Below are 72,089 nucleotides of genomic sequence, written 5' to 3'. Positions count from 1 at the left end.
AGAAAAACCTTGAAGATGTAGACAAACTAATAGATGAAGCCAAAGAGGTGCATCAAAGAATTCTTCAGATGAACAACCTAGAGAAGAAGACGGAGGAAAAATCTATCGTGCAGAATTAGAAAGGTCTTGTATCGAGGGACTTAGGCCCAATAGAAGTCATTTGGTAAGACTTGTACTGAACTGTTGTATCTTAGCAATGACTAATGTGATGAAATTTTCTACATGGACATGTGTCTACTCTACAAAGTACTCATAAACAATTTTGAAGCAAACGTCTTTAAAATTCAGTTTTAACCAAAAATAAGTTATGAGAATAAAAATTCTCAACAATCTATTTTATTATGGCAAAGCACAATACTCACAAAATACAAAAATGAGTAGGGCTCAATAAAAATATAGAATGTTTATACAAAAATGAGCCGAGCTCAATAAAAATACAAAATCTTTACAACGTTGTCTCTAGACATATACAAAATGCCTCTAAGCGGTTTCAGGTCTGTAGCCTCAGCCTTGGCCTCCTCCTTTGACTTAGCCTTGGCCTCCTCCTTTGACTCAGCCTTCGGCACCTTGGCCTCCTCCTTTGTCTCCTTTGTTGGTATCTTGCCTGCCTTGTCCTTGCCCTTGCCTGCAAATGGAAGCTTCCTCTTTACCTTGCCCTTGCTTCCCTTCTCAGGGACTCCTTGTTTAAAGCTAAAATGCTTAATAGGGGAATAAAACTGCATCTTTTTTCTCTTCTTTGATGCACTAGTGCCAGCACAACTGGTGGAAGTGGCGGGTCAGGGTCATCAGGCGTAATTGCATTGTTGAGGATAATGTTTATTGCCTTTGCCCGCCGTAGACTCCATATCCAGAACTCGTTTGAGCAAACAGACTACAAAACAACATAAAAGTCAATTAGAATATTACGGGATCTCTCATGAAATGAACATAGAGAAATTATATTACAGTGACACAAGAAACTTACATAGCTGTCAAAATGCCCGCCTGCCTGCAGACTCCACATCCAGAACTCGTCTGAGCAAACAAACTACAAAACAACATAAAAGTCAATTAGAATAATAATGCGGGATCTCTCATGAAATGAACATAGAGAAATTATATTACAGTGACACAAGAAACTTACATAGCTGTCAAAATTAGTGTACTTGGAAAGGAGGAACTTCCAAAAATTTACAACTACATGCCAGCCACACAAGAGTGTGAATCCTTTTGCAAAGGAACGGGTTGGTTGAGAAATTTCCACTCTATATCCTTTTTCAATTCATGACATAGAGTTTCAATCAATGCAACCACCCTCTTACATGCCCTACAGTCAACGATATAAAGAATGACTTACAATCAACAATTAGGAAGCAAGAAAGAAACGATATAAAGTATAATGACTTACAATTTAGATTGTCCGTGTGCAGGCTATTCATAAAAAATGTCCGGCATTTCACCACATTCATAGACGAGTGCCCTCTAAAATTGAGAAAGTAAACAAAAAATATAAGAAACCTAACACATGCAACTAACAACTTAAATTCCATCAATAGCTTGAAATCCAAAGAAAATACATACTTCCCTATATATGGCAGTATAACAAAGCAGGTACCCGGACTAACTCCCTGGAAATAAAGAGCAAGGTCCCCTTCAAACCTCGACGGGTCAATCAGGATAGTTGATACCAAAGGATCACAAATATATACTTGCTTTGCCTAGTTTGGCAAAAGCTCTTTCAACAGTACCCTACAGATTGAATTAAAAACATTAGGTTGAATTAAAAACATTAGGAAAGGGAAAAAGAAATCAAAATAAGAAAGCATTCAAAAAAAGGTGAAGAGTACAGACCTTAAACAAGTAAGCACAATACTGTCATTGATTTCTCTATTCTTTTCAACGAGCATATAAACATCCGTTGAAGCGAAATGGAGGTACTCCTGCTGCTCGGCAATCATACGAGACATTGCATATGATCTGACCAGGCATCGCCCTAAGTCTATTGTTATTCTCTCCCTCCAACTTTAGAAGGTTTTCTGCCAATTCATCCCTAACGACATTCTCTTCTAATAATTTCTCCTTTCCCTTAAGAGCTGCCCCTTTACAAGCCTCTTCAGCCCTTGTGGACCTGTTGTTGTCACCTCTTCAATAACCACCTTGTCAGAAGCCCTGTTCCTCTTCAAGGCAGGAGGAATGGAGAGGATTTCTACTATCTTCCTATCCCTGAATGGTAGAGGTCGCATGAACTTATTATACCTATACCTAACTCTGCTTATACTAATATCATGCACTTTTCCATTAGTGTGACCCTCCTGGCATGGGTAGCACAAATGTTACTATCATTTAATACGTCTATAAGGAAGTCCTCGTCGCATGACTCTTGAAGACATGCGAGGGCTCTACTCTGCCATTTAAAGAAGTAACCTTTCCACTTTATTCTATCGCTAAGGGATTTGACAACCCTCAAGAAAGGAGCTTTGGGGATGAGGAGATTGACAGCCACCTATGCCTTCCTTATCTCCGCACAAACATTTTTCTTTGCCTCTGCAAAGTGACCCTAGCCTTTGAAATATTCCTACAGATGCTGGGTGTTTGACATCAGGAAGCATAGGTTCACTTGCGACGCTGTTTTGTGCACATACCATTGTAGTACTAGAAAAGAGAAGGCAGAGTAATTAGCCAAAAGTCACACGACCACCATCCACTGCACGATAAGGTGAATCCAAATCTAGACCAACGTTCATTTCACGCAGTGAACAAAACAAGAACTTATCAATAAAATTCACCCAATCATCCACGGAGCGATATGTCGACTCAAAAACATGGAGAATAGCCATATCGCACCGTGAACAAAATCAGTGAAAGAAAAGGGGAAGAGAGAACCTATCAATAAAATTCAACCAACCATCCCCTACGAAGCGATATGTCGATTCAAAAACATGGAGAATAGCCATATCGCACCATGAACAAAATCTGCAAAAAGAAAAGGGGAAGAGATAACTTATCAATAAAATTCACCCAACCGTCCATGGAGCGATATGTTGATTTGAAAACATGGAGAATTGCCATATCGCACCGTGAACAAAATCAGTGAAAGAAAAGGGGAAGAGAGAGAAAAACTTACAGGCACTTGAAACAAGGGCTGGGATGGATGGATTTAGCGAGCTGCACGAGCAAAGCATGGAGAAATGCAATGGAAAAAAAGCGTGAAAAAAAAGCATGGAAAAGAAAATATTCCTCCTTTTTATAGAGCAAAACATAATCATGACGTCGACTGTGTCAGCCCTACACATGGCAATTCGTGAATCGACGATGACATAAGCCCTACCACACGTGGCGTTTGATCCTCAATCATGTGATGTCAACCCTATTATTTGACCTATATAAAGATGGTGCGAGTTTTTTTTTTGCTTTTCTCTACGCTCAAAATTTTCTCTTTCCATATCGTCCATGGTGCGAGTTAGCTTTTTTCACGGCCCATACCATCCATGATGCAATAGTTGTATTTGCGTTTCGTTGCTTTCCCCTTATCACACGGTGAACGGTTTCCACACCCAGATCAGAGCAGTGATGGAGGTTAAGAGTTCTCACTTGTACATTCTCACTTGTATAATGCTACAGATGATGTGGATGATTTATTGCTGGAGGAGATTAAGGACGATCCCAGTGCCACAGAGCATCTCTTTGATCTGCTGAGGAGGGCTGGGCTAGAGAAATTCCTTTCCCATGTAGAGCCTCTGTTTAACGTTCCTTTCAGTCTGGAGGAGATTATCAAGGACATGGCAAGGACATCCCTGGGGAGAGTGGACAGAGTATTGCAAGTTGGTCAATGGAGGGACCGTCTTGGATGGGTCCATTACGTATGTCCACATGTCAAGCCTCGCAAATAGTCACCTCGTCTCAGAATTCAAGCATGTCGAAGAGGTGGGACACTTACTCAGATGATCAACGTATCAAGATTTGTGTTGACATGTGCCCAGTGCATAGCAAGAAATGCAGGTTGCTAGAATATCATTTTAGGTTTGTTGCCTATCTCTTTCTTCATGCTGATAAGGAGGATTACACAAAAGAGGAGCTCAAAGGAAGGACTGATAAATCAGAACAATCCTTTATTTCAAGTGCTCAGTCTCTGCAGAAGAAGAGGTCCTGGACCTTGTGTCTAAGAAGGAGAAAGAACTCCTCAGCACAAATTTTGATGTGGCAGAGTTTAAGGCCTCCACCATCATTGATGAAGGAACGTCATCCGTCCATGTGGCAAAGTTTAAGGCCTCCACCATCATTGATGAAGGAATGTCATCCGTCCATGGGGAGCGATTGACATCCAATTTTGTCATCCCTGGGCTACTGTCCTTCCTAATTAATGGGAAGTATTACCTCCTCCTCTCCCACATTCAAAAACTCTATAACTTTAGGGAGGATTACTGTCTTAGCAAACGGTTGTGAGGTTGCGTCCGGTGTTCTCGATGTAGAGAATGAGCATAAGGATGAATTTATCCCATTGGACACAGAAGTGAAAGAAAACTTCTTAGAGGCCCCAGAAGCAATGTCCTTGTGCTTTAAAAAAGCCAAGGAGAATGAAGCTTCTCTTTCTTCAGAGGAAGAATTTCAGGCCCTTCAGTAGGATATGGGCATTTCTGAGTTTGGCAAGGAACTTGTTTCCGAACTTGACCAAGAAAATGAAGAGGGCTCCATCAACCTTTGGGATGCAGCGAAGTTGAAGGAGGATGAGAACTAGAAGGTAAATTATTGCTTCTCTATTGCTGCTTGAATTAATTATTTCTTTAGTTTGTCTGGTTTAATTCTTATTGCTTCAGTCTGTTTAAATTACTTCTTACTTTAGTTTGTTCCCTCCTAGTTCTTTGTCAATGCAGATAGAGCTTGACGAAGCCGATGGATTTCTTAGCCAAGGTGGTGCTGGTCATGTAAGAGTTGGGCAAGATGCTGCTCTTGCACACTACGTCTCTTCTATCAACAAAAATATATTTATTATATATCATAGCAAGTACTCCAGGGATGCAGAGATTCCACTCCTTACACTGAAAGCCCTATGTAGGTATACAAGGTATGCATTTATACCTTATAATATACATAAAGTCATGCTTATAGAGAAGTGTGTTGTCATCCGTATCTTTGAATACGGCCCTGGTTTTTGGCCTTCTTGAGCAGGTTATTTCCTATGTTATTCAAGTTATGTCCTAGGTGTAAGAGTGGAGGATGTAAAGTCACTCAAGGACTATAGTCGTAAAGAGGTTTTTGTGTTATAGAGGGAAAATGCCTACCGAAGAGGGGGAGCAAGAAGAGAAGAGACTCAAGAGAAATTAGCTCTTTTCGTTATAAATATTTTCATTGTAAATCTTCAATATAATGGAATGGTGCAATTATTTTTTATTTTCAAGTCAAAAAGCTTTACAACTTTCTTCTAAATGTTTACTTCCTAAGTCAAAAATGTTTACAACTTTATTCCAAATACTTTCAAATTCAAAGTGCTGTTTCTACTTCTGAATTCTACCTAGCGTCTTCGTGAAGATCTCCATGCTACATGACGTGCTGGTCCTGTGCTAGCTTTTCACTTTAGTGATCTTCTTTGTTTGGCATTATTTCGTGCTGCCCTTGCTAGATTACTCATACGTGCCCTTTCCATGGATAATTTTCACCCAAAAGTGTATCTATAAAACCATTTAAACATCTCCTTGAGGTAATTTGTACAAGTCTTCCCTCCTCTATGCCGGGTGTTTTTAAAATATACTCCTCTAACTTGATAATGAGATTTCTCCATTCCTTGTGTGCTCCAAATGTCCGAAGAACCATACTTATTCATGAAGTATGCACCATGAGCATAAAGAATGTGCTGCAAACAAATTAAGAGAGTTAGTAGTTATTCATACTCGTTTCTTAATATCCAGTAGGAAGGAGCAAATGTGTTTACCATATAGTGCGTAATGTTGGTTTCAAGCTCATCTAGAAATTTTTGTCGCTCCTTTGTGGTTGTCTTGCATTTGGTTAAAAGTTTCACCATCTTATTGAAGTCTGACCAAACCTTCTCACATAGAATTACAAGGTTTGAATTGGTGCAGTCAAATGTTGTACATTTGCATAAATCCTTCCACAAGTTCCAAGGCTTGGTTGAGTCCTTGGCATTTTCTGGCTTCTGTAGAAAACGTCTTGCTTTATTTCGACTCATGGACACTTGTTGTGCAACCTCATGATTCATGCCAGAGGTCTTTTTGTTAACTGTTATCTGCACATGCCACCATGGCACCCAATTGAGTTCAGTAGTTGCTCTACTTTATGAAGAGCTTCTTCTTGTCGTTCTTTGCCTTGTATGACAAATGCATAATCTATGTGACACTTGAGCAAATGGTCAAACACACGCATGAATGCATGCAGTACACAGAAGTGGATATTCTTCAGTTCAAATGGAATTAAAGGATTCCATTCTAGGTCTCTCAAATGCATGTTTGACACAGCTAGCATGTTGGCATACAAGACACCTCCAACCCAGTTACTAGCAACATCGTCCATGGGGTCATGCTCAATATCTTGATTCTCAAGCATTCTCTTCTTTCTCAACTTTTGTTTATTTTCCCTCACCATTCTCATGCACCACGGACAAGAGTTTGGGGTGTTGGCACCTTCTGGACACCCAAGTGTCAGGTAAAAATCTGAAAGGTGTTTTGGGTCTGTGTACATATGGTGTGTGTGGTTTGCGAATAAGCTTTGCCCTGAATGCCCTGGCAAATGTATAGGCCGGGTGGTTTTGTAGTGAGTTGGATATGCACGTGTTTTTTTTGGGAGCAGATGTTGGAAATTTGAAAGTTTTATGGCAACAGTGTGGTGTGCGAGTGGTTACCAAATGCAGGGCACCGGTGGCAACTGTCAGGATTGGCAAGTTATGATGTGGCCGGTTTTTGTGTGAGCAGCTCTCGCATTGTTTTGGAAGGTCCGACGCGGCGTGTTAACCTGAAATACAAGGAAAAGGAGGAGCCTTGTTGCTTGTGTGGCCATCATTTTGAGGCTTGAGAAAAATAAAAAAAAATATAAATAGTGTGGCCAGCTTGGAATAGGCCACGTGGAAGCTTGTTTGGGTGCCAACAAGTTGGCCAGCGCATGGGAGAATGCGCCAGAAAGTTGGCGAAAGAAAAGAAAAAAGGTGAAGACGTGAAGGACCGGGTCCAGAAGGAGGTCGCCCTTGCGGAAGAGAAGCTGCAGGCCGCCTGGTGTGAAGGGAGCGCAATATAGAGGCTGGCGAGAGAGAGTGAAGCCCCGGGTTCTGCAGACGGGTGGAGAGCGTGAAGTAGTGTTGCTGACGTGTGGTGCTGGAGGTCGCCACGACAGTGAGAGGCAAAGGGCTGCTAGGAAGGCTCTGGTGATCTGCAGGCACTCTGGTGATAGCAGCGAAGAGAGCTGGCTAGCGTCAAAGGCTCTCAGTGGTAACTATAGACTGGCGCAAGGGGTGACTTTGAAGAGAGAGAGCCTAGAGTGCAGTGCAGAGTTGGAAGCCGTCTCAAGTGTCACGGGCATGTAAAGCAGCTGCAGAGGTGGCTGGTAGTGCGCAGACAGGTGAGAAGGGCCGGTACCATAAGAGTAGCCAGGCTATAGAGGAAGTGAAGTGAGGGTTGCTGGTGGGGCGCCCTCTGGAGAGTGCAGAGACCGGGAGACAGAGGCTTGGTTGTCAGACGCAAGGGTGAATTTCCTTGGCAGTAAATCTTGGCCAGAGTCCTGGTTTTTGGTGTAATTGCTAGGTTTGTTTATGGTGTATGGTGCTGTGTGTTTTGCTGAATGATCAGTTGTCTATGTTGGTTTTGAGCTGTCTTTATGGTGTGGGTGGGTGGTGAATTGTGGAAAGTGTTCCAGCCGGTGGCTGGTGGTGCCCCCGTTCGTGTGTGTGTTTCCAAGTTTGCAAGGTGAAGGGCTATAGAGGCATGGTCTTTTCTTCTTTTTTTCACCTCACATTCTTCTGGTGCCCCCACTGAGGATAGCTCTGGGATTGTCCACAGAGGATAGCTCAGGTATTTCTCTTACGAGGGTGTATGCCCCAGAGTAAGAGATTGAAGGAAGGTGTTTCTGGTTTTTCTTAGGATTTGAAGGTGAAGCTTGCGGATTAAAATGATGTATCCAGAGTTTTTTGGTGGTCCAAATGAAGATGTGGCAGATTTTCTGGAAAGGATGGAGGTTGCATGCATAAGTAATCACATCAATGAGCCAGCACAGGTGTTGCGGTTGCTGAATATATGTTTGAAGGGAGATGCAAGGATTTGGTACAGGACTTATGAGGAGTCGTTAAAGGATGCTGAGCCACGCATTCCAATGACCGAGGATGGATTGAAGACTGCACTTTTGAACAGGTTCAAGAAGATTGAGGATCCAGATAAAGTTTGGCATGAAGTGCAGCAGGGGTTGATACAGGGCGAATTGGAGCCAATTGATGATTATGTGAAGAAATTCTCTTTGCTATGGGAGACTTTGTGCAGGGCTTTGGGAGAGGATCAGATACCTCTGGACATGATGAAGAAGGATTGTTTTATTGCAGGATTGAAGGGAGGCATTCTCGCTGGAAGGTGGAATTAAAGAAGCCCAGTCTTATGAGGATGCAGTGGAGATAGCCAAATCAAAGGATTGGAAATTGCAACGGATGAACCAGCTGGGGATGGTTCCAGTGTGACAGTGAGGCCTAAAATGAGAAGGGTAGAAGCGGTACCGTTGAGAACCGTGCTGGAAAGAGTGCAACCAATAGAAGCTCAGGTGAGTAATGCCATACCACAAGGGACAAAGGTAGCACCCACAGCTGTTATAGCTTCTGATGAAGGGCTTCAACAGGACATGAGGCCAATGGTGGATTGTATGAAGAATCTGAGTTTGAAGATGATGGAGAACACAGGTGGTGGACGTGGCCGAGGAAGAGGCTATAATCAGGAAGGAGTTGAAGGTCAGACAGCAGGTTATGGAAGTGGTCGTGGTTTTGGCAGGGGTAGACGATTTATTCCTACATGTTGGAATTGTGGTGAACTTGGACATCTAAGTACAGATTGTGATAAGCCTCAGCAAATGGGGGGTGATATGTATCCCTTACCCTCTCAGATTCCCAACAGGGCAAATGATTATGGGATTGAAATTAGAGGTGAAGCAGGGACCAGTGGGTTGACAAATGAGGAGAAGGGTAAAACTAAGGTGATAGATGTGGTCACCCTTGAGAAGACAAAGGAGACAGAAGCTGATGTGATGCCTTTGGGGAAACGGATGCCACAAGAAAGGGGAAGCAAGGATGCTACATGGCCCAGCAAGAAGAAAGGTAAAGTGAATGAAGGAGGGGATGTAAAGGTCAAGCAGAAGAGGAAGTCTCGTAGGAAGTTTCAGGTGACTGATTTTCCACTAGGGGTTGGGCAGGATAGCTACAAATTGCAGGAGGACATGGCTGGAAGGAAGGCTAATATTACTTTTGGGCAATTGATAGAGTTAGCTCCCAATTTGAAGCGTCAGTGGAAAAGACTTGTGAACTCGAGAGAGAAGGAGCCGGCCAAAGGGATAGTGACTGTTTTATCTGTTCAGGAGTTGCCTGATATATGTCCTGTGGTGAATGTATGGTACAAAGGGAAGAATCTGGGAGAGGCATACATAGATGGTGGTGCACAAATTTGTGTAATCACATTAGCACCTGTGGAGAGGCTTGGTCTTAATTTTACTGAAGCGTCTGGTTTCTGTATTTGGCTGGCCAATCACCAGAAGGTCAAATGCTTAGGTATGATTAAAGAGTTAGAACTGCAGGCTTTTGATGTAAAGGTGCTTGTGGATTGTCATGTTATGCCTGCAGGAATGGGTCCATTCCCCATCATTTTGGGAAGACCATGGCTGAGAGCGGTGAAGGCTGTTCAAGATTGGAGGAAAGGAGTCATTACTCTGTATGACAGGAGAGGGGATAAGAAGCAGTTTAACATGGATAACCAGAAGCCTGTTCGTGATGAAAGGGAAAGTGAAGCAGATTCGAGTGTTGATGATACGACCAGTAGTACCACTACTAGTGAGGGAACAGAGGATACTTTATCCAGTGAGGAGGATGCAGAGATGGATGCCCTGGTTATTGATGAGGAGGTGCTTGGTGATGAGGTTGCCCAATAAGAAGAGGCCATACAGGAAGAATGTGAGGAGGTACAAGTGAATCATGAGCAAAGGTATGCATGTGATGTGAAAGAGTTTGCTTTAAAGTCTTTGGATGATGTACCTTTGTGGGATGAGTGGGATATAGAAAGTCTGCAGGATGATGAACTTGAGTTGGAGCTGGATGACCAGATGTGCATTAATGTTAAGAAAGCCACGACCAGAATTGATGCTATGAAGGAAGAGAAACACCGGCAGACTATGAATGATGTTGATGCTATGGATGAGACTATGGATGCTGTAATAGATGAATTTCTTACTGGCCTTGATGAAGATGAGCATACAGGAACTGAAGTGGATGCTTTGGCAATGGTGCCTTTTGAAGGGGAGCTTGTTTTGCCTGTAGTGGTTGGCTTTGATGGTGAGGCTTATTATGTTGATGGACAAGAAAATGCTATGGCACAGCAGGTCTTTCTTGATGAAGCTTTCATCAGTTATTATTACCCTCAGCAGGAGTTGCTTCACTGGTTTTCTAATATTGGTGTTGACCATATGAGTGATTTTGGAATTGAGATGAGGCAGGATGGTGTGTATGTTAGGAGCTTTGTTTCAAGAAGTTCTTCTGTTATGTGGTGGGATGAGGGATGGAAAACTATGCCTGTGGAAGATGACAGAGTTTCTTTGATCACCTGGAATAGAGATGTGTTGGTTACATTGTATGATGCTCAAAGGATTGATGGAGGGAAACGTGGTCATATGCTTGCTGCTGATCATAAATGATTCAGCAGGCTAGGGGTTGGGCAAAGTATATCAGGTAAAAATTTGAAAGGTGTTTTGGGTCTGTGCATATGGTGTGCGTGGTTTGCGAATAAGCTTTGCCCTGAATGCCCTGGCAAATGTATAGGCCGGGTGGTTTTGCAGTGAGTTGGATATGCACGTGTTTTTTTTGGGAGCAGATGCTGGAAATTTGAAAGTTTTATGGCAACAGTGTGGTGTGCGAGTGGTTACCAAATGCAGGGCACCGGTGGCAACTGTCAGGATTGGTAAGTTATGATGTGGCCGGTTTTTGTGTGAGCAGCTCTCGCATTGTTTTGGAAGGTCCGACGCGGCGTGTTAACCTGAAATACAAGGAAAAGGAGGAGCCTTGTTGCTTGTGTGGCAATCATTTTGAGGCTTGAGAAAAATAAAACAAAATATAAATAGTGTGGCCAGCTTGGAATAGGCCACGTGGAAGCTTGTTTGGGTGCCAACAAGTTGGCCAAGCGCATGGGAGAATGCGCCAGAAGGTTGGCGAAAGAAAAGAAAAAAGATGAAGATGTGAAGGACCGGGTCCAGAAGGAGGTCGCACTTGCGGAAGAGAAGCTGCAGCCGTCTGGTGTGAAGGGAGCGCGATATAGAGGCTGGCGAGAGAGAGTGAAGCCTCGGGTTCTGCAGACAGGTGGAGAGCGTGAAGCAGTGTTGCTGACGTGTGGTGCTGGAGGTCGCCACGACAGTGAGAGACAAAGGGCTGCTGGGAAGGCTTTGGTGATCTACAGGCACTCTGGTGATAGCAGCGAAGAGAGCTGGCTGGCGTCAAAGGCTCTCAGTGGTAACTGCAGACTGGCGCAAGGGGTGACTTTGAAGAGAGAGAGCCTAGAGCGTAGTGCAGAGTTGGAAGCCGTCTCAAGTGTCACGGGCGCGTAAAGCAGCTGGCAGAGGTGGCTGGTAGTGCGCAGACAGGTGAGAAGGGCCGGTACCATAAGAGTAGCCGGGCTACAGAGGAAGTGAAGTGAGGGTTGTTGGTGGGGCGCCCTCTGGAGAGTGCAGAGACCGGGAGACAGAGGCTTGGTTGTCAGACGCAAGGGTGAATTCCCTTGGCAGTAAATCCTAGCCAGAGTCCTGGTTTTTGGTGTAATTGCTAGGTTTGTTTATGGTGTATGGTGCTGTGTGTTTTGCTGAATGATCAGTTGTCTGTGTTGGTTTTGAGCTGTCTTTATGGTGTGGGTGGGTGGTGAATTGTGGAAAGTGTTCCAGCCAGTGGTGGCTGGTGGTGCCCCCGTTCGTGTGTGTGTTTCCAAGTTTGCGAGGCAAAGGGCTATAGAGGCATGGTCTTTTCTTCTTTTTTTCACCTCACACCAAGCAAGCACTTTATTATCTTCAAGTCACCCCCCAAATGCCAATCTATTGTATAAGTGCCCTTGCCCTCTACCTCAAGTTTTTCTCCCTGAATCTGTGCTTTGATGAGAGTGGTAATCTAGGGTATCCTATCAAACATCTAAGCGAGAACTTCATGTGTCGCTTTTGGTACTTCAAATGCCCTAAGCCACCATATCTCTTTCTCATATTGGACACTATATGAGGGAAAGTCTAGCTTGCAAATCCTCTCCCTATCAGGAGTTTGGTTGATCTCAGTATCCCCCTCAAATGTGTCTTCACTGAGAAAAGACAATAACACTGAACTTTTTGCATATGCCATAGCCTCATTCATGAGTGTGATACTCATTCGCTTTATCCTCTTTCCTTTCACAATCTGACACTCATCCATTTTCAACACAAAGCTAACTTTGTCACCTTGCATGACAAACAAAATTAAATAAGCTTTGATTTTTCATAGACTTTTTCAACTACTTTGCAAGAGATAAAAGTTACTTACAATTATTAGGTAATCCATAGAATAAGATCATAACTTTCTGAAGACGTTGTAGATCAACAAATATATTGTTGAACTCGTTGTAAGAAACCACAATATTACCATTGTTGCCTCACGTTTTTTCCCAAGCTGTAATGGTCACCACATCATTGATGCAGTGGTACTCTCCAATCTTACGTTGCACATCTTCATTGCATGTCCTCTTTGCTAATCTTAATCTTCTTGGGGCAGGAAAAATATTTCGTGTGATGCCTTGTTTGCGAAGTGTATCTTGCAGTAATTGATGGAGAGCTTGGTATCCTTTTGTGCTTATGCCCACTTCATCGCATGCATTCTGAACTTCCTCAATGCCTAAAATGTTAGTTATATCTTTCATTATCTCATTTGCAAGTATCTATTGTACCTTCTTGTAGCGTGGATCTCGAACTATGGAAAGAATGTTATGTTTTCTCACGTAGCTACGTAACATATCTCCAATATCTTGAGGACCATTATTACCACACACATCTTTAAGAAAGGTCATGTAGTAATGAACTAACAAATATTACTTATAGCAGAAATATTATATAATGAATTAACAGTTAATGAAAAAAATTAAACAATAGATACACTCTAATAAGAATAACTTATAACCAAAAAGATAAATAGAAAAAAAAACCTTGTTGCATGAATTCTTTGCTTGAGAGCACCACCACCAATTGCAAGTGTCTCAATGTTGTTCATTATCCTCTTTCGCTCTCTCGCTCCCATGGGTGTGTCATACGCGAATTGTATCTTGTAACTTCAGGATGTGGTCCTCTTTCTCTTTGCCCTCCCTCTGTAGCTGTAAAATAATATTCTGTGCAATTTCGAGAGCTTGTTGCACACTACTCAAAGTGACTTGCAAGCTATGAATTTGTGAGTTTAGAAATTGAACCTTCCGTGCATCACATATACTTAAGAATTTGCAATATCCAAGGAGCCCATTCTCACCCTCTCCAACAAAATGAAAGAATGAGGGTAGGTCTGTGTGACAGGTGGAGAGAAATTTGAAGAAGGATCATTAGGATATAAATACCCATCAACCCAAAGATCCATATTACAATGACCCTGTTGTCTTCTTTCTTGCTTCTCCTGTGCGTTTAGACGTTCTTTTCTGATAGGTGCATATTCATTCAAGATGCGAATATGCAAGTCTACCTTCCTCACTCGTGTGATGAATTTGAGGTGTTTGTTATTTCTGTGAGTGCCATAGTAGACACAATGGAAGATGGTAGATAGCTTGGATCCCAAAGAGAAGCTTGAAAGAGAGACCTACTGCAATGAGAGAAGGGCTTGGGAGGGAGAGAGAGAGAGAGAGAGAGAGAGAGAGAGAGAGAGAGAGAGAATCTTTTAGTTTTTGAGTCATGCAGAGAGAAGATGTGATAGTAATCAATGAAAAAAATGGTTATTAGGTGGGTTTGCTACAAAATATAAATTTTAAATTACTAGCCTATTTAAAAATTTAAATTTAAATTAAATTTTTTATCTTTATGCATTCAAAGGTGGAAAATTAAAAAAAAGTAATTTTCCTTGTCTTTTAATGACTGTTGATTTAGAATTTGTGGGAACTTCAAAAACGCAATGAAAGTGTATTAAACGAGATTGTCTTCTAAAATGACTGTTGATATGAAATTTAGAGGGAACTTAAAAAATGCAATGAAAGTGCATTAAATGTGATTGAAAGTTATTTTGAGACAATTATTTTGAAGTGTAATAAAAAATATTTTTGGGGCTCCTAAATGGACGAGATTAATGATGTTTCAAGAGTTTCAGTGGCTAGAAAGAGAATCCTAGAGTGAAAATCCTAGAGAGGGAAAAGTAGAGAGATCCCCTACTTTTAGGGCCAAAAGTAGGCTTCATTATGAGGTTTGTCTTCTTAAGCCTCAATAAAATTAGTCTTAATTCCTTAAAATTAGGAATCCTTACAGGGCCCTTTTTATGTTCAAATGCCCCCTAATGAAATTTTGGACAAGTTCACCATGGTCCCATTTTTAAAATGGGAATGGGATTTTTTCCAAATTATCTAATATGGTGTTACTTATATTTCTTTGAATAAGGTACCAAACTTGGCATAAATATACATCTAGCATTCCAACCCAATATAATGTTGATAATCTCAACACACCCTGAATAAAGCTTTAAAACAATCTTCGGGCAACTGGATTATCTCTCCTTGGAAGCCTATACTCCTCGCCTCCATCTGGAAAAATAAATTTAAGAAAAAAACATTAGCTATTGCAAGATATAATTTTCGAAGAAAAAAAGAAGGAAAAGAACAAAACCTTACGAAACTCATTCAAGGTGGATCAATATTTGAGGCGAATAGGGTTTGTAGACAGCAAATCGAAAAATTATGTATTGTCATGTGCCTATGCACCAAAAATCTAACCGGTCAGGCTTTTTATAGTCCAAAAATATTACATGTTTATGAAGTTGATCCGCAATCTTAGATTGTAAATTCCAAGGAGCCCAAAGCTCTCGTTTGTAAGTGTCTTGACCATACAAACTTCGCAATAATCTGGGTTCTAAAAAATAAGATATTCCCTGTCGCAAAAAGAATGTATCTATAGAAATATAAATTTATCAAATAAAACGCAAAAGCTACACAAAAAAAAAGCAAGTTTCTATATATACTGTAAACCACCGGTGCTCTCTAGCAGTTTGATACTTCGAGATGCTATTGCTTGTCCTTCCCAAAATGGAGGGTCTACAATTGAGCCATGAGTATTAAATAGATTATAGAAAACAATAATACCTATATTATAGCAACTGTCAAAAAATACTACCTTCAATATCTTGTCCATCACCATAAACAAATAAAAATGATCTCCTTGCCACATCCATCCTAAGCAATATAGCCCTAATATCAAATATAACACTCACTACACTAATCGTTTATATAACACTTTAAGCTCTCTCTCTCTCTCTCTCTCTCTCTCTCTCTATATATATATATATATATATATATATATATATATATGTTCAATATTTTGTGCTAAGAAAGAAAAATAAATAATGCCACTGTATATAAAAGCAAGTCAAAAGCAAAAGTTTGCTTATCTAAATGTTTAAAGAAACAAATAGGAACTCACTAAGTCCCTTGAGCCATCTCAACAATTTGAACCACCTCTTGAGAAATGATGGGACACTCCCTTTTGTGGATCTACATGGTAGCTTCAGCTCAATGCAAGTAGATTTATACACATGAATTCGATATTACCAAAGAGAGTAGCATCAATGTAAAAGATTGCACAGAAAGACAACATAGATCGCACATGTCACATCTTTGCAAACATTCTCTTTTCAAATCCTTACTTCATTAATACAGAGATATCTATGAATGTAGTCTCTAGCGTTTGTAAGTTGTTGTATCAATAGCTCATTCTCTACCTTTTAGGCATGGATTTTATTGACAACATTGGTTGTGAAGACTTCGTTTGAACCTTTTATGCTGCTTTTCTATTCCACAATATGCTTTACACACACTTTCACTGCATCAAATGATCTAACACGTGACATAGCAACATACAATTGTCCAAGTGGCTAGATAAAATCCCAATACACTTAATATTTATCCTTGGGACTTATTTATTGATATACTAAAAGCTAACCTTATAGGAAATTGTCTCCTTCTCATGTCAAAAGGCAATTGAAGCATAGTAGGTATGAATGTCATCCTGGGAATAAAGACCATGTCTTTAATGTTTGTACCTATAATGATTTCTACTTCTATCACCTTTGAGTGAAATTACTTGCATATCAATCTAGTACCATTACAAAGTCCTCGCCGCTGTCTCGAGGATCCAAATTATAGAGCAGCATGATAGGAGCATTAATCTTTAGAAGCAAATAGTGAGGAGGGTAACCACCACCCAAGTTCAAACTGTTTAAGTACTCAATTAAATACAATATTATGTCATTCTCGTGAAAGAAACAACCAAATCTGCACTAAGGTATTCTCTTTCAAGACTAGGTAATACACTTAAGGGTAGTTAATTGACCTCATTAACCTCTGGATTTCATGGTGCAAGAATAGCATGGTCTTTGAAGAAGCATGCATAATCCTCCACTCTTTGAAGATCTTTGTATACCCATTCTACCAAACTCAAAACGGAGCTCCCATATGGATCAACATTCATGGTGTAATTACCACTCTGCCTTAATTATTTGGATGGCCTATAGAGCCATCTCCAATTTGTAATGTCATTTGACAAATTCTTGTTCTGTACAATCATAAGCACTCTGTCTAACCCGCATGTTTTGGGTGAGCTTTAAAACATTCACATATCTCCAAATATGTGGCCAGCATAACTTTGCATCAACAATATCCTCACGCAATCCCTTTGGCACAACCGGTAAGATTTGCTTGAAGTCACCACCAAAGAGCAAAACTTTTCCACCAAATACTATCACTTTGCATAATGTCTTTCAATGTCGTGTCCAATGATTCATATCTGTACCGATGCATCATTGGAGCCTCATCCCAAATTATTAACCTTACAAGCTTCAACACCTTAGCCAATGGGCTATTAGATTTGATACCACATGTGCTAGAAGCATTGGGCACCAATGGGATTTTGAAACGTGAGTACACTATACGACCATTTGAAAGGAACAATGTAGCTATTCCAAACAATGAACATGCCAATGCAACTTGATTCTCTCCATATAATTGAGACAGCAAGGCATTATAAAGATATGTTTTGCCTAATTCACCTAGTTCATCAAGGAAAAATACACCACCCTAGTTCAAAGAAACAACCTCAAGGATAGTATCAAATGTTCTTGATTGACAACTATCTAGACTCCTTTCCATGGAAATGGACAAATCAACTTGTTAAACCGAATCAAACATCATCTCTTCAATCAGCAAACCGTTGTTTACAGTGACAAAAATTGATCTATCAAGAATAGGCAACCCTTCAAAATCATGTAGCCTCTTTCCATATTGTTGTAAGAGGTCTTGCATTTGCAACAGGGCTTGATTATTTGCTATAGCATGACAAACACCAGCATCAGCACACCCTCTATGTTGCAAATGGAAAAAATCATCTGAAAGTTCAGTGGAGAATTTATTCCAAAGATGTCCATGGTATATAGGCTCACAAAAAACCATTATAATGACAAATTCAGTGGAATTCCAACATGCCAACCATCCTTTGGAAATAGAAGAACATATAATAGAGGCCTATATAAACGATGCAGGTTAGATTTTTTTTATAGCACCTGTGCACGAAATTATTTGAATATTTCTATTCCCCACATGAAAATTATCTCCTTGACCCGGCATGATAACTGCTACCTCACTTCCTATAACCAAGTATTTCCTTTTGAAGTTGATCACGCTTCAGTTGATGAGACCATTCTCAAATCTGCATGTGGACTTGACTGCAACATTTTTCTCATTGTGCGAAGTGCACAGGCGTACGGATTATATCCATACATCATTGTTTGCAACCTCTCAAGTAAATTATGATTTAAATAAGGCATCCCACAAATTCTATTCTCTTATTCATGCTTTGTATCATACACATATAGTTGGGTAAATCGAGGAGCCGCATCTCATGTTTCATCAGGTATTATAGAACCAACACGATGATAGGTAGTACCATGGATTCGAAAATCGAATACTCCTCCCCCCCTAGTGAATTGATTATCCAAGTGAGCACCCAGTGAAACGAATGACAAGGCATTATTATAAGAGTGTATATTCTTTTAGCATTACCAAGTAACAACTTAACCAAGGCAAGAGGTGGATTTTCCAAAGGTAGTAAAGAGACATTCCCACTTCCACAACAGTGTTTGCCCACATATTGTCTTAGCTTTCTTGACGCCTCACATTTCCAAATTAGTGCACCACAAAAATAGCACTTATAAGAAAGAACCCCTAAAATAAGTGAAGAGTACAATCTTCGAAATATACCACCATAGTTGCTGGGTGCTTACATTCCAAGGAAATGAAAACACACGCCTTATAGAGTGACATTCGGATATAATATCTTTTGCATCGCCAAACGACATAGCAAATAGAATGAGAATTATCATCCATAGGTATCTTATTTAAATTAAATAAAAAAGTGCCTCGTTCCATATCTCTATGTGCCTATGCATTTGAATGTTCATTGATAGGTTCTTGAAGTATTGTAGCATTGGTAATTGCTATGTTTCTTGAATCTAAGTGGATTTCACCACCCATGAAATCCTCTATGCTTCTCCTCATTTTCAACCCTTCCAAATGTTGCAATTTCATTTTTATTAAAGTAATCTATTAAATTAGCAACATTTTGTTTTCAAATGCAAGCCCTTGTCCACAAACGATTATAGCAAGACACACATGTTGCATCCAAAATTCGAAGCCAAGGAACTTGGTTCAAACTCAAGTATATACAACTCCTAACCATATTCAATCCTCTTTGAAGCACAAAATAGAATACTTTCTTTTTATAAACATTCTTGACTTCAAACAACAACATAATATTACCTTATTATATTTATTCTACTTCAACAGCCCAATATCACACATCTGACCCCACCAGATAGACTCAGCTCAATAACAATGTAATTCTTAGAGAAGTTTTTAATGCATAAGTGAGTATAACAAACCATCTCCTACATAGATGAGTGAGTATAACATATACAATCCATCTCCTACAGAGATAAAGGGTAATAACATATACAATGAGAGAGATAGATAGATAGACAGACAGACAGACAGACAGACAGATAGAGAGAGAGAGAGAGAGAGAGAGAGAGAGAGAGAGAGAGAGAGAGAGAGAGAGAGAGAGAGAGAGAGAGAGAGAGAGAGAGAGAAAATAGATGTTGAGACATAGGAAAAAAAGTGCGAGAGAACAAAATAGAAGAGAGAAGAATTGAATTTGAGAAAATAGAAAATTTATAAATATCGCCAAAATGGAGGGCCAAATCTGAAAGTTGCAATACAATTTTTCCCTTAAGTAAAAACATCATTACTCTCACAAAATCTCTAGGGAACTACCCGGGCTTCTAACATACGGATCATCTTTTTCATAATAGCATTGAGTTGATTAACAAATATCTTAAGACTCAATACCTCTAAGCCTAAAGTACGTACTTACTCTTTTAGAGAATCCACTTGTTCTTTACATTGCCCATTATATCCACCTAGACGTTCTCCAATTTCAACATGCATATTCTCCATGAAAGAAATCATGTCTAGTTAGTTAACCTCCATGCAACCACTACTATCAAGGACACAATGGAGATGATGAGATAACTCGTCTCTTAGTGTATCTCCCCTTTGGCTGCCACTTCCACGAATCTCATCTCCCAAAAAGAGAGCATCTAAGTACTCCTTACAAGCAACCTGATTTTTCTCAGTGCGCTCGCATATGTCCACAGTATTTTGTAGATGTTTAGAGTTTGGTTGTCCGGATGGAGACCTTGACCGAGCAAAGTGTTTTGCAGCTCGAACATTCATCAACTGAGCCAGGGTAGACAAAGCTACTTCTTAATTGGAAGAATCATTCATAACCAGTACAGCTTTTGAGTGATTGTTATCATTCTAAATCTCCCTTGCTAAAATCCAAAATTAATATCGTAAGGCTCTACAAATATCTCTTTGTATCTTTGCCAACATATAACTAACCCTAGTAACCTACCTATATACATGTAGATACCTCCTTGATAACTCTTATAGATACATATAATTGTCTCTCTAAAATTAATGTATTGGAAAAACCATAATTTTTTAAACTATTTTATGAACATTTCTCAGCTAATATAAGACTACTACATGTGTATATTCTCCAAGGCTACTATAGTTTGCAAATTCTCTAGAACTCTCTCTACAATCTCAAAGGCATTAGTCTAATAAATGAAATGTTTCCAACTTGGGTAGCTAAGCATGTCAATATTATAAACTGCTTAGACGTGGCAACAAACTCGATGAGATAGAAAGAGATATAGAGAATATTTTGATGTGCTCTCTCCTCTCTCTCCTCTCTCTCTTTCTCTCTCTCTCTCTCTCTCTCTCTCTCTCTCTCTCTAGCTAACCAAACATATGAACAAAAAAAAATTAATCTATGCATCACATATTGACAACAAGCACACAAATAGATAAAGACAAAAAGGCAACAAAAAAACTAACTTCAAGTTGAAGAGAGAATTGGATTCGAAAGCAGCAAGTTGATACTATCATCCTTGTGCTTGCTTTTACACAATCACATAGAAAGGCTAAAAAAATAATAAACTTATGATCTCTCTATTTTTCTCACCCACATTTCACACCAAATACACAATAAAAGGTAAGAGTAAATTACATGATTGTGTGTTATGTGTGTGTGAGAGAGAGAAAGAGAGGGAGAAAGACAGACAAATGGATAGAGAGAGAGAGAGAGAGAGAGAGAGAGAGAGAGAGAGAGAGAAGAGACATCCATCATTAATCTTAAAGCTTATTACATTATCTTTACCAACTTCCTTAATGGAATGCACTTCAGTATTTCCCTAAAAATGAAGCACTTTTCCTCAGAGCTCCTACATCTACTACCCACCACAATGTAAAAGCCATCTAGTAATCCCAATGCCTCTTTGATTTAGAGAAGCTTGAGATTGTCATCTAGACTATAAGGTTCTAAGACTATATAAAAATACCAAGGATTAATATCATCCCACCCCTATCAAATCCAAGAACTTCCCATTTTGGGCTAGGCTGGTATCCAAAAAAGCCCAATTGTGGCATCTCCTCAAAGAAGATCGTATCTGACAATTTATTATTGTCATAGGTCAACTTTAAGATATTTTATGACATGTCTCTACATAAAACATAATCAAACTATACATTAATAACAATCATGATATTTTTTATATTTAGCGATAGGAAGAGTATAAGAAAAGAATGAAAAATAAAAACTATTCAAATACCAAAAGCAATCTAGAACCAATGGTCACTGAAGAAGAACACAACCATATTTATTTTTGAAGGACCTTATGCTTTGGGATACATTTAATAACTTCATCAAATACTTGTCGTACTTGATCTCTATCACCATGGACATTATAGTCTATTTCATTACAATCAATCAAGCCTAGGCTTTCTTTCACTACAACATACCGGCCACTGTAGCACCGAGTGTATGACACTTAGCAATTTTTAGGATTCATAGCAACGAAGTCGGTATCAGCCTCGGTAACGTATAGTCGATAATAGGGTTGATAGCACCATCGGTAATAGGGTCGATAATAGCATCGATATTCAAGTCAGTATTCAAACTGAATTTTCGACTTTAATACCGAGTTTGTTACCGACTTGAATATCGACTGTTATACTAACGAATGAACCGATGCCAATACCAACTTTTATACCGAGGCTGTACTGACTCTAAGAGACCCCGACTCTGATATCGAGCTAAATATCGACTCTATGAACTGGAGCTGTTATCGACTCTGATACCGAGCTAAATACCAACTCTATGAATTGGAAATTTTTTTGGGAAGTGAGGGAAGATGGCCTTGGGAGGATGGCCCCAAGGCCATCCTTCTTCACTGTCCAGACTGTCCTAGAATGGCTATAGCCATCTAAGGACATGTAAATATTTGGAACATATTAAAAAGATAATTATTAGAGACGAACACAAAAGTATTATATTGATCATCAATATTTACATTGAGTTTGGGATATCAAAAAGAAAGGGTTTAAGACCTTAGGCATACAAAATGGGGCCGACACAGATGACCCGACTGACACTTATCTTCCTTGTCACACTAACATCCTCCTCTCGCTGATCTCCCATATCTTGCCCTTGCTCCCCCACATCTTCTTCCTGGTTTTCTTCATCAAAAGTGATTTTAACGGCTTCCAAGGGCCTGGGAATGCAAAAAAAATAAAATCAAGCTACGACTTGAGAGAAAGAACAAGAGACTACATCAATGACATCATAAAGAGAAAGAGACTATGTACCTCCTCATCTCACGATTGAGGAGCTTGGTGAGACGAGGCACTTTATCCCTTTCCTCCTACCATACCCTCTCTCACGCGAGGAGTGGCCTCACACCCAATATACTCAAACTACAAGATACACAAAGAAAGATATTAATACATGTTATTATGCCATGTAAAACCAACTTAGCATACAAGTTGAAAATACTTACGAAATCCTTGTTAAAGATCGCCCAACCGCCACTTCCAAGGTGAGAAGATGAGCCTGCCTCTAAGCACGATTTCACCTCATCAAGTTGTTGCTTCCATTTTTCAGACTCGTGTCTAAACTCCTTCTTGATAATCTTCCACTCTTCTTTGTCTAACCAATCCGGCTTCCCTTTTCCCTCCCTATAAGCATCACGAGCCTTGGATTGATGATGGCTCATGAAATCCCTCATTCTTTTGTTCATGTAGGATGTGGAGAAACGGTCATCCACCACAGAGGGTATGGGAAACTCCCGGCGGTGAAGCGTGGAGATCACACAATCCTTTCTCCCCTTATCTTGCTTCCTCTAGGGGAGCATGACACTAGCGAAAGGTTGAGGCTGTCAAATCATGCATCCGGCCTAAAACCTTCTTCTCGCCCTTATTTTGGATGATGGCCCCCTTATCATCCACAAGATATGAGTAGCCCTTTGGGAGCTCTATATGCAGGGTGTGAGAAGGGGTGCGAGTGGGTGTAACCTCAATAGATGGGGTAGAACGGGTAGAGCTGAAATGAGAAGGTGTAGCCTGGGGTGTATTTTGTACGGATGTGGAGACATGGGATCCACGAGACCAAGAAGGTCTCCATTCGGGGGGGGTGATCGATGGCATCAGTGTCACCACAACATCCCCATGACCTCTTCTCTTAATATCTCCATCATGAGGAAGATATGACACTGAAGACCTAGATACTGAAGCTCGTGAAGTGGATGTGGAAAGAGAGACTCCAAACTCTGAAGATGCTCTATGCTGTTGCTCGGGAGTCATGCGGGCCATAAATGCCCGATACTCCTCGATCGTCAGTGTGAGAGGGATAACCATATGGTCTAGACAAAACCACACGTGATTAGTAGGCATGCTTATGGCTTAGACACATGATTAGGCTCTATGGGCATGCATAGAGCCATGGGCATCCATGCCTCCATTCTTAGGCTCTATGCATGCATGTCCATGCATGCATAGAGCCATGGGCATCCATGCCTCCATTCTTAGGCTCTATGCATGCATGTCCATGCATAGAGCCATGGGCATCCATGCCTCCATTCTTAGGCTCTATGCATGCATAGAGCCTAAGAATGGAGGCATGGATGCACATGGCTCTATGCATGACCATAGAGCCTAATCACATGTCTAAGCCATAAGCATGCCTACTAATCACGTGTGGTTTTGTCTAGACCATATGGTTGTCCCTCTCACTGACGAGGAGTGTCGGACATTTATGGCCCGCATGACTCCCGAGCAATAGCATAGAGCATCTTCTGAGCTCAGAGTCTCTCTTTCCACAGCCACTTCACGAGCTTCGGCCTCTAGGTCTTTAGTGTCCATCTCTTCCTCACGACAAAGAGATGGAGAGCAGAGGTCATGGGAATGTTGTGGTGACACTGATGCCATCGATCCCCCCCCCCCCCCCCCCCCCCGAACAGAGACCTTCTCCGTCTCATGGATCCCATGTCTCCACATCCATACAAAATACACCCCAGGCTACACCTTCTCGTTCGCAGTTCTGCAAGCCCATCAATGAGCATGCATGCATGCCCATGGCCATAGTCATGACTCCATTCTTAGGCTTTATGGGCATGCATAGAGCCATGGACATGCATGCATCTTAGGCTTTATGCATGCATAGAGCCATAGGCATGCATGCATGCCCATGGCCATAGTCATGACTCCATGCATAGAGCCATGCATAGAACCATGCCTCTATGTTTAGGCCATGGGCATCTATGGCTATGGCTATGGCTATGGCTATGCCCAAAAACATATAAAACCATAGCCATAAAAAAAGCTTAGCAAAACCTATAAAACAATAGCTAAAAAGCTAGAGTGGAGAGAGAGGTAGAGAAGAGTGAGATGCCAAGGAAGTAGAAAAAGAGGGAGAGACTCTTACCTTTAGAGAGTGGAAAGAGAGGAAGTGGGAGAAAGCAAAAACTTGCAAAACCATACACAAAAAGATATTAGCAAAACCAAAAAGAGATTAGAGTGGAGAGAGAGGGAGAGAGTCTTACCTTTAGGTAGTGAAACAAAAAAGAACACCAAACCTACAAAACAAAAGAAACAAGGACATATAGACAAAAACATCAGTACCTACAATGAAAAACAAAGAGAAGGTAGAGAAGGTTGGAGAGAGAGAGAAGGAGAGGGAAAGACAAAGAGAAAGGGGGAGAGAGAGAGAGAGAGAGAGAGAGAGAGAGAGAGAAGGGGGGCAGGGGGGAGGAGGAGAAGGGTGGCTTACCACACACCACCAAAACAATCCAAAACTCACTATAACACACACATTATACTGCTGCCCCGCGGGTTTTTTAAAATTTTCCAAAGTCGGTATTTTGGTCGGTATCAGAGTCGAAATCAGCCTCGGTAATGTCTGTAAGAAGTAGAGTCGGTAATGGCATCGGTATTAGAGTCGGTATTACTGACCCGAATACTGACTCGGATACCGACGTAAATATCAAGTCATATACCAACCCGAATACCAATGCCCTACAATTTCACATAATAATGTAACCAACTTGGTACAAGTCATGGTACATATTTACATGACATTTCAAGTGAAAATGCACACTTTGAACATCAAATATATATATATCTCTCTCTCTCTCTCTCTCTTTCTCTCTCTCTCTCTCTCTCTCTCTCTCTCTCTTCCCCTTTGGCCCTTTCACTCACTCTTCAAATTCATCATGCCCACATCCTCATCATCTAGCGAAGAGCATCAGGTTGGGCGTGATTCCTATCTTTCTCAAAGAATCCTTTGCCCTTGTAAAATGAATGCAATTGGATCGTGAGAAGGGAGCGATGAATGACACTGCGACATGTTTGAGATCATGTAAGATTTGATCCAACACTCATAGATCAAATAGTGGAGTGACATAACTCATCCGGGAGTTTTTCATAAATATGTGTTTTTGTGCGTGTTATGTATGTTTATGCATGTGTGTGTGTGTGTATGTATGTATGTGTGTGTGTGTGTGTGTGTGTGTGTGTGTGTGTGTGTGTTCATGTTATACTGTGCGTGTGTGTGCTTAAGACTTGATTTTACTTTTATAGGACTAGTAATGATATGGAGTACAACATCTTACGGCCTACAACTCGAAGGCGAACTAGAACAACACCATCTACAAATATACCCCATCCTGATGAATATGTTGACATATTAGATCAACAGGATAACGAGGAAAGTGATGCAAATGCCATCATAGAAGAAGAACTGCAATATGCACATAATGCGTCAGAAATGGACGAAATGATCGACGCTCTATTTGAAGACCACGGTGGACAACCTAACCCAATTGAAGAAGCATTGAAAGCATAGGCTGGCACTCCATTGTATGATGGATCCTGAATATATCAAAGCTTAAAACCTGCCTTGCATTATTGAATCTACAATCCATTTATGGGTGGAGTGATAAAAGTGTTACTGAATTGTTCTTCATGTATGTATTTCGTACTCCTATCTAAGTAATTTGAAACAATGCTATGTTCTTACCATGATATTCAATATCTTTGTAGGCTATTAAAGGAGACTATTTTACCAGAGAGAAATAAGATGCCATCTTCAAGAGACGAGGCTAAAAAAATCTTACGGAGCTTAGGAATGGACTACAATTTCATCCATGCATGCCCCAATGATTGCATCTTGTTTCGTAATGAATATACAGAACTAGATAAGTGTCCCAAGTGTGGTTCAGATAAGTACCGACAATTTAGAATGTTGTTATTGGCATTAAGGCATGCCCTATCTCGCCTAGTGTAGGATTGTACATGTGCTTTAGATTGTGATACTAGTTTAGATGCAACATCAACCTGCACCTCCCATAACATAACAAGCCAGGTGGGGTGGCAGGGATGCACATACATTGATGGCACTTTCTATGAAAAGAAACATTATTCCTCATATTTTCTCATGTAAAACTACCAAGCGGGCTTGGGATGCACTTGTTATGATTAACTAGGTGCATAATGAGGCATGTGTGGCCTACTTGTGCAAGGAGTTAAAGTCCAAGCATATGAATAAGGGAGAGACTCGATGGATGAGTTTCTTACAAGGATCAAAGATCTCAAAGAGTAGATTGCATATATTAATGAGGCCTATCCTAATAGTTCATTAGTGTCCCCTACTGTTCTCACAGATCTACAAGGAGCCACTACCCCAATGAAAACTCTAAGACACTTTCCAATAATCCCTCGCATCCAACACATGTTCAAGTGCAAGTCTATTTCTGAGCTAAGGACATGGCATTCAAATAACCGTTCCACGGATGGTGTATTATGCATTCCTACTGATTGTGCTGCTTGGAATCATATAGAGGATCGATGGTGGGAATTTATGAGAGATCCACGTAATTTACATTTGGGTCCTGCATATGGATGGAGGGACTGAATCCATTTGGGTTGCGCTTTGCATCTTGGAGTACATGGCCAGTAGTTTTGGTAAATTATAATATTCCTCCTTGGCTATCAAATAAAAAAAGGACATCTTCTATTGGCCTTGTTAGTCCCTGGCAAGTACAAGGCTAAGAATATGAATGTGTTCTTACGACCACTTGTGGATGAGCTTCAAGTTTAATGGGATGGAATCCCCATTTATGACATGAGCAAGCCTTGAAATACACGTCAAGCACACATTAAGGGAATTTTAATGTGGACAATGCATGACTTTCCTGGCTATGGAGAGTGCTCAGGTAATATATGTTTTCTTAATAGAAATATAAGTTTTCTTAATACAAATGTATGTTCTAATTAAAATTTTCTCAATGATTCTTAGGGCTTGTGACTAGTGCATATCATGCTTGTCCTATTTGCAGACCAATGTCGAATGCAAGGAGATCAGAAGCCTTAAAGAAGATGATATACCAAGGACATGAAATCTTTCTTCCTCAACTAGATCATGACTTAAGAGAAGGATCTCTTGGATGACCACCAAGGCCAATGAAAGCAAACGATTGGAAAGCACTATGTGAGAGGGTAGGATCATGACCTCCCATATTGGGATGATTTATTGATTAATCACCTCTTAGATCCCATGCACATCTTCAAAAATGTAGAGAGTCTAATATGGGATCATCTCATTTTAGGACAAAGGATAGTAGATCTACATGTGAAGACCTTAGGGAAGCCAACATCATGGAAAGATATTGGGCAAGAGTACATGGAGATGGGAGGATTGAATTACCTAAGGTCCCTTGGATCCTTACCAAAAAGGAATAGAAAAGGGTGAAGGGGGTTATTTCATCGTTTCATACTCCTACATGACACATGCATTGCCTTCGTGGTGTATTTACAAAGAACGACAAGCTCAGTGGTCTAAAATCACATGACTGGCATAAATTTCTCCAAGTAAATTCTAATTTTTTGATGATATTCTACATATTTGATTACTATATCTTTCTTATGTGAACTTGTGAAAAAATTCTTACACAACAATTTGTTGCTTGTAGTTTGTTTTACCAGTGGATGGCGATTCGTGATTGCCCGATTCCTAACCTCCATTAAACCATATACAAGTTGTCATCCCTTGTTCAATGGATTTCACAGAAGGAGTTTCCCATTTCTTCCACATCGAACAAGCCAAGCTTAACTCAATCAAAGCAGTTTGTCTTCTTGAGAAGTACTTTACAAGCATCCTAACATTCTGAGTGCATCTACTAGTACATGTGGTGGACGAAGTATCTATAGCAAGTACTATACATCTGGATGCTTTTCTTGGAAAGATTCATGAGAACTCTCAAAGGTTTTGTGCGGTAAAGAGCAAGACCTGAGGGGAGCATGGCTGAGCGGGGCTAACACAAGAGCTGAGGGTTGGCTAATACAAGAGTCACTAGTGTACATTTTTGAGTTCCTCAGTTGAAAGGACGAGGATATGCCTCTGCTGTGGACAAATAAGGACAATGAGAAGATAGTTGGTGAGGTCCCTCAAGGTAAAGGAAAGGACCAAAGAATGAATTCAACACTAGCAGAGAAGGTCAACAAGTTTTGCATGTTGAATCGTCCTGCCATGGAAAAGTGGCTTCAGAAGCATGAAGATGCAAAGGTGGAACGAAGAAATGCACGACAAGCCTTTAGGAGACAAAATAGACAACGAAACATCAGGTACCCTAAGGAATTGGAGGATTTGCCTCCTTTCATGAGCCTAAGATGGCTAGATAATGCTTTAACAAAGGCTCAAGAAGAGGGTTAAACATTCAGTGACATTGAATGGGGGTTCTCTAGAGGTTGCAGTGAAAAGGTATATAATTGATAATCATTACTACATTACTTGTATTTATTGTATGTCTCTTTCATGCAAATAATTACTACATTCTTTATTTGCCAAAATAAAGATGATTATTATCTCACGTTGGTGTGTGTTACCTTTTTGTAGTATTTATCATTTGGAGCATTATGTCATACGGATGGCACACACACACACACACACACACACACACACACACACACACACACACACACATGCTTTTCCTATTTGGATAACTGAAATATTTTAAAAGACTTCCACTCTCTCTCTTTCTCACTCACACACACACACACTTCCTATTTGAATAACTAAAATATTTACCTCTCTCTCTCTCATACACATGACACACACACACACACACACTTTTGCTATACAAATAACTAAAATATTTTAAAATACTTTCACTTTTAAAAACACACACACACCCCATACACAAACACACACATGGCAAAGTTAATGTAATAACTCTCTCTCTCTCTCTCTCTCTCTCTCTCTCTCTCTCACACACACACACACACACACACACACACTTGCTATTCAAATTAATAAAATATTTATAAAAAAACTCTCTCAACGAATAACTAAAATATTTTAAAATACGGGGATTGTCCATACCAATGTTGCATTGCATAGCATCTTTATGTGCTTGCCTGCAAATGAAATTGCATGCTGTTTTCATGCCTACATGGCCTATGTGTAGTTTCGGGCTAGGCCTGCCCGTGAACCGTGTGTGTGAAACTGTCTGTGCTGACATGGTTGTGTAGCATGTGAACAATTGCCCAATATAGGCCCAAATAGCCCTTAGGACGTAGCCAATGTTTATAAGTGAGTGCGTTCCCACTTCATTAAAGTTTGGGCGCCCAAAAGTCACTTATAAATTATGACCGCTTCCAAGTTCACACTCACTGAAGTCCCGAAGCAGACAAGACTCAATGTCCAGGACCTGATCCTCCCCTTTTACTCATAAATGGGGATCTCCCCATGTCCCTTCACCTGATTGGACCCCAATTCACTTACTTATTAAGAGAAAATTCGTGTTTTCTCTTCATGAAGATTTTTGGAGGTTGAAAACTCTGTTTTTCCACCATTTCTCTCCATTTCCAAGCTCTCCATAGCCATACCCAACTTGCTAGGGTGTTTTCCAAGCTTCCAAGAGTGTTTCCAAACGCTAATCACTCTCCTACACACTCCCAATGACTGAAATTTAGTAAAACAGCTCTCTTTATTGCTGTAATTTCTGGTCTTTTTACTGAAAACCTAATTTCAGCTCTCCTTTCTCAAGTTGAACCATAGGGGAAGCTTTCCCAAGGTTCCCTTCATGCTCTTGAAGACTTTTGTCTCGTGAGTGAAGAAAGGCAACAAATCAAAGATCTCAACACTCCAAGGACTTCCATCACGAAGACTTCCGCTGTCATCGACTCTACTTGCTATTGGTAAGATTTTATGCTTAAATATGGGAGCAATTAGTAGGAGGGAGGAATCGGATTACAAGATCACATACCCTGTGTAGTGTTCTCTTGTCCTACGTGCTCTCTTGCAGATTGTTGTTACCATGTGTTGGTGGAACAATAGAGAGCAGATGGTAGGGAACATGGGCACTTGAGAGGGTAGTGTGGGTTGCAAGTCTACATCGACAACCACTTGAGAGGGTAGTGTGGGTTGCAAGTCTACATCGACAACCACTTGATTAGCATTGTGTTCAACCAAGTTACAGTTTGCTATGGATCATACAAGAGAACATCATGACTTGGGGCCTCTCAACTCGTTGCTAATCCTCATCGGATAAATCTGTCTCCAGAAGGTTGCTCCATACATCAAGGTTGATGTGACGAGGGTGTCAAAAAGCCAGCCCTTCATCCTGGGCTCCTAGAAGCACTGCCGCTCAAGTAAGCTCAAGGCTGCATATCCCCGTGTCACTTTAGCATGTGCTACGGGAAGCATGGTGAAGCGTGGCCCATTGAAAGTGACACCAAGGTAGACATAGGATGTGACAATCTCCACACGATCCTCTCTATATATGAAGCTCAATTTGGATGTGAAGGGGCGAGAGGTATTGAAGACCATTACCTTGGTTTTACCAAGATTAATAGAGAGGTCCCACTGAGTGCAAAAGTCCTAGAAGGCATCCAACTGTCTCTGAAGCCCCTCGGATGAGTCTGAAAGCAGGACAATGTCATCTGCATAAAGCAGTATGGGGATCAATATGCCTGCCAGTGTGGGACCAGACCCACCTAATCTGTCAATGAAGCTCAAGATCTCATCAATGTAGAGGCCGAAAAGAATGGGTGATAGAGGGCAGGCTTGTTTCACCCCAATAGTGGAAATCTCCTGTGATGTACCTCCTAGGGCTCTCACTCATCCAATGATGGACTCATAGAGGGCGATGACGCTCCAAACCATGTCAGATGGGACTACTATCTCTTATAGATGGTGTAGGAGGTGGGCTCGGGGTACAATATCAAAAGCTTTGCGGAAATCCACAAAAGCAGTAGTAAATCCTTTGATGTTGTGCTCTTCCCTCCTCGATGATGGCACGGAGGGTGAAGATGTGGTCAAGGGTAAAGTAGCTCCTCCGAAAGCCAGCCTGTCCCCTGAGGCTTTGCATCCCTTGCTCTCTGCAAATGAATTTGTGTGTGTGTGTGTGTGTGTGTGTGTGTGAGAGAGAGAGAGAGAGAGAGAGAGAGAGAGAGAAGAAGAAGAAGAAGAAGAAGAAGAAGAAGAAGAAACTTAAGTTTTTTATTTTCTGCAGATTTGAAAGAGAGCTAATAATTTTTTGAGTGTTTATGTATATCCATGTATGTGTGTGCTTAGAGAGAGAGAGAGAGAGAGAGAGAGAGAGAGAGAGAGGGGGGTGGCTGTGTTAATATTACATGTTTTTGTGCATATCCATGTATGCGTGTGCTGTGTGTGTGTGTGCTGTGTGAGAGAGAGAGAGAGAGAGAGAGAGAGAGAGAGAGAGGATTACACCAAATTGGCTTACTTAGAGGGGGGTTAAAGAGAGAAAAGAAAGAGTTATATTCTAATTTTTGAAATTCTAGTTGTGTGTGGGGTTGCCTTCATGTCACACTTGTATTGTTTTATGTTGAAGATTTCAAAGAGCAAGAGAAGGTTCGATGTTGGGCGAATAGGGGTCATGGGGGAATCACCTCTGCAGTTCTAAAAGCAAGGCTGAAATTGGGTCTTACGAACTTTAGGAAGATGTACCAAGAAAAGCCAGGAGCCTCTTTTCCAAGTCAAAACTATCTAGTGGGTAACTATTATGAGTGTGAGCAGGTGATTTTTTTTCGCACTAAATTTATGTTCAAAGATTTTTATAGAAGATTGTATTTTAGCCACTTGTACACTAGGTGAGCGCGGACTTTTCTCTCCCTTGTGTGTCATCGGGAAAGAAGCATGTTACTTAAGTCATGATTAAAAATAATGTGTTGTGTCATGTATATGTGCATGAAGTCTAATACGACTCCCTGTGATGTGCAGAGTGCATGTGACATTCAGCTCGATTTGCGCGAGGAGCTGAATGAGATAGAGGGCTTGTAAGTATCAAGTTAAAACATTAGTGTCAACCCTTTGAATAGGGGTAGTCATAATGTTTGTTGTAATGCCGAGAACCAACTTCGGAGGAAGAGGAACTGGAACACATGTATGATCGAGCAAAGAAGCACTTACAGAAGAAACGGCAAAGGTATAAATACGTTTGCTCATTGGTTATAGTGACTTTGTAGCTCATTGGTTATAGTGACTTTGTAGCTAGTTAACTAATTATTTATGTTGATTATTTGTAGGTTGGGAGCTGTGGAGGACTGGAGTGATTATGGTTGGTCCTCCCTGACGAGACCATATTTCAGGTCAAGTGATCACATGGTGTTTTCTCACATTGTTACCTTCCAATGTTGGATGAAAATAATGGATTGAAAAGCTTATGGATGGTCATTGTTTTTGGTGGCTCCCTGCTTGATAAAGTTCTCATTTTCCTTGATAAAGTTATCTCAATTTCCAGCCTCCTGTAGACGTAACAAAACCATAGCTACTGACGGAGTTTTGTAAGCACTTTTGAATGTGCAAGGGGATGTGTAAGCACTTAGGCAGCATGTGTGTGCGTCCATGTGTCTGTGAAGAGAGAGAGAGTTGACTATCGTCCCCAGAGGCCATGGGACCAACGTACAAGAGTCTTCCTCTCAAGCGAGGGGAGTGGGATACAATTGGCTTAGTATCGAGACTAGCGATTAGTTGGGAACGAAATATAATCTCCTACATGAGGGGCACACGAACGATGCGGTCTCACTTTCAAGACCAAAGCAGAACGCGCAAAGCTTTCTCCATTAATTGAGACTCCTCAAAGGCAAAAAAGTTTGGTTTGCGCGCTCAACTAAAACAAAAAGGGGCCGAACTCCAACAGGTGCGAGCAACGAGCGAGGCAAGTAAATGGGCAGACTTCCGTGGTGGCAAGGCCATCATTCAAGAGTTTCGATCTCAGAAACCGGCTTCATCCCCACAGACAATCGCCCTATAGTAGTTTTTTCTCTTTCTTTTTTCCTAGGCAACACCCCTGTTTTTCTTTACAAGGATCTCGGGGTTACTTCTATAATTTGGGTGAGGGCTTTGTTGGAGTTGAAGGGCCCCTTCCCGCTCCATCCTTGTGGAAACCCGCCGATGCGGGCTGTTTCCTCTTTGCCGTTGTCGTCCCCGGACTCTATAATCCACGCGGTCTTCCACCTTGCGAGAGATGGTTGTTGCAACCTCCTTGACTTGAGTTTTTACCTCCTTGACCGTTTCGGTCCGGGCGGTCTCAACTTGCTTGCTTGGGCGAGAATAGCGTGTGCCTCATCATGCTTGCAAGTTTCTATGGCAGTGAATCGAGCTTCGAGTGCGACTATGCGCTCCTGAAGTCCCCGGTTGTTATGGGTTACCACACCGCCCAAGAAGGAACTCTAAGCATTCACCTTAGGAAGAAGCAATAGATCACAACCGTCGTATGGAACTTACCAATGCTTCGAGCTCGTGTCCTTTGAGGTCTCCAAGCTAACTTCGAGAAGCTCCAATCCTCCAAGCTTCACCTCCACGCTGTCACCGTAGAGTTGCTCACACCACCACATAAGGTAATCTCTCTCTCACTTCTCTACACAAGCATGCAAGCATAGAGAAGGCAAATGCACTAGAGTACACTCTCACACTCTCTCTCCAAAAACAAGGCAAGAACTCTCATAGCACAAAGGAGGATTGTATCCATTCATTATAAGAAAATACCTTATATAGTTGGCTCTTATTCACACTTGGGCACCCAAAACTTACTAAGGCCTTGGGTGGCCAATATCTCATAATGTTACAACTTTTATAGTGCCTTTGCATGACACTTATTAATGTGAGGAGCATAATTGTTAATCCTAACTGGGATTAACATCCTCCCCTACCTGATGTAGGTTCTGTTCTCAGAACCTGTCACACTGAGGCCTAAAGACTTGGTCGTCGAACTCATGACGATAGAAGTTGTGGCGTGACTGAAGCTTTTTCAAGGTTCTTCTGAATGCAGAGTGTGATCTCCAGAACCCGATGTCTACCATATCTTTAAATGTTACATGCATGTAAGTTGGTAGACACCTGAGGCGATGATAGTATAACATCATGCCTCTATCAGGCCTTGGTTCATGTCGAATAGTAGTTGATCTGCATCATATCCATTATATCACTCTGTGGACTGGTCAATAAGGACCACAATCAACTTCAAAATTGGACACTGGCCACAATGGCGAGATCCGAGATGCGACGTCATGCACGTATCCATGTCAACAATTGTTATCTTTACTGTCCTATATCTGAAAATATTGCTAGCAAAAATAGAGGAAAGTTGTAGCATATATGTGAAGGAACGAATGGATAAGATTTGAGTGGAAGTGAAGGTTTGTGAGAAATTGATTGTTTTTGTTGTGTGGGTGAGTACTGGGGTGACCCTAGAGGAAAGTTACACCATATTTTCCTTTCAATTTTAATGTTTGTATCACTAAATTCGTAAACGTAAACGAGGAGGGTGATACCACCACCACTGAATGCCCTCAATTAAGAGCAAGGCCATTACTCTATTGTGCTCATTGTGTAAAATTAGGAAACCATAACACTTCCATGTGTAGGTCTCCGAAATTCCAAACCGTAGCACAACTGTCGGCACCCAGAGCACCATTGGCCTTACCGGCACCACCAGTCCAAATCATTGTGATTGCGAGATAGCCAAACCCATCCTATTTACCTAGGGGGATGTTTTTAATACATGACACGTTGCCTCTGCTCTGCTACCTATCCTACCACCACAACGACCGCAAGCTAAAATCAACCAAGTGTTAATTGAGGAGCCATCAGATGAGAGTTAAATGGTACGTGAGGTAGAAACCAATAGTGAGTACTACGAGGAAGCTACAAAAATTGCACCTGAATTTTATGTCTTACAAAATAACACACCCGTACAAGTGTTCCAAACCATGGTACAGTGGAAAAATAAGGACATAAACACAAATATGAGGGGGCCACTACAATGTTTTGGTTGCGCTGGACCTCATTGAATAGCAAAATGTTCTAACAAGAATGTGGTTCATGTGCATCAAACTCAGCAAATGGCTGCACCACCTAACGACATGTCAGTGCTTACTTGTACTAAATGTGGGGTTGATCACTTGATAAAAGACTGCCCATATCGCACAAGTGGTTCTGCTTCCCCTTCTAACCAGGCCACTATCTGGACCATAAGTGTGCAACCTGGAAACATCACGCCACTGAATGTCCTGATACGCACCCAAGCCCAACTAGTAGATGCCACCACTTCTAGAATTGGCAGGAGAAGAAGAGTGAAAAAAGTCGATAAAGGTGACACCAGGGGCACAATTCAGGATGGATCTGAAGAAGATACTATTGACAAAGGATCCACCCAATGAAGGGAAGAGAGTGATCAAGCAACAAAATCAGACAAGCTTGCCCAGGAGGCGCAAAGAGAAAAACCAGCAACTCCTAAGGGGATTGGTGAATACCCAAATGCTGAAGAAGAGATAAGAAAGCTTGAAGAATCTAGGGTCCTAGTAGAAGAGTGCCAACGACTTCATGAAGCTAAATTAAGGGCTAACCGGGCCAAGGATACAATATATCCAAGAAATAAGTCGGTAAGGGTTAGAGAATTGGATGTACCTACTTCAATTCCATGAGAGTCTAAAGAAAGATCTCAAGGAAACCTTATGGCAAGAATGTTTGAGGAGGTTGAGCAGGATGTGTCCATTCATTCATTCCCTAGGGGTGGATATGAGACACACATGTGGAAGGAATGCTCACTTGCTAGAGAGCCCAGAGACATAGGCAATTTTGCAGCTATACTGTCCACTTCCGTACAAATGCCATTGGGACAACTGCTATGCAGTTCACCAACATTGTGGTGGGCAGACATAAAAGAATGGATAGAGGCATGACTAAAGCCAATGACCATTGTAGAGGAGATCCAATCACGTCTAGCAAAAAGAAACTTAAAACATATAGGGGAAAGAATGCCTAGATTCGTCAAGATACCGGTCAATCAATTGGGACAATATTATGAAAGTGAGACGACACTAATGCTACAATCCCAATTCATCATAACGAATACCAAGCATTGGCTATCCTGGATGGTGGAGTGGAAGTTAGCATCATCACAAAATGATGTTGAGAGAATTGGGAAAAACCCGATCTAAAATGAGCGGATCTTATCGTTAAAATGGTAGAAGGAACATCTTCAAGACCCATGGGGATTTTGGAGAATGTGCGACTTAAACCCTTTACGTTGTGCTACCGTCATACATTTGTTGTAATGGACTTTCTGTGCCAACCAGACTCATATGACATAATATTGGGAAGACCCTTTATGAGAGAATCCAAATTGGTGCACGATTAGGCATTAGACCATGTGTATGTTCGAAGGGACTCACAAATCCTAAAGATAGATCTGCGAACATGGAAAGCATAGCCCATGGAAGGGCAACTGTTTGGTAGTGATTTGGTCGCAACTGAGCGAACCACATCCGTGCAAGTATGTCAGCCCACGGTGGAATTTTTCAAAGGAGGAAGAAGAAGCTGAAATGTATGCATTGCTACCTCCTCCAGATTTCAGTGAAAATTGGATGCATGTGCTAGCCACAATAGATACTCATGGTAGTCAACCCACAAGACTATATAACTATCAACTCCATTATGCATAGTATGTACTCGATACTACAACATCCCCACTAACGTCATCAGTGCCCAATAGTAGTTGATAGGGCAAATTCACCTTTACCTATTTGACTTGATTGTTTACCCTCGTTGGATTCTAACTGGTTAAGTTATTAAGGAATGTAGTAGGCATCAAGGAAAGTTATGTCAATGAACTGTAAGTGAAATTGCACCTAGGTCCTTAAAACAAACCCAGATGCCCGATAACTGGTGACTCAGGGATACCACATAGACGTTTATGTCAGGAAATTTGTGTTCTTATTTGTCTGGTTGAATTGGTTGCTATTTGCAAATTCTCTAGTTTATGCACTCAAGATGTATGCAAGGTTAACCAACAAAGGACGATGGAGGCTCGTAGGTATATGGCCTTTACTGGTGTAGGCTGAAACTTAGGATCAAGCCGACCAAAAGCCCTCTTTCCTATGACTCATGGTGGTTAATCCTATCCGTGGGTTAGCCTTGATATTGTGAAGGTGTGAGTGAGTTTTTGAGCTCGGTTCAAGATCTGACTGACCAATTCAATGACAGAGACCATCGGGCACGACGATGCTATCGTGGTAGCATGGCGGACTTCCATGGGAATTAATCAAGGAACACTGTTTGATGGAAAAAGGAACCTAATGGGTTGGAAATGAAAGGGGAACCGATCTGGGATTGAATTTACTCAGCAACTGTTTAAATTTGCTGTATTTTGGCTAAGAGAGTAGATGAAGATATATATCAAAAGATTGAACAAAGAGGCTTTGATCCCGTATAATCTATTAATGCAATGCTCATTGCATGACTTTTAGTCGTGAAGACTTTCACCCTGAGCCGTGCTGGCTCAATGTCCAAGTCATCCTCATCAAGGAGGGTTAGTGAAGCCATGTTCACATGCAATACTCTCTCCTGGAGTCTCTGTTTGGCCTTGGCTTCTTCCTAAGCTTGCTTAATTTTTTCCTTGGCTAGCTCTTTCTGTTGTTTTAATAGATGCTCTTGCATGAGCATCTCTTGGGTCAGTGGTCCGCAATACTTTTTAAGCTTGCTTCCATTGACGTAACCCTCCATTTGCACACCCTCAATAGTTTCAATTCTGACTGACCCTTGAGGTGTGATTTAAGACACTTGGAAAGGTCCTAATCCTCTGTACTTGAGTTTCTTTTTTCAGGTGCTTCCGACACCATACATGAGGACAAGGTCCCTCGTTTTCAGTTCTTTTTGTTTCAGGTTATGGTCAAACCAACGCTACCTTCATAAATTCTCGACCATAAGCCCATGTGATGCAATTAGCCAGGTTTCATCAAGTTTCTTTGAGTCAACAAACCTTTCGGCGCTAATGCATTCTTAGCTAATTATTCTTGCACCACAATTCGCAGGCTTGAAACTAAGTGCTCCATAGGCATTACCACCTCAATGCCATAAGCTAGATGGAAGGGAGTATATCCTGTCGCTACCTTATATGATGTTCGATTTGCCCATAAAGCTGCAAGCTAGCTTATGTTCCCAATCCGTGCGACTTGCTTCTAATGTTTTTGTCAAGGTAGTATACAAAATCTTATTTGGACTCTTCGCTTGACCATTTGCCTATGGATAATAAGGGGATGACTTTCAGTGGACTACAAGGAATCCAGCAAATAAGTTATCAATCACCTCATTAATGAAATGTGAACCGTGATCATCGACTAATTCCAATAGGCAGCCGAATCTCGAAATGATTTGTTCATATAAGAACATAGCCGTTGTTCATGCATCAGCTCGCTTAGAGGCTCTTGCCTCTACCCATTTCATGAAATAGTCTGTGGCCACGATCACATATCGGGCTTGTGATGGATGTGCAGCTGGATTAATGGGTCCAGCAAAATCAATTCCCCATTTCTCAAAAGGTTGTCTCACAATCACAGGGGTAAGTGGCATCCTGTCTCTTTGTTGCAGAATAGTAAATCGTTGACACTCTTCGCATCTTTTTACAAACTCCATGGTGTCTCTAAATAACGTAGGCCACCATAGTCCCACTTGAAGCACCTTCTTGCGAGCTGTAATTTCCCCAACGAAGTGTCCTCTAGCTATTCTTGAGTGTGCTTCATCTAATATTGTGACAAATTCGTCTTCCCGTACACCTCCTTAAGACATTGTCCTTACCTACCTTGTATAATTCTCGACGAGCAATTAATCGATAAGGTGCAGCCAACTTAATAAGTCGATGAATTTTATCTTTATTCAAAGATCGTTCGCGGAAAACCATAAGCTAGATAGTCTGATTTCTTCACTCCATTCAAGCACCAAGCATCTAGGAGGTCATCATCAACACCAGTCGCCAGTCCCCCATTTGGAATTCTTGACATATGATCGGCCAACACATGCTAGGTTCCCTTTCTCATCGTGAGATGAAGTCGAATTCCAACAGTAATAACAACCAGCGTGTGATTCTTCCCGTGGTGCAAGGCTTATTCACCAAGTATAAGAAAGCATGATGGTCTACAAAGAATACAAATTTGTTCGCCAATAGTTAATGTCGATACTTCTTGACAGCATAAACCATGGCCAAACCCTCTCGTTCAGTGGTAGTATAATTTATCTCTGCATCATTTAATTGGAGACTAGCGACGCAGACTGGGTAGTCCAATTTGAACTCACCAAGCTGTGCCAATACATATCCTATAGAGAAGTTCGATGCGTCGATGTGTATATGGAATATAAGATCCCAGTTGGGTGGTCTTAGAATTGGTGCACTAGCCAGTGCTTGCTTCAATTTATCATATGCTTCTTGGCATTCTTCAGTCCTTCAAAAACAATGAGCAACCTATATAATGGTCTGGAAATTTTAGCATAAAAGACTATGAAGCGGCAATAATACCCAACGTGCTCATAAACCTCTGTACATGTCACCATTTGGTCCCTTTCCATGTTTGAAGCCACTCTTCTGGGATTGTTACTCCATAGAGCGGCCAGATTTGTGCCATGTTCACATGGGGCCAGGTCGATGTCCCATGTGAAAGGGCCAGTCTTTTGGTGTCACATGGATGGGAGCCAGATTCGTGCCACCCGTGTGTGACCAGTACTGCGTCACATGGACGGGTACCAGTTTTGTGCCACGCGTGTGTGACGTGCTTCGTGCTGTATGGACGGGAGCCTGTCAGTGCCACCCGTGTATGGCCAGGATGGCATCTTACCTATGGGATTGTCACTCCATAGGAAGACCATGACATACATTCATATTTCTATTGCACCAGTTTTGTGTGCCCGACAAGAACTTTTTGTACAAGTTTCATGTGAAAGGGAGATTTCATCTATTACATGTGCACATGCATTTATGACTGCATGCATAAACTTGTTTTCGCATGATTTGTTTGCATGTGTTTACCTATTTTACCCCCAGTGGATGGGGATGGCCCCAGTGTACCATTAGATGCTACTTGCTGACACATTGGTGTAGCATGTGAACAGGTGGTAAGTATTGTCTTTTTGGCCTTTTTCTGATGTAAAATCTATAAAGTATTCCAAACCTTAATATTTATAAGGTTGGGTGTTCACACATTTAAATAAAGGCTGGATATTTATTTTCTAGTGTGGGTGCCCATGAGCTAACCTTTGATTAAAAGATTAATAATATTTAAAAGAACTATTACATGGGCAACTTCTCTTTCCCCACACGTGGAAGATATAGAGGGGGAGTGGTTGATGAAAGGTAGGCGACTATAGGATGTGATTTTTAGGGGAGTTTGATTGCACCCGCCTGCTGTTGCACGACTGTTGTACCTACCTGTAAATCACAGCCGCCTATCGTACGACTATTGTACCTGCCTGCAAACACTACTCGACTGTTGTACGCCTGTTGTACCTACCTACAAATAGTACCCGAATGTTATACCTACCTTGTACACACTTGTTGTTACTGTACCAGGCCCTGTACTTGCTGTACTAGGGCCTACACTTGTTGTATTAGGATCTGTACTTACTGTACCAGGTGGACCTGACTGCATGGTAAGAGAAATGCATCTCCATTGACTCCTGCTACTACAAGCTATACCAGGTGCCTTGTATTTCCTATTTGTGTAAAACTAAAATTTACTAAATTAAGTTCAAAGATTTCTTAAAGTTTTGTGCAGAGTTTGGTTTGTTTTTCCCTGAGTGGTAGTGCTAACCACGCCCTCACAATTCTGAGAGCCAGTCAAGGTTAGAAACACTAGGGAGTCCGGGAGCAAAGCTTATCTTGGAGAACTAGGCAATGTTCCCTCCGCGGTGTACCCCTTTGCCTGCGCTAGTACGCACGTGCCTGTTGGTGCACAGTCCCGAAAGACCAGTGAAAGGCAGGTGTGCACCTAGTGAAGGTGGGAGTGTGCCTGTGACTTGGGACTTCTCTTCGACTGTCCAGACTTCATCGACAAGTACCCAATTGTTTGAGTTGTATTCACTCCATGTGAGGAGAAATCTGGCCTATTGGCCCATAACACTTGTACATATAAATACTAGAAATACAAATATATTGAGGGAGGGGGGGCGACCCTTTTCGGCCCCAGTATTGGTGTCAAGTGTTATTGGTCATTTTTAGTTTTAATGTTGCTAATAATGTCCATTGTTGATATTAGTTAAGTGATCTAAAAAAGTGTATTTCGTCTTCCGATTTGTAGGCCTCCTGTAGGGAGCAGTTACAGTACACCTTTGTAATTAGTGGGCGGGGGCAGTTCTAAGATTAATTTGACTTTGCTTTCGTTTGTGGAGGTACTGTTCTTAGAGACAATGTGTCCCAAGATCACACCGTGTTTGACCCAAAATTGGCATTTCAAGGGTTTTAAGGTATACGATACAATTGACATCACTCAAATATCTTTCTCAAGCAAGCCAAATGGTCCGACCATCGTGAGTGTGCACACAGATCATCAATGAATACCTTCAACCACTTTTGCAAGTAGTCTTTGAAGGCTGTGCACATCAATCAATTGTTGGGGAACATTGCTGGGGCATTGGTGAGACCAACAGGCATAACTTTGTAAGCAAATGTCTCCCACATTGTATTGAAGGTCATTTTATGTTAGTCTTCAGGTGCTATAGACACCTGATTATAACCTGAAAATCCATCTAAGAAGCCATAAGCTTCTTCACCAGCTACTCCTTCCAAAACATTTTCAATATAAGGCAGTGGGTAATGGTCCTTCCTAGTAGCTAACTTTGTAAGCAAATGTCTCCCACATTGTATTGAAGGTCATTTTATGCTCGTCTTCAAGTGCTATAGACACCTGATTGTAACCTGAAAATCTATCTAAGAAGCTGTAAGCTTCTTCACCAGCTACTCTTTCCAAAACGTTTTTAGAATAAGGCATTGGGTAATGGTCCTTCTTAGTAGCTGCATTGACCTTTTTGAGATCAGCACAGACCCTAAGTTTCCTATTCTTCTTCGGCACTATCATCACGATTGGTGATAACCAATCGGTATGTTCTATCTCGTACATGCAATCCACAACAATGAGTTTTTCAATTTCCTCCTTTACAATTGCTGCATATTTTGGATTCATCTAGTATGGTTTTTGCCTAGTTGGCCTTGATCCTTCCATGATTGGGATCATGTGTTGTACCACTTCAGGCGGTACGCCCTTCATCGCTTTGTAGTTCCAGGCAAAACAATCCTTAAACTCCTTGAGGAGAGCAACAAGTTCCTTTCTCTCAGCTAGAGTCAAGTCCTTAGTGATATAAGCAGGTTTGGTTTCCTCCCCTGGTTCTGCAATATCAATTTCCTTGACCTCAACTGGGCCGTCGTATGATGTGGATAAACCATATTCTTTAACTCTTTTGGCCATCGACATCGCTCAAACACCTTTCTCAAGCAAGTCAAATGGTCCGACCATCGTGACTGTGCACATAGATCATTAATGAATGCCTCCAACTACTTTCGCAAGTAGTCTTTGAAGGCTGTGCACATCAATTGTTGGAACATTGTTGGGGCATTTGTGAGATCAAAAGGCATAACTTTGTAAGCAAATGTCTCCCACATTGTATTGAAGGTCGTTTTATGTTGGTCTTCGGGTGCTATAGACACCTAATTGTAACCTGAAAATCCGTCTAAGAAGCTGTAAGCTTCTTCACCAGCTACTCTTTCCAAAATGTGCTCAACATACAGCAGTGTGGGTAATGGTCCTTCCTAGTAGCTGCATTGACCTTTTTGAGATCGACACAGACCTTAAGTTTCCCATTCTTCTTCGACACTATCACGATTGGTGATAGCCAATTCGTGTGTTCTATCTCATATATGAAACCCACAACAACGAGTTTATCAATTTCCTCTTTTACAATTGCTGCATATTTTGGTTTCATATGGTATGGTTTTTGCCTCGTTCGCCTTGATCCTTCCATGATTAGGATCGTGTTGAACTACTTCAGGGCGATACGCCCTTCATCTCTTTGTAGTTCCAGGCAAAACAATCCTTAAACTCCTTGTTCCTTTTCCTCAACTGGAGTTAAGTCCTTAGCAATATAAACAGGTTTGGTTTCCTCCCCTAGTTCTGCAATATTAATTTCCTTGACCTCAACTGGGCCGTCGTATGATGTGGATAGACCAATCTTCTTTAACTCTTTTGGCCGTCAATTGGACCGCTTTTCGTTCGTTAATTGTGTATTTCTTGAAATGGTCTGGCACTGAAAGTAGATTTGGTTTATCCTCATCCTCTCTTTTTGTTTGAGCCATCACCTTCTTAGCCTAGCACTCGGCTTCCGCCCAAAACCTTGTTTCATTTTCGGCGCCCAGCTTTTGTAAGCTTAGGCGTTTTCGGTTCTTGAAGAGTGACTTCCTCCTTGTGTTTTTCTTCAAGGGATATCTTGCTCAACTCCTCACCCCAATTGTTAGAAAACTCATTGTGTACCTTTGTAGCTTCGAGGTATCTCAGCCATTGGACATCCGTGGGTTTTCTTTGTAGAGCAGGGCATTTCGTCGAGCATTATACCATTTCTGCTTTCACCATCTGCTAAGGCATTAGGCACTGTTACAGCCTTGTGATCCAGTCCCTTCTATGCTGCTCTGGAAGCTTCCTCCTCCGATTCCTCTTCAATTGGTTACACATTGACCATATAGATAGAGGTAGTGGAAACATTCCCAGATTCAACATATTGGGTCCCTTGGGGTACATAACATATAACATGCACATTCCTAAAAGGTGAATTTGGGCATGTTCTTGGATTCATCAAATAGGTAAAGCAATACTTCAGTTAACTCAAATCAATCATTTATCATGTCAAGACTATATTTGATTTCTTAATAAACATCATTAAAGTTGATTTAGTCCACATGAGGGAGCTATGGGAGAGTTAATCTTTATCCTGACTTCCTTTCAGGCTTATGGTCAGAAGAGGGCCATTGGAATCATAATTTTTATTCCGACTTCCTCTTAGGCTTCCGAGCGTGATCAAAACTACTTCAACTTACGGGATTCAAGACTATGAAAACCAAAACTTCATTGATTCAAAGTGTATTTCCATTGATTAGATTGCGAGCATTGCTCTTACTTTCCAACTTACTAAGTGGGAGCAAAAGAGAAGCGACCTACCTACACTCAACTAAAGGGGAAGAGTCTTGCAACTCTACTAACTCCCTTGCTTGAACCACCCAAGAAGGATACCTCCCACAGCTACTTGCTATCTCTCTCTCTCTTAAACCTCATCCAAGCAAAGCCCCTAATCACTAACCCTCGATGGGAAACCAACATCAATTAGAATCGCCCAAGCCTCAAAGAGGCTTCAAGATCCCGCCAGCAACAACACCCTCACATGCATTCCGTAACTACTAACGCTTATAACTAGAATAGCTTTTTACCTGCACTTTTGAATGGTTTCTGCGTGCATGAATTTCAACCCACACCTACACATATATGCCCTCAAAAGCCATAACAAAAAGCCCCAATTCTCTTTAATCAAGGCTTGAATTCTAAGAAATTTTTAGATTACAGGATAGAAACAACATTTTATGCATGCCTGCTCTCTTGGAAGTTCCATTGGTAAGGCTTCCCCTCGATTTAGGAACCCATGGCTCATCAAATGTCAATCATGAAAAGAATCTATGGCTCTAGTATTTAATTTTCCAAAAAAAAATTCTTCTATCTATATATAATATAAAGGGGCTTGCATTCCTTTGTGTGACAAGTGGCAAACTTTTTAGGCCTCTCTACTTGCTAGACTAACATTTACACATCCTCCCTCTGTCTTTTCAAATTCAAATGAAAAGGCTACTACCAGCCTCTTTCTTTAATATGAGGGGGAAAACTAGACGTTAGAGTCAACCTTTCTCTTCCGAACTCCCTCCCCCCCCCTTGAGGGCTATTGACGTTGCTCCACCACAAAGGGGAGAGCCAGACTGTGCGGAGCCTCTGTTAGGTTCAGTTGCCCCCTTCTGTCTTTCCGCTCCACGGCAGTGGGCGCCTCCGTGTTTGTGAACAGGGACATGAGCGGCACAGTGGCCCTTACGTGCCTGCTCACAGGCATCACACTGCTCTCGACCTTCTTTGTGCTGGTGTTGGTGCTAGAGATCAAGGGCAAAACACTGGAGCAGATCAATTCATTCTCTAAGCTTTTCGCATTCTGCTCGAAAGATCGTGCACGATGCTTTGGCTTCACAATGACACCTTCCTCCTCCTCCTCCTCCTCCTCCTCGGACTCTTTCTCCTCCTCCGTATATCTGTCCTTCATGACCACGCCGTAGCAGGGTGCCAGCTTAAGGCCGTCTCCAACATGATAGTCTTCATTAACATGATAGTTGCAATTAATCCTCCGGGAGACAGGCACCCTCGAGTAGGCAGTAGAGAACTCTTGATGAGGACAAAACAAAATTCCTCTGAACTGTTTGCGGCCTTTGGCCTGCGTAACATCCTGGCACGTCTCAGAGCGCTGGTGAAATTCTTATTGAAGAAGTAAGGGGACCATACCTTCCCGTCACAGTCCATGGCTTTGGCGTAGATCCACACAGCCGTTTTGGTTTTGGTTTTTTTTTAAATCCGAATGAGAACCGAGGGGCTGGGGTCCTCCGAGGGCAGTGACACGGGGAAGCAGGGTTATCCGAGTCGAAGGAGCTGGCTGAATGAAGCATGATGAGCGGACGTAGAGTTATTAAGCTTCTTAGCAGCTCTCTCCGCCCATTAACTTTTCGACCAAGACATTGATTTTGGCTGTGATGGAAGGGGGGTCTTGGAAGCCCTTGGGCAGGTGGCGAGCGATGTAGTCTTTGACGTGCTTGCGCAAGGATTCCACAGTAGATGTGTACGTGAAGGGATCATAGATGCCGCGTTTGAGCTTGAGCACGGTATTAGGCTGCATGTGATGTAGAGGGTCGTGAGTGGAAGGAAGGTATACGGGAAACTTTAGGACGATGTAGTCAGACTCTCTGACGACGCGGCTGTCGGGACATTTGGGCTGTTCACAGGCATCACATTGCTCTCGATCTTCTTCGTGGTGGTGTTGGTGCCGGAGACCAAGGGCAAAACACTGGAGCAGACCAAGTCGGAGGTGACGGGCACGCGCAACGGCCTAAAAAGCTCACATGCTTCACCTCTTTCCTGCAGTGCAGCCACAACAAAAGATTGTGAAGTGTGGGAGGTGTTTGATTGGGAAGTATCATCACGGTTCTAGGTAGACTAGGTAGATTTTGGGGTGCCTGTGTACGTGGCACTCCGCGGGCCCCAGCATGAGCGGTCACTAGCCGGTGGTCGCCTCAGTACAGACAGTGGCACAGACAACCATGCAAAAAAGTTATGAACACGTCGGTGCGTTTGTTGTGATTCGAACCTAGGTCCCTGCCACAAAGGAGGGGAAGCTCCTATCCACTACACCGCGCGCACACTTGTGACATAAACACATGTCCATAACACCTTATGGATATATGTCTACAAATAGGCCTGTCATCGGCCATTGATTGGGTGACCGGGCCCACGGGATGCCACGTACATAGGCACCCCGAAATAGACCTACAGCCATCACTACCATCACAGCAACCTGACGTGAAGTTGGGCATTGCAATGCTTTGGCATCAACCACTTTGTGGTTGTGTTTGTCGTGCCCCTTCTGTCTTTCCACTTCATCTCGGCCAGCAACAATCCATACAAGATGGATGGCACTAGCAAACACCATCTCCAAGCTAGCCATCCTACTGGTGTTGGTTGCATGGGCCAAATTCTCACGCAGTGGACAGCCTGGATTGGATGATCACTCTCTTTGCACTAGCGACTCTCCCTCCCCCAACCCCTGGTGATGGGAATACCCTTGCTCACAGCCATGTATGGTGGGCCTCATGGTGCAGCTGGTTGTATTGCAGTGCATTATTTGGTACACTCTCATGCTCTTCCTTTTTGAATTCAACGTGGCAAGACTTCTTGGTTTCCTCCATCATCTCCTTCAAAGTGGAGTCAGACGTGGTGCCCTTGGATGGTAGGGAGTTGATGTGGGTGAAGATGGCAAAATCAGGGTCACCATTCGTAGGTCTACCTCTTCACCTCACCACGCAAGTCATTGGGGTTGGCATCCATGGCCTCATCCAAGGCCATAATGCCTAGGCTTTCTAACCTCACAAGTGCAGAGATTTACTTTGTGTACTCTTCTCGAGAAACAACACACCATTAGAGTACAGCATGAACAACCCAGACCTCCATTCATTGATGTCAACAAGGGCGGTAAGTCCCAGACAGTCCAATTTCACTGTTTTTGATATCTACTATGTGCAATCATCTCGCATTTTTGCCTTAACAATCACTTTCTGCTTTATAAATCGTGTCTACAAATGTGAATCAAAGTGCATGAACACAAACTTTTACTAGTTGGCTACATTCTTTTGTGTGTAAAACCCTAATGTAGGTTCAAGGAGGTTTCTTCCCTCGAGCTGCTCGAGTTGGAGCCAAACAAGCCTCACCCATGTGGATGGGAGAAATGCCTTAACCTCAAGGTGATTAGTTTACTTTGCTTCTATTAATGCATTTTTTGTAGTTTAATCAGGAATTGCAGTAGCCTTATAGCATTGTTTTTGTGGGTTTTTGATAGGCCTTTTTCAAAGTGAATGGCTTATGAAGGTTTTTGCATAGTATTCCAAAATTGTGTGCTAATAGCTATCATTAAGGGTGTATTAGAATGTGGTTTCTATATAATCTATAACGGGGCTTTGTTTGCAAGAAGCCACATGGTAAAGTTTTTACCGGGTTATGTAACACAAGAAATAGGAGGCGGGGTGTGGGGCGGGGGGGGTGGTTGTCGTGTGGCAAGCAAGAGCAAGATGTGTTTTGTGTCACATGGCAGCAACAAGTAAGGCTAGAGTTGGTTGCTCTTTGAGGCAAGGCTCAAGGTGGTTGCTCCGAAAGCAAAATTGGAGCTTGGCTATTTTGGAGGCAAAGAAGACTAAGATATGTGGCTTGGGCACACGAGGAATTGTTGAAACAACAAGAACAAGAAAAGTAATACTATGGTTTTTGCTGTCTACGTCCACAATCTATGCTAGAGAAAATGTGCATCCTATTATTTGTCTGACATTCATTTTGTGTAGGAGATCCTATATATGCCAGATGATATGTATCATAACAGTCTCAATGTAGTGGGTCTCTGCGGAAATGGTAAATTTGGGTGGGCAGACTATCGTCGAAAACGACTACCTTGGTCAGTTGTGGGCGACAAATGAGGCCTATATTGTCACAACTGCATAGGGCATTGCTAGTTCTTTGATTATAATGCAAAGATTATATAATATGTATTATATATTTAATTCTTATAATTTTTATGAATTTTTGCGTGTAATTTTTTGCGTCCACCAGTGCAACATTATTATAACAATTCATTATACAGAGTTCAATGTCATTACACATGGTTACGTTTCGAGGCAGAGAAACCCTTTAACGTTTTATCTTCGATATATCTATATATCAATTTACATGTATGCATAATTACATGTATGCGCTTCAATAAAATTATGTTTTTTAACTTCAAAGGCGGGCGGACAACAATGTGGCTCAATTGTTGAGTGTGGGTCCATTCAAAGGGTCCCGCCTACACTCAAAGCAAATAGATTTTATGTGCGTGTATAAATATGAGAGAGAGAGAGAGAGATACCCATATATATAGACATAGCTTCTCTCTCTTGCCGCTTGCGGTTTATCTATCTCACTCTTACTCTTTCTCTACATAGAAAATGTAGAGAAAGAGAGAGGGAGAGAGAAGCTCTTTAAAAAACAAGAGCTTCTCTCTCCCTCTCCCTCTCTCTCTCTCTCTCTCTCTCTCACTCAGAGAAGCTCTTTAGTGTTGTTTTGTTTTTTAAAGCTCTTCTCTCTCTCTCTCTCTCTCTCTCTCTCTCTCTCTCTCTCTCTCTCTCTCCTGTGGTTTATCTCTCTTACTCTTACTCTTACTCTCTCTTTACATAGAAAATGCAAAGAGAGACATTGTGTGTGTGTGTGTGTGTGTGTAAGAGAGAGAGAGATCAAAGAGAGAAAGAGGGAGGGAGAGCTATGTATTTTTGCTACTGTGCATGTTTCTTTGTGTGTGTGTGTGTGTGTGAGAGAGAGAGAGAGAGAGAGAGAGAGAGAGAGGGAGAGAGCCACATATTATTCATAATGGTAGCATGGTCCTTTCTATGAGATCAGTGAGACATTCTGTGTAGATTATCTACCTAAGGGGGAATCCTTATGAGGTTATATTTGGATAGATTTGGTGGAAGGTTAGAAGTCTATTTTGAATTTTATGTTTCATTAGATGGCTACTTCCTTTGGGATGGGTCATGCCACTTCTTACTATATATAAAATAGGGCACATGTGTTAAGATGGTTACCACTACATAGGGTTGGAATGCTAAAATTTTGGTGCTTACTCAAAGAAAAATAAGTGCTTTAGGAGCTCTAATATATATGGCAAGCATGGTATATATAGGTTGTCAAGTTGAGGACCATGAGGCCCAAAATGGGCTTCAAATATAAGGCCTTTTTCTCCTCTTCCCATGAGATCGAGTCTACTCTTGCTCGTCAGAGACATTTCATGCCACTAGTACCAGCAATAAGCCATTTGTTTAGCACTCACACACAAGAAATTTGGCCATTTATTTATTCAAGTAGAATATTCACACACACAACCAAAAACCAAGGAACCAGAAATCCACATACACAAATCAATAATCTCGAAAATCAAAGTACCAAAAATTAACAGACACAATGAATGATCTCGAAAATCAAAGAACGATAAATACATACACACAATCAATGATTCCAGAAATCAAAGAACCAGAAATTATAGACTCGCTACTACGGATGTTGACACAAGCCTATGTTCTTTGGCGCCAAGACATTTTCCTTTGGATGCATTCTTTGCCACTTGAGGAGCACAGTTTTTGGATATGTGGCTCGACATTTAGATGCATCTACAACATATCTCAGGTCTCGGCCTACACGATGGCTTTTTTATGCCAGGACCATTTGACATTTTGGACAGGAGTTTCGAGCTTTTTCAGTGGATACCTTTCGTGCCAGATTTACACTACGATCATGAGGATGGACTTACGAGTTTTCCTTTTGACCCTGGAGCTACTATTTCTTTGGAGTCGAGCTTTCCTTTTGATCCAGGAGCTTGTTGAAATATACAAGTGAATAGGGTGTGTGCGGGAACAAGCCCTTGGTTAGAGGCTATAAAAGAGGAGATGTAATTGTGAAAGAACCAGTGAAAAGGTGAGAAGAATCTACTGGGAGAGAATAAAGGGTAGCATGAGAGAATTTAGGAGTGTGGAGTTATTCTGGGAGATATTCAGGAAAAAGAGAAGAGGTGGAGAGAATCAGGCAAAAGGTGGAGATATTCTGGGAGTGAATCATGGAGAAATCAATGGGATTTGATGCTTGATGTAAACTCTATAAATTGAGGCATAGCCCTAATGAGAATTTGTTGGTTTTTGAGTATCCATGCCTACATTAATCTATTTGACCCATTACATCTTAATCATTTGCTAATCACTTTGTTAATGATGTTGATTCTAGTGTTTAATCCACCATAGCTCATCATTATGCTCAAATTTCAACATGGTATCAGAGCCATGCCTAGAATCCATCAGGTTTATGAGCCCATTAGTTAATTAATTAGGATTAGTAGATAATTAGCAAATAATCAAATTTTTAGTTAGTTTTTCACTTCCCCCTTCACCCCTAGCGAGTGGAGGACTCCATTCAGCGTACACACATAGAATTAGGGCAAACCCTTCTAACATTAGCTAGCTAACACACTTCGCTACAAGCCCATCCAAATGGCGCAGCAAACCGCGAAAGAATTCAGGAGAAATCGACGATTCTGCAGGCGTGTTTTTTTGAGGAAATGAACATTGCAGCTTCATCAAATCAAATTGCTTCAATTCCTCTTAGCCCCGGGGGTTTTCAAGCATGCTCTACAAGCTGGTGAAGAGAGAATTCAATTTCATCAAGTCTACAGTGAGATCCAAGCTCTTCATCAAATCTACAGGTGACTTTGGTAAAACAGAGATTAAGCTTTCAATATTTGGTCAAATCTTGTGTTTCTTGGCTTAATTCTCTACTAGACTCATTGCTATTGATGCCTTTGAAAGCATTTAAGCTCATTTGAAGTGGAAGGCACCAGATCTGGACTCCCCGCATACTCTGTTTTCTACACACAAAACAGAGCATTAATTTGCTAATCAGTGATTAATCAGTGCTATCACTCTACTTTGGTGCAATTGAGGGTTCAAATTAACCATTATGTATTTGATACAGATCTCTATAGCTTCAGGTTGTAAATCGGAGTTGGTTTGATACTCCAACCATCCCGTACAAATTGGTTACCCTTGATTTAGTGTAATTTCTGGTGATTTTATGCTGATAAATTTGTTGTAATCATCTATTAAACACCAGATTGAGTTGTAAAAGGGTAGACACTGCCCTTGAATCTTGAAATTGGATCAAGAGGTAGGACCCCCTTCACATCACTATGAGTTCAGCACAGGAAATAGCCAAATTTAATGGGGGATAGTTTTATACATGGCAGACAAAAACCATGTATTTACTGATGAGGAAAAATCTGTGGGGATTAGTTGAAGGGAGAGATGAATGCCCAGAGAGAGGGGAAAATGAGTGGAAGAGCAGGAATGAAAAAGCATTGGGACTTATTGCACTCAGTTTAAATGATGAAATCATTCATCACATCATAGGGATACAATGGGCAAAAGATGCATGGGATGAACTCAATAAATTATTTGGTACACAAGCAAAAAATTCCAAGATAAATCTGTTAATGCAATTCTACAAATTAGACATGAAGGAAAGTGAACCTTTAATCACACACTTGAACAAATATAAAAGCATTAAGCAACAGCTAGCAGCTATTGGCAAAAAGGTAGAAGATGATGAAGCATTAGCTGTACTTCTGAAGAGTGTGGACAAAGGAGATTATGAAAACATTGTAGCAACACTAAAGAATGTACCTGAATTGAAGATACACAAGATAGAAGCAGCTCTACTAGAGCAAGAGAGCAGAGGCAAAGAGAAGAAAGGGCTCGACTCAACAGCAGGAGAGGAAAAAGCATTCTTCACCCGAGGAGGATTCTCTCGAGGACGAGGACGAGGAAGAGGCAGCGTAGGAGGGAGGACCTTCACTTGCCACAAATGTGGAAAGCCAGGACACATGGCGAGAGACTGCTACAGCAAACCCAGTGAAGAAGGAACGACATCGGCAAACTTCATGGAGGCTCCAAAGGAAGTGGAGTGGGATCATCTTTTCTGAGAGAGAGAGAGAGAGAGAGACCCCACAACCTAATGTAACCTGCCCCAATAAAGTAAAACCACCTCTGACCACCGATGATGTAGGCCACGTGGTAGATGTATGTGTGAGTACTTTAGTCAAGGTCGCGGGCACTTATAGTAGCCTTGGACACATAGAGAGAGAGAGTGTCAAGGACTATGGAGTTTAGGGACTTGAGGCACTGGTCGCGGGCTATCAAGTAAGAGGGAAATTGTCACGTAGGCTGTAACGCCTGTGACCGACGGCAGACCGGATGGCTATGTCTGGGGTTCAGTGGGAGAGGACGCCCATGCGGAGTCATGGGCGGCCAGGCTAGTGTGGACGACAGGCCACACACTATATAGCCTGGGGGATGAGGGGCCATCCTCATTCTTCCTCTATGGCTGGGTGGTGAGCCAGAGGCCGTCCCCTCTTGTGGTAACGCCTATAGCGGCGTTACGGATATCTAACACTGGTATCAGAGCGTGGTTCGAGGGGATCGTGAGAGTCCGCGCGTGAACGGGGGACCAGAGCCCACTCGATGGTTTTCATCCACAATCTTCTCACCCTTATCTCCACCACAAGGGAGTGTGTGGAGGGAGGCGGCCAAGATTTTGAAGGGAAGAACTCTCTCTCTCTCTCTCTCTCTCTCTCTCTCTCTCTCTCTCTCTCTCTCTCTCTCCCCGTCACACACAGAAAGTATCCACTCCACGCAGAGGTGGGGGGCACAGACCAACCCCACGAAAGCTTTGGAAACACACTACCGTGTGTGGGGGTGGGGGGCGAAGCAACGTAGCTGAAACGTTAATAAACTCTGTGTGGGGGGCGGACACCAGCCCCACTCTCGTAGTAGCTGAAATTCTGCGTGGAGGGGCGAAGACCCCACGAAAGAAGGCTGAAACGTGTGTGTGGGGTGAAGCAAGACCAGGGCGAAAACTAGCCCAGGACCATTAGCATGGGGGGGCGAAGAGCCCATGTGCACCGTCTGAGGGGGTACTTACTCGGTAGTGGCATTACGGGCGATGGTGTCATGACTGAGACGGTCGGCCTTGCAAGTTTCTGCACCGCAAGCTTGATGCGTGGGTGGCGACTTGTGCCTAGGCGGCCAGCCCAGCCAGGCCTAGGCGGCCAGCCAGGTGGCGGCGCCGGCCAGCCAACGGCGGCTAGCCAAAGGCGGCGGCGGTGGCCAAAGCAACCACAACACCAGCCAAAACAGAGCAGCCGGCGAGGCAGCCGACCAACGCAGCAAACACCAGCGAGAGAAAAAAAGAGAAAAAAATATATTTATTTTTTAAATATACATTTCATTATTCATTTTTAATGAAATTAAAAATGAAACTCAATTCAAACAAACCCTCTCTCTCGGCTGGGGAGGAGGGATAATCCCCGCAAGAAATAATCCGAATTTTTCAGGCACAGCTTCCCAAACAAAAATTTATTTTTAATATGAGTTGCAGGCATTTTTCTCGTGGATCGGAGCATAACATAGCATGTGTTGGCCAACCATCTATCCAGAGTTCCAAATGGAGAACCAGCAAACTGGTGTCGATGATGATGTTCCTGATGCTTGTCTATTCCAATTGGATATGGTACCTGAGTGGAGTGATGAAATCTCAGAGTATTTGGCTTATGGCTTCCCGCAGGACGTACCCTTAAACAAAGATAAGATACGGAGGCTTATCAAGCTTGTGGCACCATATCTATTGATTGTCGGAGAATTGTATAAACTAGGCAAAGACAATGTGCGCAGACGGTGCATAAGAGAGGATGAATATGTGACCATACTAGAAGAGTCTCATTCTGGGATAGCAGGCGAGCATTTTGCTGGACGGTGCGTAAGAGAGGATGAATATGTGATCATACTAGAAGAGTCTCATTCTGGGATAGCATGCGGGCATTTTGCTGGAGAAATTACAGCTCGAAAGGTACTCCAAGCTGAACTCTGGTGGCCTACATTATTCAGGGACGCCATAGAGTTTGTCAAAAGATGCGAAGAATGCCAACGTTTCGCTATCCCACAAAAAAGAGACAAGATGCCACTAACCCCAATCATGGTCAGACAACTGTTTGAGAAATGGGGAATAGATTTTGTGGGGCCAATTAGTCCAACGGCTCATCCATCACAAGCCCGCTACATAATCGTAGCCAACGAATTATTTCACGAAGTGGGCGGAAGCCAGAACTTCAAAGAAAGCGGATGCACAAATAACTATAAAATTGGTATATGAGCAAATCATATCACGATTCGGCTACCCATTGGAATTGGTGAGTGATTGCGGCTCGCATTTCATTAATGAGGTGATTAATCAATTGCTTGCAGGATTCTTGGTAATCCATCATAAATCATCACCTTACTACCCACAAGCAAATGGTCAAGCAAAAAGTGCCAATAAGATTTTGTGTACAATATTATTGACAAAGATAGTGGAAGCAAATCGAACAGATTGGGAGCATAAGCTTACAGCAGCTCTCTAGACCTACCGCACATCATATAAGGTAGCGACATGATATACTCCTTTTCGTCTAGCTTATGGTATTGAAGTGGTTATGCCCATGGAATACCTAATTCCAAGCTTAAGGATTGCTGTACAAGAGCGTCTGACTGAGAATGCATTAGTTGAAAGGCTAATAGACTTGGAAAAACTTGATGAAACCCGGTTGATAGCATCACATGGGCTCATGGTAGAAAAGTTACGTAGGAAACACTGGTTTGATAGAAACCTCAAGCAAAAAGAATTAAAAACGGGGGGACCTTTTCCTAATGTATGGTGTGGGAAACGCCAAGAAAAAGAAACTTATATACCAAGGTCTGGGACCATTCCACATATCAGAAATCACACCTCAAGGGTCTATCCGAATAGAGAATTGACAGCATCCAAACGGAGGGCTATGTCAATGGGAGTAAACTAAAAAAATACTTTGGACCATTAACCCAGGAGATGCTCTTACAAGAACACCTCTTAAAAGAAGAGAAACAATTAGCAAAAGAAAAGATCAAGCAAGCGCAAGACGAGGCTAAAGCTAGGCAAGCAAAAGCTAAAATGAAGAAGGGCCTGATTCATGTCAACATGGCATCCATAACCCTTATGGATGAAGATCTAACCATTGAGCGAGCAAGACTAAAGTTGGGACTCACAACAAATAAGGGCATTGCAACAACAAGTGTTACATTAATAGATACAGGATCCAGCCACAACCTAATCTCATATGATACTTGGATAGCCTTAGGGAGATCAAACCTTGAACACACAAATGCGCAAGTTCGTAGTGTGCACCTAACAACCACTAAGGCCAAAGGGTATTTAAATGTTAATATTTTCATCAGTAATAATCCCTTGGTCGAAAAGGTGTTTGTGATGCTTGGAGGTACAATGGAAGAGGAGACGATCTTAGGACGATCCTGGATCGGTGCCAACAAGTGCAATATTCAATGGGAAGAAAGAACAGCATCACTGACCATCGGCAAGAAGGTCATGTCCATACCATTATGGACCTCGGCAAATCAAGGAATAAAAATCGTCAAACTGCAAAAGCAACACTTCAAAAAATAGATTATGCACCTACTATGTTGAATATACCTACACAATACCCAACATACAAGGTCACACATAAATGGATGCCCAAGAATCACCTCAAGGATCAACCAGAGAGGAAGGAGACAGAGAGTAATGAACGTATTCAGAGGAAGGCCCAATTCAAAAGTCGGACATTGCCAGCACCTACTAAGTGGCAGAACTTCAAGCACTTACAGAGGCCTCATGATTGTCGTCGTTAGCAATGGATCCGAAAGGACCTACTGCAAGCACAAGACTACTATCAAGGCAATACAACAATATGGGTACCCAAAAGAAAGTTTATGACCAACACTACAACAAGTTCGAATCAGTATGTAAAGGAGGGCGGGCGCTTGCAGCATCAACTCCCCAAAAGAGCAAACCCCACACCTGCACATGTGTGGAGAATAAAGCAAATTCAGCAAACTGAGTTGAAAATGACTCAGACAACAACAATACCTACACTGAATATGGAATGGAGCCAGATATGTGAAGGTAAAGGCAAGGGTGTCCCAAATATAAGTAATACACAACCAGACACCACAACCAAAATAATGAATTAGGTGGAAGGAACACTAAAAACTTCCCAAATAGAATTAAAAAGATTACATCAAAAAATGCCAAAAAGTGCCAAGGAGAACCTTTGGTTTCCATGGTAAGATTAAAGGGAAAGGAAAAGCAATGCATTATCATGTGCATGTGTGAGTGTTTGAGCACTAAAGATAAAAATTCGATCTTATAGACTCCACGTGAAACTGTAAAAAAATGTTTCATGCCGTGAACCATCCTACACTGTTTCACGACATGAACCATTTTTAGTGTTTCACACCGTGAAAGAGTGAGAAGACGTTCACGCCGTGAAACGATAAGAACTGTGGCACCAATTACAAATTGACATGTGGATTGTTCATTTAACGCAACCACCCTGTCTGACGGTTATGCTATAAAATCAAATTTCTTTCTTGATTTCGTCACTTTACTCGAGTCACTGATTTTGCATTTTCTCTTCTCCGATTGCTTGCACGAATTCGCTTCTTTTCTCTCGACATCGCCTACCCGAACTAATCAAGGTGGGAGGTCTTCCTTTTGCTTTTTACTTTTTCTCTCTCTCTCTTCTTTTCGCTTTCCTCTTGTATGTATATATCTTGTGATTCATAATAATATGAACTTGTGTTGAGTCAAAAATCCTATGCTTTATATTTCATGTTCATGGAATGATCATGGTTGACATGCATTATCAATTAAATGTAGATTCGTAAATTATCATTATTCAAAGAAAAATCTACATCCATACATAGATTCGTAAATAAGCATTTTCATGTGAAGACACTCACGTCTTCACTTTCACGACTGCTATTTCACGTGAAGACTTTCACGCCTGTATTTTCACGTAAAGACTTTCACGCTTCCATTTTCATGTGAAGAATTTTACGCCTTCATTTTCACATCACGTCTTCACCATCACGTCCCTAAACTTCATGTAAAGACATTCACGTCTTCACTTTCACGTCTGCTATTTCACGTGAAGACATTCATGTCTTCACTTTCACGACTGCTATTTCACGTGAAGACATTCACGTCTTCACTTTCACGACTGCTATTTCACGTGAAGACATTCACGTCTTCACTTTCACGATGGCTATTTCACGTGAAGACTTTCACGCTTGCATTTTCATGTGAAGACATTCACGCCTTGACTTTCATGTCACGTCTTCACCTTCACGTCCCTAAACTTCACGGACAAGACATTCACATCTTCACACTTACATCTGTTACTTCACGGCAGATGGCACCACTGAAGAATTGCTTATAACAAAAGATCTCATCAGAGAAGCTTTACAGCTCCCCGCGCGGCAGTGAAGGCCCACATGCACACAATAGATATAGTGCCAATCAAGGAGATGCTAAAGAGAGAAATTCTTATATCTCCAATGGGGTAGAATATGAGAACATCAAAGATGAAGCCACGAAAAAAGCCTGCACAGCAATGTCGTTAATGATGCAAATCAAACCGGTTGGCAGATATAACAGGGTCGGTCTCAACAAGATAGCAAAAGGTCATGAAGAGAAGGAAGATGATTAGGCCTTTATCATGCACAAAGAGATGGAGAATTACCTCAAGGCACATCAGTCAAAGATCAGCAACCCGTACCTGTTAACATAGATACTTAACCATGTGGCAAAGAGGCCATTAAAAGATGAACCAGAGGAAAGCCTACAGCTAGCCCTAATCCCGGACCACCCTACAGAATCTACTATAGGGATGGAAGAAGGACAAGCAGTGTTGATAGAGACACAGCAACTCATAAAGACAATCAAGAAGGACCGAAAAGAAGACAGTCAAGAGAATGAGGGCTACTAGTGGATGTCACAATAGAATCTCAGCAATTGGAAGTAGCAGTGGCATCACAGATCAGGACATACCAAGAGGTCCTCCAAGAAAACCTACAAAGCCCCATTGTGCAGGAACAACACCAACAGCTCTCCCCTCCAACAAGCCCTGCACAACTTATTTTCAAAGACCTCTCCCCACTCAAGGATTCACAACTAGCGGGTATACCAATAGAGGGAGCTGAAGAACAAACACAAAAGGGCCATTCCTTGGAAGGACCAGTAAGCAAGGTGGCCCCAGTCATCACAGGACTAGAATTGGAGGATCCAATAGAATCTAGCAAGCAGCCCTACTCCCCAGATACTTCTAGTCCAAGCAAACGAAGAAGGGTGGATGAAAATGAGCCACTGCCGCAAACTTGGATCTTTCAAGGATGTGGATTCTCAACAGTTCCTCCATGATACATTGGAAGTCCTCGACGCACTACTCCATGATCCCCTTACAGAAATAGGTGATGTCACTATTTGGGAACATGAACAAAAGGTGTGGCGTTGCCATTTATTGACAACACACATGTTGCACGATAGGAACGCTAGCCTATGGAAGCAGCTAGAAGAGGCCAATGCACGAATACAAAGTGTGAAAGATACTTTGGCGGCAGGAGAGGAAACTCATAAAGAAGTAATCATAAAGAGTTTACAGGCTACAGAAGAATAAGAAAACAGATACAGTGCCTTGGAAAGCAATAATTTAGTTTTAAATCAAACCATTATACAAAAAATCAACGAAAATGCTGACTTGAATGCAAGGCTAGAGCAAACAAAGGAGCAGCTACTACAAAAAGAGATAGCACAAACACAGAGCCTCACAACTAAGCATGCTAGGGAAATGCAGGAGTATCAAAATGCCGCAAAGCATAATGAGGATATGCTTCGACAAAAAAAAGAGCTCCTCACAGCCCACCTCAAAGAAGAACAAGAAAAAGTGCAAGGACTGCAATAGGAACGAGAGCAGACTAACAAAGCACATGCGAAAAAAATCAAGGCCCTCAATGAGACAATCGTCACCAACCAAGTAGAGGCGCAAAGAAGACAAGAGACAATATCACAACTGGAAGCACAATTACAGGATACACAAAGACTGGCAGCACAACATTTAAGTCAAATTACTGAGGCCCATCAAAGAGAAGTTACTGCCTGCCAGAAGAGCACATGAGGTGGCAACAAGAAGATTTGAGGAACTAGATGCTGAGAGGATGGTCAAGGAGACATACATTTCCAACCAGCTTAGCAACGTTGATATCCATATGCAGGAACTGGCTAGCCAACTAGCCACACAAGAAAGAAGTCGAAGGCAGGAGCCCACCGATGATTTGCATACCCTCCTGGAGCGTGCCTCGGAATTGGGACAATTGCCAATAACTCCTCGGGCCCCTCCTCAAACTCTCACCTTGTTTTTATCTACACTAACACTCTTATTACTTCAATATGACGTCAACTTAGCTGAAGACATAGACCTAGGAGAATTAATCCTTATTAAAAAAAATACCGAACGAGATGTTGATCCAACCATCATTATGGGCATTTTGAGGGGGGGTCTTATATTAACTAACCCGCAAGATATCTTCTTTTATCTTTTACATCCTATCATCCATAGTCCTCAACCTACGTAGTTGGTGTCGTGTGTTACAAAATTCAGACATCCTAGACAACAGTGTCAATAAACTCGATTTGTTTGTTCCAAATGACATACCAGCGACACCAGCCAACTACGAGGTGACTAATACTTATCAATGGGTAATTAGTCACACGGGTGGCTAGAAGTATATAATACTCACCAACATTTAAATCTTTGTGAGTCTACTTTATATCACCCGGTTGGCATACGCAAGCTCTATAATAATATACATAAGCATTTAGAGGATATGCTCACCAACGTAAGCTATAATTTTGATGCCACTCACATAAATTACCCCGATGTTGATAACGAAGAAATCCCTGAAATTCAAAACTTCTTCAAAGTTCATAAACCTAGCCACCCACTCCCTAGTTCGGGTCAAGACAAAGATGAGGGTCCATCTTCTTTTTCCAAAAACACTTACCCTGTATATACTAATATCGCCACAGTAGGCTCCTTAATCCATATCCTAGTGCGCCACCTACTACCTCTTCACAAGCTGAATGTTAAAAATTCTTTTCCCCATGCAGGTTGCACTCCAAAATCCGACAGCTGTGGTGCTTCTTCATTTGTGAGGATGGTGGTGTATCCACCTTGGTGTGCACAGGATGTCGCTTCCTCCATCTTCTGTACCAATAACTAATCATGAAAGTGACCATGCGAATTTCCAACAAGTCTGATAGATGGGGGTTTGCAAGCCTTGCGTGTTTTGCGACATTTGCCCACAGTGTTCCCTCTCCTGCCAACGGAAGTAATTCTTCTAATTTTGGACGTGTGGCATGGAGAGGGTACAGTACATAGTGTTGCCGTGTGGGTGTGACTGCAGAATATGCCTCTAGGAGAATTTGGCTAGTGGGATCGAAAGGAGTTATCTGCATAAGCACCTGGAACATGAGCTTCAGCTTTAACAGTGGATTGCCTTGTTGTATGAATTCTTCATATTCTGCAGCAGTTGTTGAGGAATCCAAAACATTATTGTCAATATAAGGCGCGATATTATTAACTGGAGGCAGATTACGTACATCCTGAGGTTGCCGTGGTGGAGATGGAATAGTTGCCAGTATCTCCTCAAGGGCGAGAGTGTTAGTGGGAAAATCTATTTCTGGCGGAGAGAAGGTAGAGTAGTCACATGGATGCAATGTTGTGCCTATACATGCATTAGGAGTGCTTGATAAGTTACAAGATATGCATGAAAATTTTATACTTCCATCAATTAATCAAAGAGTAAGTCAATAGAGTTGAGCAAATGATTAAAAAACTTGCATTTGTAGTGAAATGCTTTGACTAATGCATTATTTACAGATTAAAGGTGAACTTCGTTTGACCCACCTTGATTCTTCAATTTTTCAAAAAGTTTGGAATATGCTCTTCAACCAACTACAAAGTCCAAGGAAGAAACATTCCCTATAATGTGTGTAGTAAGTTTACTAATTTGACACTTACACCTAAACTTAGGGGAATTATTTTAAGGGAGAATGGACAATCCCTAGAAATGAAGCTACAACACACTATTGTCAATACTATTCTAGGATTTGACATTTTGACAAAGATAAAAGAAGATGTCCTAGGATATCCATTTAAGCTCAGTTCAAAATTTGGTGTGAACAACAATGAGGTTGTCAATGTGGAATCCATTCACACATAAACCATTGTAACTTTTCTTGTATTGGCTTTACGCTTACATGGAATTGAACATGGCATCTTCAAGTCATTTTAATTTTGACCATCCATTGTATACCTGCAGTGTTGTAAATGATTGCTTTTTTTTTTTTGTGATTTATCTCAATTCAAGTGATGCTATGAAGTTCGCAAATAGTTTTACTAGAAGAAAAAACTTTGATGCCTATATACAACATATGAGAAGCCCAATTGAAAACACATATCATGTAAATTCACTTATATTACACTACACATCCAAATATCTTAACACACATATAATTTTGCAACAAAAGGGCTTAATAAACACATCATACTTATGTGAGGGTTTACCATTCTACAAAAGCATAATACTTTTGTCACTTGAAATGGACACAAAAAATATCGATAGCATAGGAAGATATATTTTAAACAACACTTACTTTTATGAATTTACAAAGGCCATGAAATATTTCAAATCAATAAAATGTAACATGAAATAATCATACATCCAAAGAATCGTAAACGTAAATGTGTTATATATAAAAAATCACCACTATTAAAAGAATTTGAAAGCATATTTGGAACACCCAACATTCGCATAAAAACGTATTTAAAACACGTGCTTGATACTCCACATTTTTGTGCATAAGTTGTGAAGAACTATTTTTTAGATCACAAGTAATAAAACCAAAAACACTTCATATCACCCACTTATATTCCATAATAGGTAAACAAGTAGATATAAAAAATAACACTTTCATTTGCAAATCATGTGCTAAAAGCCTAAGGAAAAAAAGCGCCCAAATTTTTGTGCCCCTTGAACATATCGCTAAACAATCCACGCTAAACAATCCAATAGAAGATGTACATATGCTAACAGAATTAGAAGAAAGATTAGTTGCCCCTAGGATTGGGTTTATACAAATCAAGGAATTATGGGTTGACAAACAATATGGAGCTCGAGGATCTATTATAAATGTGTCCAAAACGCGCAGTGTGTACTACCGAGTTTCCAAGAAGACAACCACATTGTTTTTGTTGCTTTAAAATGTAAAATAGAAGTTGACCATGTATATATGGAAGGCAATATTCGTCCTTTGCTTGTTTATGAAGGCTTTAAGGAAATTAATAGAAACTCCATTATACAAGTTCGAAAATATTACTATTAACAATGAATGGGGGATCCACTTGCATACTTTTTGTCCACCAAGCCAACTTCAACATCATAAATTTGGTGGTTTTGTAGAAGGTAACATTTTGGAAATAGACACTTTGATACACAATATACCCCTGCACGTGCACACAATATTGTAGCAAAAAATTAGACAAGCTTTTGACTTTGCTAAAAAATGATTCTAGTGTAATAGGAAAAGTAAAAGACTATTTTTTTGTAACAGAATTTCAAAGCCGTGGAAGTCAACATGAACATGGATTGTATGGAGAGACCATAATACAAATTATGATGAATCATCCAATGATGCCATGATTAAGTTTATTGACACTTGCATTACAACTAAACAAGAATTTTTACCCTTATACATAAAAGAAGTCCAAAATCATAAGCACACTCTAGAACATGTAAAAAGAAAAAAAGCATATGTAGATTTAATTTCCCAAAGTACCCAATGGAAAATACAATTTTACTTAAACCCAAAAATAGCACATTTACACCCAACACAATTTCTATTAAAGAAAAACTAAATTCCATACATAATCTATTAACATCTCAAGACATTTATAACATTGAAACGTTTGGAGAATTCATCCAATCATTAAATATGACGTACAAATAATACATAGACACTATACAATACACTATCACAAAAAAGACACTCTTCCTAAGAAGATCACCAAAAGACATTAACACCAATGCTTTCAATCCAAAGTTAAGTGCGATGTGGAAAGCCAATATAAATGTATAATTCATATTAGATCCTTATGTAGCTGCTAGTTACTGTACCTCATACTTAACTCAAATGGACAACACAGTAACATAAAGTTTACAAAACATAATAAAACATTGCAAAGAAACTCAACAATACACTTACGAAAGGCTAAGGATGCATTAGGGGGAATTTGAGCATAAAAAGGGCCCTGTAAGGATCCCTAATTTTAAGGAATTAAGACTAATTTTATTGAGGGTTAAGGAGACAAAGCTCATAATGACACCTACCTTTGGGCCTAAAAGTAGGGGATCTATCTAAATCTTGAACCAGGATTCTCTCTAGGATTCTCTTTCTAGCTATTAAAACCCCCTACTAAGATCACTAATACCCATGCTTTCATTCTTATTTACTCTATTTTAATAGTCATATTTGAAATTCTCCCCACATTCCATTTCTTTCAATCATTACTATTATTAATCACGTTTCCTACCAACCTCTATAATAAGATTCTCTCTCTCTCTCTCTCTCTCTCTCTCTCTCTCCCTTTTTTCCAAGATCTCTTCTCCTATTGCAAATACAATAGGACAGCCCTGAGTCTATCTACCTCTCTCTCTTTATCTCTCTCCCTCTTCACAATAGGACAGCCTTGAGTCACTTCAGATTAGTCTCTTCGATTTTGGTTATGAGCGTTATGAAGCTACAAGATACAATCTCTCACATGAAGAGCACCCCCGTGGGAGCAAGAGAGCGAAAGAGGACAATCAATAACATTCAAAAACTCATAGTTGGTGGTGGTGCTCGCAAGAGAAGAATCCATGCAGCAAGGTTTGTTTTTTATTTTTTGATTGAAGAATTTTTGGTTGTTGTGATTGTTATAAGCAATAGATTAAGTTTTTATTTTTGTAATCTTTATAAGTTTGTGAGATAGGATTATGTATCCCTACAATGAGTTCAACAACATATTTGTTGATCTACAACATCTTCAGAGAGCTATGATCTTATTTTATGGACTGCCTAAATAATGTACGTAATTTTTTACATTCTTTGTTGCGAACTAAAAATAATCTTTCAAGTACTAAAACTTATCTACTTTTGTTTGTCATACAAGGTGACAAGGTAAGTTTTGTGTTGAAAGTGGATGAGTGTCAGATTGTAAAAGGTAGGAGGTTAGAACGAATGAGTATCACACTTATGAAATGAATGAGGCAATGGCATATGCAAAGAGTGAGATCAACATGATTGAGGGGACTGAGTTACCTTTGGAAGGTTCTAATGAAAACCCAGACAATCAAAGGTAGGAGGTTAGAACGAATGAGTATCACACTTATGAGGTTAGAACGTAGGAGGTTAGAACGAATGAGTATCACACTTATGAAATGAATGAGGCAATGGCATATGCAAAGAGTGAGATCAACATGACTGAGGAGACTGAGTTACCTTTGGAAGGTTCTAATGAAAACCCAGACAATCAAACGAGCAATAGGGAGAGGGTTTGCAAGTTAAGTTTTCCCTCTTTTAGTGTCCAATCTGAGAGAGAGATATGGCTTGGGGCGTTTAAAGTACCGAAGGAGACATATAAAGTGCTGGCTTGGATGTTTGATAGGATACCATGGATTACCAATGTCATTAAAGTAGAGATTCAAGGGAAAAAATTAGAAGTGGAGGGTAAGGGCACTTATACAATAGACTGGCATTTAGGAGGTGACTTGAATACAATAAAGTGCCTTCTTGGGTGTCCACAAGGTGCTAACAACCCAAATCCTTGTCCACAGTGCATGAGAATGATGAGAGAAAAGAAACAGAATGCAGGAAGGAAGAGGAAGCTAGAGAATCAAGATGATGAGAATGACACTGGATAATAATGCTGGCAATTGGGTTGGTGGTGTCTTGTCTGCTAACATGCTAGTTGAGCCAAACAGGCATTTGAGAGACCCCGAATGGAATCATGTAATTCCATTCAAACTCAAGAATGTCGACTTTTGTACTTTGAATGCATTCATGCGTGTGTTTGATTGTCTACTCAAGTGTCAGGTTGATTATGCATTTACTATGCAAGGCAAGGAAATACAACATGAAGCTCTTCAAAAAGTAGAGGAGCTACTGAACTCAATTGGATGCCATGGCGGCAATGTGCAGATTATTGTTAACAAGAAGACCTCTGGCATTAATCATGAAGCGGCCCAACAGGTGTCAATGAGTAGATATAAGGTAAGACATTTTCTGGAGAGACCAAAAAAAGTAAAGAACTCAAAGTCCCGGGACTTGTGGAAGGATTTGTGTAAATGCACAACATTTGACTACACCAATCCAAGCCTTGTAGTTCTACATGAGAAAATTTGGTCAAACTTCAATAAGATGGTTCAATTAATGAAGCAGGACTATAGAGGAGCGCCAAAAATTTCAAGAAGAGATTCAAAATTTAACAAAAGCCATGGTCAATACATGGGGTGATACCAACATTACGCATTACATGGTAAACGAGTTTCTTTCTACTCATCAATTTGAAATGATTATAAGGTATAAAGTATAGCTTCTGAATTGGTTGTGTTTTCTTTTGCAGCACATTTTGTATTGTGAGATCCCTGTCCCCTCCGCGCAACGAAAACAAGGGTTCTAGCAACAACGAAAGTAGCACTTCTTGCGCGAGGTAGGATCCCACACTCGGGGCCTCGCCCACCACGGATATCTGGACAAGAGACTAATCCATCGGTTCTTCCAAAAACCGAACCCGGAAAAACTTCCCTTATCCGAAAAGCACGGGCGATTCTTCCAGGATAACTTTTCTCTAGTCAAAAGCCTTAACTAACTGCACTGATCTGACCAGACCCGTAAGTTCTTTAGTTAGATCAGGGAAAAGATTGTACTTGGATCATAGAGATCAATGCTTTTTTCCTCATTGAGAGGCACAGCCGTTGATTCTTTTCCATAGAACAATTTTTGACCGGGATTTACTTTATCTAACGTACCATAATAGAATTGAGTCTTAGCTTAGGGATCCATCAGTGCAGCCTAAACCCCATCCAGTCCCGTGGGTTAGCCAACCGCCCAACCACTGTAGTGATGGGATCCGATTTAGAATTTGGTTAGGTTTTTTCCCGGGTACTAGGGAAAAGAGTTCCTAGGCCCCCTAGCCGGATATTCATGCAAATTTAACACCAGTCATGCCACTTACACTCCCAATATGAAATTGCCTTTTTCACAGGTTCAGACATCTTTAAAACAATCATTTAATGAAACCATAGTATCACTGATCACAATCCTCCAAAATATTTGGTTGAATCTTAATTTCCAATCATTCCTTCATCGGAGTATCTATGGCATCATTGGGAACCAGAACGCTCACCACCTGTCCACTCAGGGGCCTTTTCAATAGTTCCTAGCTCATAGTACTCGGCAATATATTCACTTATAAAAAAATTCAAGATGGAATCTCCGTTGAAGATCAGCAAGATCAACCAACAGATCCATATAAAAGAGTCATGGACTCATCCGTTGAGGACCAGCAAGGTCGATCAACCAGATCCATGCTCGGTTTTAGAAAACAACTCTTACTCCTTGTTCCAATATCTTCCATGACGCACGTGTGGGTATCTTCGGCAACCCAGAGCCGAGCACCGTATGGTCAGCACCCTCTAGGATCCTTCGCAGTTCACCTAGCGCTTCACTCATAGGCTGCTTCCTTGGTCCCTTACCGGAAGCTCACCATTTAAATCGAACCGAGGTTGGTCAAGACCTCGGCCGACCTTGCTACACGAGACGTCCTCCGTTGACTCTCCATCAGCTGTTGCAACTTTATCAGTTAGGTCTCCACGACCTTATTCACAAGACAGTCAAAATGCTTCCCCAACATTCTTAACATAAAACAGTCATTTACAAACAGGTCACAAATTCAATTTCTATAATGAACTCTCGTCTTTCCACATTATCCTTCATCAGTCCATCATCAGTCCACATTACTTATTCCACATTCAATTCATTTGTGTACCCATTCTCATCCAATCACATCATTTTCCATCTCATCACATCAGATTCATTCGCATCACATATCATTCATTCACATCACATATCATTCATTCACATCCCATATCATTTATTCACGTCCTGATTCACATGTCATCACATCTCATCCATTCACTTATATTGACATTACATCCTTTCACATCCACATTCGCATTCATTATTCCACCTACACATCCACATTCGTACATCCACATCCATATCCACATCCGCATTCATACATCCACATCCATACATCCACATCCACATTCATACATCCACATCCACATCCTCATCCTCATCCATACATCCATTTTCACATCCACATTCATACATCCACATCCATTTCTACATTCATACATCCACATCCATATCTACATCCATACATCCATTTCCACATCCACATCCACATTCATACATCCACATCCACATCCACATCCTCATCCATACATCCACATCCACATCCACATTCATACATCCACATCCATACATCCATTTCCACATCCACATTTATACATCCACATCCACATCCACATCTACATCCATACATCCATTTCCACATCCACATTCATACATCCACATCCACATCCACATCCACATCCATATATCCACATCAACATCTACATCCATACATCATTTTCACATCCACATCCACATCCACATCCACATCAACATCCATACATCCATTTCCACATCCACATTCATACATGCACATCCACATCCACATCTACGTCTACTTTCATACATCCATTTCCACAATGCACATGCCGTCATTCATTCACATCCCTTTTCATTCATTCATATCACGATTCACATGCCATCACATTCCTTCACATCCTATACCATTCATTCACATCCTAATTCATAGGACATCACATCCATTCATCCATTCACATCCTAATTCACAGGACATCACATCCATTCATCCATTTTCATTTATCTGAGTCATATCACTTCCATCCATCCATTTACATCTATCTGATTCCTATCATATCTCATCACATCTATTTATAGAATGTAAGAGAATTTTAATTTTTTAATATAAAGATTCTTTACGCGTCTAATTAGGCATAGAGACAACTTTAGTAGGAATAACACTTTTATAAAAATCCTTTTATGCATCTATTTAGGTATAAATTCAATTTTAAGAAAAATATTACTTTCAAATTAAAAATAAACCTTTTATGCATTTTACTATGCATAAATTTCATTTTAATGAGAATAACACTTTCAAAATAAAAATAAATCTTTTATGCATCTATCTGTGCATAATTTTAATTTCAATGAAAATAATACTTTTGAAATAAAAATAATTCTTTTATGCATCTTTCTATGCATAAAATCAAAATTGATAAGAATAACTCTTTTGGATTAAAAGTAAAATTCTTTATGCATCTTTCTATGCATAAAATCAAAATTGATGAGAATAACACTTTTGGATTAAAAATAAATTCTTTATGCATCTTTCCATGCATAAATCAAAATTGATGAAAATAACTCTTTTGGATTAAAAATAAAATTCTTTATGCATCTTTCTATGCATAAATCAAAATTGATGAAAGTAACTCTTTTGGATTAAAAATAAAATTCTTTATGCATCTTTCTATGCATAAAATCAAAATTGATAAGAATAACTCTTTTGGAATAAAAATAAAATTCTTTATGCATCTATTTATGCATAAAATCAAAATTGATGAAAATAACTCTTTTGGATTAAAAGTAAAATTCTTTATGCATCTATTTATGCATAAAATCAAAATTGATGAAAATAACTCTTTTGGATTAAAAGTAAAATTCTTTATGCATCTATTTATGCATAAAATTAAAACTAATAAAAATAACTCTTTTGAATTAAAAATAAAATTCTTTATGCATCTTTCTATGCATAAAATCAAAATTGATGAGAATAACACTATTGGATTAAAAATAAATTCTTTATGCATCTTTCCATGCATAAATCCAATTTAGTAGGAATTACAATTTTAGAATAAAAGAATTTCTCTTATGCATCTTCCCATGCATAAAAACTAAATCCAATGAAAAATAGCTCTTTTAAAACTTTCTTTTAAATTCAATTTTGATGAAAGTCACACTTTTATAATAAAATAATTTCTTTTATGAATCTACTTTATGCATAAAATCCTTTTATGATGAAAATCACACTTTTAATATAAAAAAATCTTTTATGCATATGTTTATGCATACAATCATTTATGATGAAAATCACTCTTTTAATATAAAAGAATTTCTTTTATGCATCCATTTATGCATAAAAATCATTTATGATGAAAATCACACTTTTAATATAAAAAAAATCTTTTATGCATATGTTTATGCATACAAATCATTTATGATGTAAATCACTCTTTTAATATAAAAGAATTTCTTTTATGCATCCATTTATGCATAAAATTCATTTATGATGAAAATAACACTTTTATAATCAAAATAACAATTTCAATATGCTTCCTTCTATGGCTAGAATTTCTAAAGAAAGTAACACTTTTTTAATAAAAGATTTTTAGTATGCATTTTTCTATACCTAGGATGAAAAATAACACTTTAAGAATACATATACGATGGGAATTACTCTTTTTTAATTAAAAAAAGTAAAACTTATTTTACACAATTTTAAAAAATTTTGCCATAACCTCCTTTGTATGGCTGACCATTTTTCAATTTTTAACTCTCTAAAATTAATTAGAATTTCACCAAGAGTATTTAAATCATTCTAATGTATTTTCTACTTATTTAAGAGAAACATTATGAAAAACTTGATTTTATCCATTAATCATTCATCTAGGATAAGGAATGGTTGGATTTACTAAAGAAGAGAGGGGAATGCCTTTTTTTAATGAGGCATAACATCATATTCATTTTAGAGAAGACAAAAATCATAAAAACCATAAAATGAAATAGAAAAGAAAAGAATAGATGAGTTCTATATAAGGAATCTTTTCCCAAGATTCTATTGGGTTCACCAGACTATAAGGAACCCCAGAATCAGTTGGATCGTAAGGGAAAGAGTTGTCCTCTAATTTTACGAGATGAGGACATCTCGCATTTTTTAAGTGGGGTAGGATGTAAGATTCCTCCCTCCAGCTTTTGAGGTGTGTAGTAGCTAGCATAACAGAGAAAGTATCTGGTCTGGAAGGCCAAAATCATGTACCGTATTCAAAGATACAAATAGCAGCACACTTCTCTATCAGCATGACCTTATGTGTATTGTAAGGGGGGATAAAGTAATAGCCCGTATATCTAGATAGTGCCTTGAGTGTGAGAAGTGGAATTTCAGCATCACTAGAATAGTTGTTGTGGTAGACAATAAATATTTCTTTGTCAATAGATGGGATGTAGTGTGCAAGAGCAGCATCTTAGCCAACTCTTGCACGGGCAACACCTCCACGTCTAAGAAAACCATCGGCATCATCAAGCTCAATCTGCAATAAACAAAGATTAAGCTTTCACATAAATTCAGTCACAATACCAAAACAAAAATTACCTTCTGGTTCTCATCCTCTTCTAACTTCGATGCATCCCAAAGGTTGATGGAGCCTTTTTCATTTCCTTGATCAAGGGTGGGCAAGGGCTCTCTTCCTATTTCAGTAATTCCTAACTCCTCTTGAAGATTTTGAAATTCTAGCTCTGTGGGAAGAGAAGATTATGTTTCCTTGGCTTTTTCAAAGCACAATGACATGGCTCTAGGGACTTCAATGAAGCTCTCTGTCACTTCAACGTCCAATTTCAGAAACTCCTCTTTATGTTCATTTTCCACATCCAGTAAACCCCTGGCAACTTCACAACCATCTGCTATAATTACAAGGCAATAATCCTCCCTTAAATTATAAAGCTTTTGTATGTGGGAGAGAAGAATAAAATTCTTGCCATTAATAAGAAAGGAGGGCAGCCCAGGGAGAATGAAGTTTGATTTCAAGTGTTCTCCATGCACAGATGATCCTTAACTATTTGTTCTAAATTAAAGGGCACATTAAATATAGG

The sequence above is a fragment of the Cibotium barometz genome, chromosome 20 (genome assembly GCF_041138505.1).
Source record: "Cibotium barometz isolate CiBa-2024 chromosome 20, ASM4113850v1, whole genome shotgun sequence".
Taxonomy (NCBI): Eukaryota; Viridiplantae; Streptophyta; class Polypodiopsida; order Cyatheales; family Cibotiaceae; genus Cibotium; species Cibotium barometz.
The sequence above is the reverse complement of the archived record's forward strand: the minus strand, read 5'-3'. Positions refer to the sequence as shown.